Source organism: Mustela nigripes, chromosome 6 (genome assembly GCF_022355385.1).
Source record: "Mustela nigripes isolate SB6536 chromosome 6, MUSNIG.SB6536, whole genome shotgun sequence".
NCBI classification, from domain to species: Eukaryota; Metazoa; Chordata; class Mammalia; order Carnivora; family Mustelidae; genus Mustela; species Mustela nigripes.
Genome location: NC_081562.1, coordinates 88,309,312 through 88,381,400, shown reverse-complemented (window position 1 = coordinate 88,381,400; position 72,089 = coordinate 88,309,312). Strand labels below are relative to the sequence as shown.

General features: G+C 47.2%; 1 protein-coding gene across 1 annotated transcript; it reads right to left on the bottom strand.

Moving 5' to 3' along the window:
* Window positions 1–19,415: 19,415 nt before the first annotated feature.
* On the bottom strand, window positions 19,416–44,899 carry LOC132019742 (cationic amino acid transporter 3-like). Its single transcript, XM_059403290.1, is given in 3 exon segments — window positions 19,416–19,948; window positions 19,951–21,653; window positions 44,813–44,899. Coding segments are annotated over 2 exon segments (1,821 nt in total). The 5' UTR covers window positions 21,467–21,653; window positions 44,813–44,899; the 3' UTR covers window positions 19,416–19,643.
* Between the last annotated feature and the right edge of the window lie 27,190 nt (window positions 44,900–72,089).

Here is a 72,089-nt window from a genome sequence, read left to right as displayed (position 1 = left end):
TCATCCTTGACCTTAAGAAGCTCAGAGAAAGCTCTGTTTGGTATCCCCAGAATATTATCTTTTAGTTTCCTGCTCTCGTGTCTTTATACCATTTCATCCATGTAGAGTGTCCTGTCTAGTCTTAAATTTTTCCTTAAAATCTACCACTTCCATGAAGACTTCCCTAGCCATCCCATCATGATTTCTCCTCCTTTTTCAGAATTTTAGTAGCACTTAAATCTGTATCACTCACTAGGTATTGTCTTACTGCCTTGATGTATATTTTGTCAGTGTTATACTTGAATATACACTATCAATATTAATATTACCTATATATATTATATAAGATCTATATTTAACATCTTCAAATGGACTTCAAGCACTGGAGGTGGGGACCCTGCTTTCTTTTTGTCACCCCAAGACATTTAACACAGTGCCTTACACACATGATTGTGCATGCAATATAGTTGGACACCACTCTGGCCAACAGAAAAAGCAAAATTCCAGGATAGAAATGCAGTGTAGAGTCGTGCAAAAAGCAATGGTTCTCAAGTCAGAAGAAGTGAGCCTGCCTCCCAGCTCCACCAGTTAGTAGAGACCTTAAATTCTGAGCCAACTGTGCAGAGTTTTATGAGGATTTAACTTGGTAAGAAAACATATGGAAAGAGTAGATAAGTGCCTAGCACCTATTAATAAGTACTCCATAAATATTCATTTCCTTCATTTATTTCAGTTTGGTTCTGGTAAGAAGACAGGTTGGATGGAATAGTGTCCTTGGACCTTCTGGCTCTAACCTGTACAGGTCTCAGGAACATAACCAAGAGAAGCATGACCTACTCAATCATTGCTGGATTTCTCTCCATCTTTATTCTTAAAACCCTAAACACTTAGCCTACTTTTTATCATTTTATCATTTTGTTATATCCCAGCACCTATTCTCTAGGAAGCTTCCCACTTGATTTTTATCCAGGATTGCCCAAGCTAGAAAATTAGTCCCAGAAGTCCAAGTCTGGAGAACTGATTTTCTCCATCCTCCCACTTCCTAGGCCCTACATCATCGATTAATCTTCTCTGAAAATTATTGAGCCTTCTAGGGTATTATGTCAGAGGGTCTCAAATTCCCTTCCCTTCTCCTCATCAGGCTCAACTGCCACTTCTCCCAGCATCTCACAGATATTCTGAAAAATCTTAGGACAATGACCTGAGCAATGAAGTGGCCACAGAAGGCTCATGGAAGTCTAGCACCTCCTTGTTCAATTGAAATAAATCAAGGGTGATCCATCCCAGAAGGAGATGAAGTGACTAAAACATTATTTTCATTTTTCTTTATTTTTTCTTTTTTTTAAGATTTATTTATTTATTTGAGAATGTGTGTGTGTGAGCGGTGGAGATGAGCAAAGGGAGATGGACAAGTAGACTACATGCTGAATGTGGAGCCCAGTGCAGAGCTTGATCCCAGGACCCTAGGATCATGACCTGAGCTGAAATCAAAAGTTGGACACTTAACTGACTGAGCCACCAAAGTGCCCCTCAATTTTTCTTTAGATTGAAGTAAGGATCAAAAAACAGAAAAATAAAGAAGAATAAAAGGGTAAAACCCAGCAGAGGGAGAGGCATCCACTCCCATCACTGCCACCTCAAACAGCCACAGCAGGCCTCCACAGGGGCCAGGAGAACTCCTCTAATGGAGAGAAGGGGAAAGGGAGGGATGAGTCAGCGGGTATTGGAAACAGAGGGTTTTGTTCAAGGAGAAGAAGTCTGTGATGCAAGCTCTAGGGAAACAATGTGCTCCCTGTATCTTCACCCCCTCCCCTCCACCTCCTCTCCCCACACCCCAACTAGGTCATTGACCAGGTCTCTGGTCAGAATCAGAACCGAAGAAACTTGCTAAGAGCCTGTGGCTTCCATCTAGCCATTCCACACTCATCAATCGTAACCTTCACTGTCATCCTGATCTTTCCTCTTCTCGGGGGCCTTTGGGTGCCTCACAATCATCCCTAATTTTAAGTCATCCTTTCTTAGCTTGAGCTTTAGAGCTTAAGCTTCCCGCTGTGATTCCACAATGCTCTCTCTCCTTTAAGCTAGCAAACCTGTTTCTATTCTCTCTGCCTCCAAATCCTCACACTGACCTCTGCCTGGCACATCCTTTTCTATTTTCCACCTAGATCTAGCCCTTCCTTTCTTTCAAGCCTTGCCCAGGATTCTCCTCCTTCAGGAAGACTTCCCTAAGTAAGCCAAATTTCCAATTCCAAAAATTTCTCTTTTACACTGGTACCCAGTTTGCAATTTCCTGTGTATGCATCTATCAGACTCAAACTTGTATAGCCTGATGCTCCTCCTACCCCTCAATAATTTTGAGAGTTTTAGGTTCAGAATCGAGCATAAAAAGAGTCCAAGTTACAGAGTTATAAAAAAACCCGAGTGGCCAACCTGGGGAGGGGAAAGGCAGTAGTGATGGTGGAAGATCAGGAAGGTGGGAATGTGGGATGTAGAATTGATGGAAGAGGCAACCATAAGAAAACCATCATTAAGCTTTTCTTCATCATCTATGTACACATACCTCTGGGCTGGGTTATACAGAAAGAAATTATATTGATTAGCCTCCTGCACATTCAAGTTTCATAATACAGTCACAATAAATTAATAAAAAAAGGACAGACAAACCCAAAAAGGAAAGATCAGAAGGCTGAAATATTAAATAATAATATCCCACAGAAATCAGAAGTAAATATAAATTGAGACTAAAGATGAAGATATGTGCAAAATGAGAGGGAAGGACAGGGTTTGAGAAAAGGAGAAGGGAAGGGATAAAGTAGGAGGTGGATTTCCAAGTCCAGCCATCCTGAGCCCAAGGAAGTCACCAGCTCATCTGTAATCCAGGAAGGAATCCTTAAAATGAAGGAGCTCTGGGGATGTTTTGAAGGATAGGGAAGAGATGGTTTGTTAAAGAGCACAACCCCTGTTTGAGAGAGAGTGGAAAGCAAACAAGTACAAGAGGATCATAGCAGATAAGCCTGAGGAGGGGGGTGGGAGGCAGTGTTCTGCTCCCATCTCAATCCTCCACCAGTCAGCACTGTAATCCCAGGCTCCCGTGGCTGCCTGGAGTCGAGCACGATGCATAATAGTTAGACCCCGTATCACAAATAGACACAGGGCTCCTAGTTCCTATTTCACAGTGCCTGGCACCTAGCTGGTGCTCAATAAACACCAAGGAATAAAAGGTTGATTAATTGATCAAATATTTTAATTTCAACAGAATGGGGTGAAGTTTGATATCAGAACTTACTTCCTGTCTGCATGAATGGGAAGACAGTAAGAGCCAAAACCATTTATAGGCACAAAATTGTTCCACAGATTCTCAGGCCAACATGGACCTCTAAAATGTCTTGTTCTCCATCTCTCACTTGTAAGAAAGAAGGAAGGTGATACTTATTATATCCCTACTATGTGCCAGTAGTAGGTGCTTATGCATCGAGTATTTCATTTATGCAAGCCATATTCCAGCCCAGCCCTTCCAGAAAGACTGCTTATACTTTTTCCTTTAATATCCCGCAGAGATGGTAACTTCCTACTTCCATTTTTAAGGCTTTCCTTTTGACTAAGGGCCATACTTTATGGTACAATTTAAACTCATTTTCATTCAAATTTTCTCTCATATAATCCTTCCCTTATACTTCTCCCTATCTTATCCCAGTTCCCCCTACATACCTCCCACATACACATTGTTTTCTTCTCTTCTGCTTCCTTGCTCCCTTTTTGCACCCCAAAAGCAAAAACCCTCTCTAAACCAGTGAAAGGTAGATGGAAAGAAGGAAGGAGAGGACACTAGGCTAAGATGGAAGCCTTGGGCCCAGAAAGACGAACGAGGGCGGGAGGAGAGAGCAACCCGCCCTCCGTCAAGGTGGCTTTGCCTGCAGTTTTTATTATGCATCGATTTTCTTATCCATCTTCTTTAGAGCCTCTTAGATCTTCAGGCTGCGGCTGTTTCTCCAAATTGTCATTCACTCCAAGCTCTCCAGCTCCTTGCAGCAGCTAAGGGGGTGGGGGGGAAGGAGGGGGAGAAGGCAGCCAAGAGAGGTGAATGAGGGTTGCTAAGTAACCGTTGCCTAGGAGCCAGTACCAAGGAGCATCCCAAGCTGCCTGCTTATTCCAGCCTACCCCCCCTTCCACATCCTCCCCTCACTTAAGTTGTCTCAGGTCTATAAAGCAGCTTGATTCTGTCACCTTTGCCAGCTGCAGAGCTATTTCCTTAGACTCCAGTGACTGAGAATCTCACATTCCCAAACCAGGGCAGGTCATCATGGGCACTCACCCATCTGTCCTTCAGATGACACAGTTAAAAACAAATTATTAAAATGTTTTAATTTAATTGACAAAAATAAAGATCCTGAGTTAAAAGGGCAGACAAGGGGGCCAGGTAGAGAGCCAGAGTGTGTCCAGCTCCCTAAGTGGATTTGAACCCCGTCAGGGAAGCTCCATGATCTGATCTGAAATTTCGTGAATTCCAAGAACAGAAGATGTATCTTGTTCCAATAGCAGATCATTTCCAAATTAAAATGATACTTTGATTAGTTAAAATTGGAACGATTGGGGCGCCTGGGTGGCTCAGTGGGTTAAAGCCTCTGCCTTCGGCTCAGGTCATGATTCCAGGGTCCTGGGATCGAGCCCCAGATCGGGCTCTCTGCTCGGCAGGAGCCTGCTTCCCCCTCTTTCTCTCTGCCTGACTCTCTGCCTCCTTGTGATCTCTATCTGTCAAATAAATAAATAAAATCTTTAAAAAAAAATAAAAAATAAAATAAAATTGGGACGATCTTCTGATAAGGATTATTCATAACTGCCCCCCTCAGTCAAGGCAGAGACATCAGACAGTACTACATGATATTTTCTAACAAATGTACCATTCAACTCAAATAAATATTAGAAATTCACACCCCTTCAGAGGTAGTAGAGGGAGTAAAATAGCAGAAAAAAACTGAAGGGAGTGCGCAGGGAGAGCGTCACTCTGGAAAACCAGTCTAGAATTCAAACTCTACCACAAATAACTTAGAAGGCAGATAATCATTCTTCTGCCAACAACCCCAGATAACCCTGGAGTCACTGTCTCTCTGTGGCTGGTTTAGAGGAGCATGGACATTACCCTGGGCTCTCAAAAGTACCCCCATTTCTAAATTGACTAAGGGCATTCTCTTCACTGACCCAAGTTCTGTCATATACCATTTGTTCTCAGGATGGCCAAAAGCAGCCCTGTCTTTGGTCAAAGGGTTTCTCAACCACACTCTTGTCATTACTGAGAAAAGTGTATTCCATGGTTTCTTTCAGAATCTATCAATTTTCTACTCCCAAGAGTCAATACATCCTAAATTTTTCTGATGCTGCTTTCAGGCCAATCAGTAACACTAAGGATGAGAAGTCTTTATATGTAAAGATTTCCAAAATGTACTTGTACAGTATAGCACCGTGGTAGGTAAAAACAAGACTTTTAAGTCATAAGCATAATTTCTTGAACAAAGAACTTTACCTCTCTAAGCTTCCATCTCTCATCTATAAAATGAAAACAACATCACCTATTTTGTGGAATTCTTATAGAATTACAGGAGGTGGAATTTTTAAAATATTTGTATATATTTATTCAATATTTGTATACATTGTGCAATGATATGTGTAGGATCTTAACATAAGTGCTCAAAAATAGCTGCTGTCATTATTGTCACCATAACTATTATGATTCTGGTCTGCTCAAAATTAGGCAATGGACAAATGGACAAATCAAAACATGGAAACACTCACCAAAAAAACCCAAGTTTATATGGCCACCCAACTTCCAAACATGAGCTAACTGTCAGTGAAGTAAAGCTGGAAGGCTCAGGCTATATCTAAGAAACAATATGAACCCAAGAAGGTAACCTCCACTGAAGGTGGGATAAAGCTGCTCTTGGGGCCATAACCTTGGCCCATACTGTATTCCTAAGAATTCCCCAATAAGTCCACCAAACAAAGTCCAAATTAAGAAATTGATAAGAGGGGCGCCTGGGTGGCTCAGTGGGTTAAACCTCTGCCTTTGGCTCAGGTCATGATCTCAAGGTGCTGGGATGGAGCCCTGCATCGGGCTCTCTGCTTACCTGCTTCTCCCTCTCTCTCTGCCTGCCTCTCTGCCTACTTCTGATCTCTCTCTCTCAAATAAATAAAATCTTTAAAAAAAAAAAAAAGAAAGAATGAATGAATAAAGGAGGACCAAAGGTTCCCTCTGCCTGGACCCCTTAATCTAACCAACTTTATTTAAGTATCCGTCACTTGCCTCTCAGCCCCATCTATTCGGGAAGATGGGTCAGAAGGCCACTACCACACAAGTCCGTGTCTATCAGGTTCTTCTTGATGTCTGACCACCATGCCTTTTGCGTGGTGGCAAAAGTGCCCACAACTCACTCCCTCAGAGATGCAGCCCTTAAAAATGTATCCTTTCATCTCTTCCAAGTTGGAATCACAGCTGAAGAAGGTTAAGAGGAAAAGAAAAGGAGAAAAGAGGGAGAATTAAGGCAGGAAGAACTGAACAGACAGTGGGTGAAGAGGGGTTAAAAGGATGGGAGGGAGGGAGAGTTTGCAAGGGGAGAATCAAAAGAATGAAGAAGCAAGAGTAGAGTAAATGAAATTTATAGAACATTATCCCCAACTCCACGAAGTGGTTGTAGAAAGAAATAGACCTGGTGAGGAGGGAAAAGGGGAAGAAGGGAGAGGAATAGAGAGGGAGGCAGACAGCTGTTCTATAGGAAAACAACATGAGTTTAGGCCTAAGGGAGAAATCCCCAATATACACGTTGCTTTGGTGTTGCAGAGTCTTTTCTGGAAGGGACTTGGGACTTAAAGCTGTTCTCCCTGAAAGTGACGGGTCACAGGAGCACCTGCTGAAGGGAAATTTGACAAGGTAAACTCACGTGCTGTGGAATAGAGGATCGGGGAAGTGATTAGCAAGCTATTTCCTATTTCAATCACTTGGATGATGGTTAAAAAGGGATAAAGTAGAAAGCAAGGTAGTTAAGAGAGTCCATGATTCTGACCGAAGCCTCTCCTTCTCTTCCATCCCCTAATCCACTGAACCAAGAGAAAATAATTGGACCCTCTTCCTTCCTCTATCTGCCATCCTCTCATCCTCTATCTTTTGAAAAAAAAAAAAAAAAAAACTCCTTGGGAAAATCTGTCCATATTCATCCACGTTAATGTCAGCTCTGACACCAGAATCTGTCCTGGCCTGCCCTAAGCTACATGCCCCATCCTGTCTGCCTCAGAAGGGAGCCAATAATGCTGCTGCCCACTGAGAGACTCCAGAAAGGACCTTCAGCTAGAAACTAGAGTATTGGTATAGTTTACAGATTATGAACTCTGCCATGGATTTAAGTCTGGGCTCCCAGGGTTCTGGAGTCAGCTTCACCATTCCTCTGCCTCCACGTATCTTTGGGCCTTGCTCTTCCTTTTCCTCCTCCAAGTAGTGTTCATTCTATCCTACCTCGCTTGCCTGTACCCATAGCATGAAGTCGCTTGCCAGATGTGAAACCCACTTGAGCCCATCTCAGGTGCCAGACCTAATGCAGATGTTAGATCCTGCGTCAGGTGCAGCAAGAGGCCCAACTTGGACAAGAACTTGGCTGTTTGACTTCAAGGGCTCTGTAGGTACCACTATTCCAAAGTGCCTGTCGGTCTCCAAAGATGAGAAGTGTGTCTTTTGTATGCCCTGAGCAGTGCAAAGTATAGTTCTTCCTTCTCCAACAAGTATCTCTTCAAAACAAAGCAATGTGAGTCCTCTAGGCATAATTCTGGACTATGGAGCATAGAGGAAGGGCTTCTCTTGAAGCAGATGTACAGCGTTTACCCTTGTACAGGACAGCCTTGCACGGAAGCTGGTCCCAGTGTGGTGGGCAAGGTGAGGGCTACAACTTCAATCAGAGGATCTTATGGTAACCTAAGTAAGACTTCTCAGCCATCTGAGGGTCCCTCAGCATGACCAAGGAGGTCAGGGCCTTTGTGAGAAGAGGAACCATTACTTTTGAGCTAGCAACCAAACTGTGTTATTCTAACAGGAAGCAGAGCTCAAGCAGGTGTAAAAACTCCAGTACCAGTACCAGTCTCAGATTCTCCTTACCCATTCCCAAGGCTTTCTTAATGTGACCACTCCTCTACAAGAAGCAAAAGCTAATGCTACCAACTTGTGCCAGCAGGAGGCGGGCAGGAGAGTAGAAAAAAGAAGACCCGGGTAATGAAAGAACTAGCTGAGGCTGCCTGGAGATTGGCAGATCGCATGCTCCTCACAGCTTTAGTGGTCTTCAACCTTGGAGCACAGATCCAGGAATGACCAGGGTGAGTCTCGAAAGTCAATCAGGGGATATCTTCCCCCTCCCCCAAATCCAAAATCCCTGATCAGCTCCCCCAAGAAGGACAGAACCCAGAACCCACTGAGACTGAGGTGGGAGGTAAAAGGGAGTCTCTGTGACAGCAATTTGCCTCTCTCTTTGTGTACTTCTGTCTCCATCTCTTCCCCAGCTTCTCACATCCTGGGGCATTATTTCAGAGGCCTCTACCTTGATCTGTCTCCAAGTCTCTAATAAGATCAAAGCTCTTAACACCTGTTTTGCTTGCTGACTCCTAGGCTAGAGAAGAGGGGGCAGGGTCCATCCTGAGGCAAGGGGAGGGCCTTGACTTCCCCTCTTCCCAAGGCAGTTGGGAGGTTGGGAAGTTGGACCAAAGGAGGAACCAAATCTAAGGTTGGGTTGACAAAAACGCCCCCTGGTGGGAAGGTTGCTGTTCTCTTTCTGTCGTTGATTTTATTATTACTGCTCTTCAGGTTATAAATTGAATTAATTTATAATAATAATAGGATAAATATATTACAGTGTCCATAAAGGCCTTTCCTAACCTCCCTATCTAAAGAAAATTCCCTGTTATTCTTTATCACAAGATCCTGTTCATTTTCTTCAGGTGTTTATCAAACACTAATTATTTGAACACTCATTTTCTTGTTTATCTATTTCCCACTAGGAAAAGCTCTAGATTTGAATGAGGGAAAGAATGAATTAAATCTACTGGTGGAAAAAAAATTTCCTAGTTATATATCTATACCTGGAAGTATCATGTCCAAACCTTTATTAACAATAATATCCTTGGGGCGCCTGGGTGGCTCAGTGGGTTAAAGCCTCTGCCTTTGGCTCGGGTCATGGTCTCAGAGTCCTGGGATGGAGCCCTGCATCAAGCTGTCTGCCCAGCAGGGAGCCAGCTTCCCTTCCTCTCTCTGCCTGCCTCTCTGCCTACTTGTGATCTGTCTGTCAAATAAATAAATAAAATCTTTAAAAAATATAATATCCTTGGGATGCCTGGGTGGCTCAGTTGGTTAAGCCGCTGCCTTCGGCTCGGGTCATGATTCCAGCGTCTAGGATCGAGTCCCACCCACATCGGGCTCCTTGCTCAGCAGGAGCCTGCTTCTCCATCTGCCTCTGCCTGCCACTCTGTCTGCCTGTGCTCACTCTGACAAATAAATAAATAAAATATTTTAAAAATATATTTTAAAAAATAATAATAATAAAATAAAAAATAATAATATCCTTAATCAATAATCATAATGGCCCCTACTTCTACATCCCTACCCATGGCCTCTTCCCCTACGACTCTATACCAGGCATGAAAGTCATTTAGCAATTCTTTTGCTCTGTGTTAAGCGCCATGGAGAGAATATAAAAATATACAGGGCACAGTCTCCCCACTCCAGAGGTGGAGAGTTGAATGGTGGAGAAAGGGAAGACACGAGGTAGTCACAACTGAAAACAGTGTGCAGAAAGACAGCTATGAGAAGACTGACAAAAGGAGTAGAGGAGGTCAAAGGAAATAAATTGTTTCTGGTACGTATTACCCAGGAAGGCTTGGGCAGGAGGTAACTTCTAAACTGGAGCACGATGACTGTAGGATTTCACTAGTCAGTGACTGGGAGGATGGAATTCCAAGGAAAAGACATGGCAACTGGGAAGAACTTTTTACTTCGGGCATTATTTGATATTGAATTTTGTTCATCATTAGAAAGTGAACTGCAAGGACCAGTGAAACTGAAGATTAAAATGCAGAAGCTGGAGGCTTTGACTAGGGAAGACAGGAGCCAGGACCTGGACCCTGGCTCAGGATCCATTTCTCACTTCTCTTGCGTCTGTCCTATTTAAGAGGTATGCGGTTCAAGTGGGACAGGGTACCCATGATGCCTCCATCTATATGTCTCTCATCACCTCTCTCCCCCCACTGAGTTCTTTATTAACAACAAAATGATTTCTTAATCTCATTACTGAGAAAAACACAAAGCACAGAAAAGCATATGTTACACAAATTAAGTGAGGTAATTTGCATACCTGGAGAAAGGGAGAAACCTCTCCTCCTTCTATCCTAGTCAATTTTTCTCAATCTTCTGACACTATATGTCAATAAATATCTATATTTCCTCCTTCTCTGGACAAGAGATGCTGTTAAATGTCAAATGTAAAGTAAAGTTTGTCATAAAAATCCCTCATAAAAAAAATCTCCCAACTACCAGCCTTGGCAAATGGAGGAGGAGAGTTCCTGGGCTGTGTTTGCCTTCAAACCATGTGCAGGTTGTCCTGCCTCCTGCTTCCAGGAGCTTTGCTTCAGGTTTTCTTTCTTTTTTTTTTTTTTTAATTGCTTCAGGTTTTCTAAAGAAGTAAACAGACGCATTCAACTCCTCTTGCCATCCCTGCTTCTGTCAAAGCTCATTGCTTTCTATGAAATTAGTTTCACAAATGATTCGTTTCTCATAATCACAACCCTAGATTTCTTAATTAGTAAAAATTTTTTAAAGGATTTTATTTACTTATTTGACAGACAGAGATCACAAGTAGATAGAGAGGCAGGCAGAGAAAGAGGGGGAAGCAGGCTCCCCACCAAGTAGAGAGCCCGATGTGGGGCTTGATCCCAGGACCCTAAGATCATGACCTGAGCCGAAGGCAGAGGCTTAACCCACTGAGCCACACAGGTGCCCCCTTAATTAGTATAATTTTTAATTCTCCTCTTTCCGGGATGGCTCAAATGGAGAGTTCCACTTGAAAGCAAAGAAGTAAATAAAATGACTTCTCTTAGTACCTTCCATCAGGGGGTTCTAGGAGAGGGTAGGTGGTTACGTGAATGGTGTACATACAAGGGCAGCTGTGTATTAGACTAGAAAGTAAAAGACAGGAGGGGATTGCCTTGCGGCTGCTGTTTCTCTTTCTCTGCAAACCTCCTCTGATTATAGCAGATTTATAGGGGCCCCAAAGCAGCCCAGCATCTTAGCCATAAACTTCCCAGAAAGAAAACTCATTGAGGTTCCCTTGAGAGGCGATGAAAAATAAATATCAGGGTTTGGTACAAACACATCAACCAGGGCCAGGGGTGGAAGGCAGCCAGTTCCTTATAGCTGGTTTAACTCCTTCAGGATTTGTGTACACACACACACACACACACACACACACACACACAGAGCACACATGCACATCGCACCCAAATATGCTCATGTTTATAGACCTACCGAGATAAATGTACCCCACTCCTCCGTGCATATTTCCACTCAAATTCAAACACTTATGTCCATATAGTATGCACACACACACATGACTTTCAATGAGTTGCTTTATGACCATAATATACCCAGCCTCTCCCCCTTCCCAAGGCTCCTGACTACAGGGTGGGGCACAGTGAAGGTGAATGAGAGAATGTCTGAGTATAAGCTTGCATGTGTCACTAAGTGTGTCTCTGACTACATTCCATAAAACAAATAGAAATTGTTTTTTCATTATTCATTATTTGGAATTATCCACTGTCTTTCAGTTACTTCTATGCCATCAAGTTTCAGTGGTCATCTATCCCTTACTAAGCCATTATTCCTTGCAAACTGTAGCTCAGGGTTGAGCAGCATGAGTTTTGCTCAAATTTGGTGCAAATCCTAGCTTCACTACTCACTTTGCACAGATCACTTCACCTCTCTGAGCCTTAGATTTGACTTTTGTAAAATGAGGATAACAATACTCACCTCGGGGCGCCTGGGTGGCTCAGTGGGTTAAGCCGCTGCCTTCGGCTCAGGTCATGATCTCAGGGTCCTGGGATCGAGTCCCGCATCGGGCTCTCTGCTCAGCAGGGAGCCTGCTTCCTCCTCTCTCTCTCTCTGCCTGCCTCTCTGCCTACTTGTGATCTCTCTATGTCAAATAAATAAATAAAATCTTAAAAAAAAAAAAAAACAATACTCACCTCATAGAACTTCTGTATTAAATAGGTGATGGGGGCACCTGGGTGGCTCAGTAGGTTAAAGCCTCTGCCTTCGGCTCAGGTCATGATCTCAGAGTCCTGGAATCGAGACCTAAATTGGGCTCTCTGCTCAGAGGGGAGCCTGCTTCCCCCTCTCTCTCTGCCTGCCTCTCTGCCTATTTGTGATCTCTGTCAAATAAATAAATAAAATCCTTTTTTAAAATAAACTAAAAAATAAATAGGTGATGATGGAAAGTGCTTAAAACACAGTATAGGGGATAGGTGAAGGAACTATTGTTATCATGATCATTTGAGGGGCACTGGAGATATAGAGAAGTAATTCATAAAAGAAATGTTATTTTCTCTTAGGAGTTTTTACAATCTCATCAATAAGGCAAGAGAAATACTGGAGTGGAAGGACAAGGCAACCTAAAACTCTTCTTTGAACCTGAAAATGCAACATATTCTCCTAAACCCAAACCTTGTTTTAAAATTTTTAACAAATTTTATTGCTTTAATAAGATTGTTTCTTCTTTCTCACCACCTGACTCTCATTCTTTCTCACTCCAGGCTCTCATTTAAGGAGTTGACTGGAGAATTCTTGGGAGAAAAAAGAATTTGAGTGTTCATTTTGTGCATTTCCCTGATTCTGGGCAGGAGCCCATCTGAGGCATTCCAAACCCAAGTGAGACAGCCATGTGAATGACCAGAGAGACTGCACCTTCCCAACTCCTCCAGTCACCCTCTAATCTCAGAAAATTCTCTCCAATGTTCAATCTCAAGATGTTTTCCCTCAATATTGGCCTCTTCTTATCACTCATTATAATTGTGGGTGAGGTATACAAACCCTCAAAAGCTGAAGAAAAGGGGTGCCTGGGTGGCTCAGTGGGTTAAAGCCTCTGCCTTCGGCTCAGGTCATGATCCCCGGGTCCTGAGATGGAGCCCTGCATCAAGCTCTCTGCTCAGCAGAGAGCCTACTTCCTCCTCTCTCTCTGCCTGCTTCTCGGCCTACTTGTGATCTCCATCTGCCAAATAAATAAATAAAATCTCTGGAAAAAAAAAAAAAGTTGAAGAAAATTCTCAATGCCCACCTGGTAAAATTGTTGCATTGCCTATTACCCCAAGTCTCCAGAATTATAGGTCTCATGTATTTTGTTATTAACCCATTAGAAATCATCAAAAGATCCCTTACAAAGCATTGATTTGGTCGCTACTGGGGTATAACCCCTTACCCAGTCATCTGGTCTCTCCTTAAAGCTTTTGAAAGATGAAAATATCTTTGAAAGTAAAAATATCATGAAAATATCCTAATTCCCATGACAATTAAGAACTCCTATTTCAATCCCTCCAACCCCCATAGGCTCCTCAATTAGCATCACCAAATTATCACTCATTTGATTAAGGGACAGTACAACCCTGAGGCGGGGCATGACTAACATGACCTCCCCAGTCCCTTTCAGTCCATCACATGAAGTAGGGGAAATAAAATTGGCAGCACTCCCAACCCACGCAGAGCTCGCCCCAGGGGAGCCCCTGAGGACCAGGCAGACTCCAGCGTGGGCACGGCAGGCATTTTCCCAAAGTGGGCAGAGCGCCAAACCCTGGCATAGTGACTGGTGTGGGAGGCCTAGAGACAGGAGGGGAGCCAGGGCCCACATTTCTCCCTCTTCCCCAAATTAAATTTCCCCAGTGTAGATCCCTCCTTGAAAGAGCATACAAATCACTTGGGAGCTTATTAAAAATGCAGATTCTGATTCAGTACGTCTGGATTGGGGCCTACGATTCTGCATTTTTAACAAACTCTCAATAATACTCATACTGGTGGTCCACAGACCATACTGTGAAAAGCAAAGCTCTAGATGACTGTAGTAGTTTCTACAACTGTCTCCCAAGAAGTCTGTCTATCCATATCCTTCTCTCTGTCTATCCACCAGATGGCAAAGAGAATCGTATCTCATTCCTTCCTAATTCAGAAATCTCCCTCCATGGCACAATATACAATACAAACTTGGCTCATAAATTCCCTTCAAATGTGAAAAAACACATCCCTCACAACAGTCTCATCCTTTCATGACTCTTTAACGTCCATGCAGCCTAGAATTACTGTCCCATTTCTTTTGTAACTCACCTATCCCTCTCTTATTTCCCAAATTGCTCCATAGGCATCTTCCTCCAGGAAGTGTCTCTTGACCAATACTTCTCTCTCAGTTTTTTTTTTTTAAGATTTTATTTATTTATTTGACAGAGAGAAAGATCACAAGTAGGCAGAGAGGCATGCAGAGAGAGTGGGAAGCAGGCTCCCTGCTGAGCAGAGAGCCTGATGCGGGGCTCGATCCCAGGACCCTGAGAGATCATGACCTGAGCCGAAGGCAGAGGCTTGACCCACTGAGCCACCCAGGCACCCCTCTCTCTCAGTTTCTACTCAGACCTTCCCTTCCAAAGGAATGAGGCCTCCATCCCTATCCAGTTCCTAATCCTTCTTATTTCAGTCCATTTTTTCCCCCATTTGGAGTGTAAAATCTCTCTCTCCAAAGAATCTTAGATACTCTCACAAGGTTTTTGCACTGGTCTCTCAAAACAGCATCTAAAGGAATTGGTAAATATACAGGCAATCCTAGCAGGCTCCCCTGGAGTCACCTGCTCCCTATTGGGAATATGAGAAATTCTGCAAATAAGAAGTAGCTTCCTATCTCTCCCTCCCAGGGCAGGCCCCATACATAAATACAATAGAAAAACACTGGCCTGTCTATGCCACAGCACATAACTCTGCTTCAAGAAAGATGCCTGTTGTGCCCACGCTGGAGCCAGTCTAGACTTCAAGGATTCAGTGGAGTCAGGTAGAATGGGTTGGGCCTTCTATCAATTTTGCTACTTCCTCCCCCTCCCCCAAATCCCATGGGAATTGTTGGAAAGGGACCAGAGGAGGTCCTTTCAGGCATTCTCCTGCCCCAGGGCTGTATTTTCCCTGCTTCTCTTTGAATGAACAGCACTGTTCTTACTGCTGGGTCTAGAAGAAGGAGAGTTCCTCCCCCTTGCCCTGAGCAAGATTCCACTGTGATGGAACAGACAGGACAGGACAATCACCAGAACTCAGGCATAGCCAAACAAGGGCAAAATTAGAAGTGCCTGGTACAGTTCTAGATGCTGGGCATAGATCTAGATACAGTTCTTGGTATAGTTCTGGTTGGACAGAAATGTCATTTGGCAAGGAGACTTTCCTAGAAGATAGTTTGAAAGGAATAGCACAGTACTAGCCTGAAAGGAAGGAGAATTTTCTGTACCAAAGGCATGTGTAAGGTTCAATTCAATTTAATATGAATTTATTGAATGCTCTTTTTGTGCCTGGCACCGCAGGTATATGTTCTGGAGGCGTGAACAAGATACACTCCTTAACCTATGATCTACAATCTAGGGAACAAAATAAATAAAGATAACTGTAGTGTTTTATTTTTTTCATTTTGGCTTTAGTGAGGGAGCATAATTGACATATAAAATTATAAGATATTTAGAATTATAAGATATTTAAAATCATAAGATATTATAAGATATTTAAAATTATAAGATGTTAAAATAGACATATAAAATTATAAAATAAAGGTACGTTGTGGTGATTTCATATATACACACACTGTGAAATGATTCACTATGATTTCCCCACTGTGAAAGGATTAACAATGGTATTTTAACCTGATTGTTCCATTAAATGAGGGTGAGTGTCAAAGGGTTATCTTTACATGGGGACAGGCTTTCAGATGGAGCTTCAGTTTTCAAAGTGTGGTCCCTGGACCAGCAGCATCAGCATCAGCTGGGAACTTGTTAGAAGTTCCTGGACCCCACCTAGACCAACTGAATTCCAAACGCTGAAGCGGGGACCAGCAAGCTGTTTTCACAAGCCCTCCAGGTGAGGTGACACCCCATGAAGTTTGAGCACCAGTGAGCAGTACTATTCCTGGCTGCTCTCAAGCCCCACTCTCCCACTGTGACTTTGATCAGTGAACTGGAGAGACAGCTCTGAGCATGCCCAGTTCAGCCTCTTCCAGTTTTTTGTTGGTTTCTGTTTTTTATCCAAAACCAACCTGCCCACAGGACACATGCATTCAACCTGCTCACACATGAAAAAATCTAATAAAAGCAGGCTCTCTCCTGTGGTAAGAGGAAGGGGCTGCTCTCCTTGTGATGAGGAGTATGTCTTTCTAATTTAGTGACACAGTATTCGCCAGCCAACTGGGCTGCAGCTCTAAAGCGGATGGTTTAACCATATGTCTGTATGTCTTGATTATCAGTTGGTTCCAAACATAGGAGGGAAATGCGATGTCATTTATTGTATCGCTACAGCTCCAACAATGGGTTACAGAGAAAAGTGGGCAGAATACAGATTCAGATTTCATGCAGTAGGGAGACCCAGTTAAGAGAATAACAGGACAGGGCGCCTGGGTGGCTCAGTGGGTTAAGCCGCTGCCTTCGGCTTAGGTCATGATCTCAGGGTCCTGGGATCGAGTCCCACATCGGGCTCTCTGCTCGGCAGGGAGCCTGTTTCCTCCTCCTCTCTCTCTCTGCCTGCCTTTCTACCTACTTGTGATCTCTCTCTGTCAAATAAATAAATAAAATCTTTAAAAAAAAAATAAAAAAATAAAAAAATAAAAAAAAGAGAGAATAACAGGACAAAAAAAAAATAAATAAATTCTTTTTTTTTTTTAACTAAACAACTTGAGAAATAATCTGTTCTGACCGCTCGTGTTACAGATAAATAAGCAGAGCGCTAAAGGAACTGAGTGGCTTGCTCAAAGTCACATTACTAGTTAGTGGTAGAAACAAGACTTACACCCGGGACACCTGGCTCTCAGCTCTGCACTTTCTAAGCAGCTGGACTAAAGCAGACAGTGGTAGAGAAAGTTTCCAAGTCCAGGAATACAGATATCACCAAGTAGGAGAACCAACCCCAGGGATTTTCAGCATGGGTGGTGGGTTGGAAACTCTGGCTCCAATCCAACTATGCATGTTCTGTTGCCCCCTCACACTGCTGAGCCTCAGTGAGCTCTGAACCCTGCCTAGTTTTCCTATCCTTTTCCTAGTGTTGCTCTCTCTGCCTACAATCTCTCTTTGCCACTCAAATATCATTCCTCTACAAAGTTTTTTCTGGTTTCACCACCCAACCCTCACCACTGTGCCAGCCACAAATGATCATCCTCCGATCTGAATTTCCTAGACACTTTCTTTGGATATTTCTTATGACACTTTCGACCTTGCGTGGCAGCTATGCTTTACCCACTGTAGTGGAATATAAGCTCCTAGGGCTGCCTGACTGGCTATGTTGGTAGAGCATGTGACTTTTGATCTTGTGAGTTCAAGCCCCACATTGGGTATAAAGATTACTTAAAAATAAAACTTCTATTAAAAAAAAAAATAGGGGGTGCCTGGGTGGCTCAGTGGGTTAAGGCCTCTGCCTTTGGCTCAGGTCATGATCTCAGGGTCCTGGGATGAGCCCCACGTCCGGCTTTCTGCTCAGTGGGAAGCCTGCTTCCCCCTCTCTCTCTGCCTACGTCTCTGCCTACTTGTGATCTCTGTCTGTCAAATAAATAAATAAAAATTTTTTAAAAACTAATATAAACTCCTTTAAAAAATAAATAAAAACAAACTATAAGTTCCTTAAGGGCAGGGACTATATTCCAGCTTTTTTTTTTGTCTGTTTCTAGTACATTTTTTAATGAAGTATAATTAACATACAGTGTTATCATATTTGTTTCAGGTGTACAACATAATGATTCAACAATTCTATACAGTACTCAGTGTTCATCAAGATCAGTGCACTCGGGTGCCTGGGTGGCTCAGTGTGTTAAAGCCTCTGCCTTCAGCTCAGGTCATGATCCCAGGGTCCTGGGATCGAGCCCCGCATCGGGCTGTCTGCTCCACGGAGAGCCTGCTTCCTCCTCTCTCTCTCTCTGGTGCCTCTCTGCCTACTTGTGATCTCTCTCTGTCAAATAAATAAATAAAATCTTAAAAAAAAAAAAAAAAGATCAGTGCACTCTTAATTCCCTTTATCTATTTCACCCTTCCTCCCACCCACCTTACCTTTAGTAACCACCAGTTTGTTCCTTCTGTTCAAGAGTCTAGGAAGAGGTTTTTTTTTTCTCTTATTTTATTTTATTTTTTCTATTTCATTTGTTCTATTTCTCAAATTCCACACATGAGTAGAAATCATATGGTATTTGTCTTTCTCTGACTGACTTATGTCACTTAGCATTATACCCTATAAGTCCACCCATGTTGTTACAAGTGGCAAGTTTTCATTCTTTTTTAAGGCTGAGTCATATTTCACTTTGTATATGTACCACATCTTCTTCATCCATTCGTCTATTGATGGACACTTGGGTTGCTTCCATACCCCGGCTATTGCCAATAATGCTGCAATAAACATAGGGTTGCATACATCCTTTCAAGTTAGTGAAAATGAAAACCTTTTACATGGCAAAGGAAACCATGAACAGAATGAAAAGGCAACCCACTGAATGGGAGAATGATATATCCAATAAGGGGTTAATGTCCAATGTCCAAATACATGAAGAATTTATACAACTCAACACCAAAAAACACACAATCCAATTTAAAAATGGGCAGAGGACCTGAAAAGACATTTCTCCAAAGAAGAGATACAGATAGCAAATAGAAACATGAAAGATATTCAGCATCATTCATCATCAGGGAAATACAATTTAAAACTAAAACGACTTAGCACTTTAAACCTGTCAGAATGGCTAAAATCAAAAAGACAAGAAATAACAAGTATTGGTGAGGATGAGAAGAAAAAGGAACCATCATACAATGTTGGTGGCTGTGGGTACAACAACTATAGAGCTAGTATGGAGGTTCCTCAAAAAATTAAAAATAGAATTACCATAGATCCAGTAATTCCACTAGTGGGCATTTACCCAAACAAAACAAAAACAAAAACACTCTTTCTAGTTTCTTTTAATAATAATTTTTGAGGGGCACCTGTGTGGCTCAGTCGTTAAGCATCTGCCTTCAGCTCAATTCATAAACCCAGGGTCCTGGGATCGAGCCTCACATCAGGCTCCCTGCTCAGCAGGAAGACTGCTTCTCCCTCTTCCACTCCCCCTGCTTGTGTTCCTTCTCTCGCTGTGCCTCTCTCTGTCAAAAATAAATAAATAAAATCTTTTTTAAAAAAATAATAATTTTTTAAAGCCAGTAAGCAGACACAATTGAAAAGTAGACAAGTTAAATATATATATATATATATGAGACAGAGCAAAGACACAACCTTCACTCCACAATAAGCACAGAGCTCTATTAGTGTTTCCCCACCAACATCCCATGGGAGGCCTAGCTTTCTGTGTGCTTAGGAGTACTCTCCACCATTGTGCAGGGAGACCAGACAGCATTCAGGTGCGATGTTAAATCGAACTTGTACTGGCACCATTGAGTTCAAGGTCGTCCGTTTGCACCCTGACTGAAGTGGGTTTAATCCTGCATGCGTGCTGGATCCCATAGCCAAAGTAGATAGCCAACCCAATCAGCATCCAGACACCAAATCGGACGCAGGTGCCAGCTGCCATCTGCATCATAAGGTAAACATTCATAAAGATGCTCAGAAGTGGGAGGAGAGGCAGAGCAGGGACCTTAAAGTAAAGGGGAGTGGAGCTCTGTGGCTGTCTCCAGATGACCCCAGTGATCCCAGTGATGAGCACCAGGAGCAGCAAACCACTATAATCAGTACTGCATCACCAGAAAGCAGCAGAACTGGCCACTGAGCCAGCGCCAGGCCAAGAAGAGTCAGCAGCAGGGCAAGGAGTGAGGAACAAATGTAGACAACCAGGCCAGAGAGTGTGGTGGGGGTGAGGCTGCCTGGATAAAAGAGTCCCCACGTGGTCAGCTTCTCCAGCACAGGTCCGCTGTTGTGCTGCGTCCCTGCTGCATCATCTTCATCCTTCATTTCAGGCTGATACCCGACGATGAGAACACAAATAGTCACCGGGGAGTATGTAAGCAGGGTCCCAATCGACATGAGGTCCACCAGATCGGTGAGTCCAAAGAGGAATGTCACAAAAGCTGTGACAATGCCCGAGGCCACAGTGGCTATGATGGGGAGGTCTGTCCTGGTGTACATCCTGGCAAGGACACCGAACAGGAGGCCATCATCTTCCATCACATAGATCATCCAACGAATGAGGAACATAGAATCCAAGATGCCGGTAGAAAAAGCAGAGAGGGCTCCAACAGCCACAACATAGCGGGCAGGGGCCCAGCCAATATGGAGAAATGCCTCAGGCAAGGGGCTCCCAGGTTGAAGCTGGTAGTAAGGCACCATGAGTGTAAGTGCCGCAGAGACAGCAAAATATACCAAAAAGCAGATGAACACTGAAATCACAATGCCCGTGGGGACAGAATGCTTTAGATTCTGGGCTTCTTCGGCAGCAGGAATAATGCTGTCAAAACCAGTAAATGCATAGAAACAGGTAGCTGATCCACAGAGAATTCCCTCAAAGCCAAAAGGCACAAACCCTCCAGAGCCCAGAGGGCCCAAGCTAGAAGTGTCATTGAGTCTAGACATAGTCATTATGTAGTCCTCTTCTGTGAGCTTCCAGTTGTGCAGGTTCCCCTTAATGAACCCAGAGATGATGACAAAACCAAGAACCAAAAGGTTCACCACTGTGAACACCGTAGTAACCAGGAAAAACTCACTAGCCCTCAGAGCCAGCAATCCAGTGCACAACACCACCAGGCCCACAGCAAAGAAGTCTGGATATTCCGTAAAGGACATAGGGAACATACAGTGAGATCCTCAGATCTGGTTCCCAATCAGGCCATCAAAAACTAAACTCCAGGCCCAGGCCATACTGGCTATACCAATAACATAAGACAGGATAAGGTTCCAGCCAGTGATGAAAGCCCAGAGTTCACCCACAGTGACATAGCTGTAGAGATACGCAGAAGCAGACTGGGGGACCCGGGCACTAAACTCTGCATAGCACAGAGCAATCAGCACAAAAGACAGGGCAACCACCAAAAAGCAGATCACAATGGATGGCCCTGCTATTTCACTGGCCACCTCGTCAGCCAGGACATACACACCTGCACCCATTGTGTTGCCCACACCCAGGGCCAATATATCCAGAGTGCTCAGGCTTCTGGCAGGAGAAATCTTAGCCACGTATTGCACCAGTGTATGTCTACGTACCAGCTTTTTACCAAACCTGCAAAGTGCCTTGCACAACATCCTAGATGAAACTGAAGAGGAGTCTAGGATCAGAGCACTGTAGCAAGTCCAGGGAGCCCAGAGTCTCCGACTGGGTTCAGTGAGGCTGAGTTAAGCTAAGCTGGGTTGGGGTTGCCAAGTTCGGGTGCTCAGGCTTCAGAGCTGCTGCTTCATGTTTCATCTTACGTGTGCTCTCCCTCCAGGATGCCTAAGACACAGTAAACAATAAATATTTACTGAACCCATATTCAACAACAACCAAAGCTCAGGAGTCACATGTCACCTGTTACAGCCTAAATATCACAGAAAAGGACACCAAAGGACATTACAGAAAAAATCAGCTCTGCTTTCCCCCCCAGAAAAAGTGCCAAATACCTCCCAACATTCTGCTTTTTTACGCACCACATGACATAATCCCATTTGGGTTCGTCTAACTCATGTAGCTTCATGTACTAATTAAGCTGTAAGACACAACAGGGCATGAATTTATTGTGCAATAATTCACACGCGGGATGTTTGCGCAGTGCTTGGGCGTGAGTTATGACACATTAATTCACGGCCTAGAGGGCCTCGTTGCAATTACAGACCCATTTTTTAAATATCATCTGAGTTTAAAATACAAATATTGGTCCCCCAGTCTTAAAACCCTTAGCCCCCAAATCAGCTAGCCAAGGTCAGATGGCATTTTGGCCCCCTTCCTCCTCATTTTGCATTATCCATTTAGCTGTGCTGATGGCCAAGGAAGTACAGTCCAACCCTTCACCTTACCCACATAGGCCCACAGGGCACTGTGAGATGAGAGAAAGAGGGAGGAAGGGGCAGGGCCTTCCTAACTACCTGCCAGAATGGGAGGAACAGGCTGTTGGGTACAGAAGCACAGGAAAAATGGGTGCAGCCGTCAGCCCAGGGTCCATGACTAAGAAGGGAGAAGAGCCAGAAAGGCCATTTTATGAATTCAGACATTCAGTAAACTTCACCCAAAGCAACCAGGCAAAATTCACTACAATTTTTATGTCCACAGTTATGAGAGTGTGATGGGCAGGGAGAAAAGAAATGTCACCTAGCTCAGTCGCTCACAACCACAACAATTCCTTCTGTCTCCTCCCTCTCTAGGTTCCAGGAGAAAAGGAGAGCTCACTTCTGTAGACAATGCTCCTCGCTGGCCACACCATGCTCTATAAACACCCTATACCATCTGTGATGTCAGCTGCCAGCCACCTGGAGAATCTGCCCTGCTCTGTGAGCTTGTATTAAAACACTCACTTATAACTCCCTATTAATTTTTCACGAGGAGTTATTTTTAACTCCCTCAAACCATTGTCTGAATATGCCAAATATATTTTCTTAATGAACGAACCCTGCGTGTGGTTCCTCCTTCCCCTACTCCCCTGCTGCTATTCAAATGGTCCCCTCCTCATAGGGAGCAAGGCTTTGGATGAGCAATTCACAGCAATGCCCCGGAAATGAGTAGTGCAGAAGAGATAGAACAAAGTCATGCAACCCCCACTCTCCTCCCTACTCAGGCTTCAGTTTTGAGAGAATTTTAGGAAATGCTGTCAGGGGCTTTTAAAGACAGAAAGATCAAGTCAAAACCGAAAAATCTTCCCTACAGATTTTCAAAAGGAACCCTTAGGTTATTGGGTCAGACCTTCCACCTACAAATCCATCAAGACTCTTTATTTGCCACCCACCAGTTCCAGTGCTCTGATTTACTAACAAGCACACGAGATAGATAAGGAGGGTCAATTCTTAACTCATGGGATCTCTCTATACTATAAATGTGATTGAGGTGTCTCCCACTCACCCCAGGCTTCAAACCCTTCAGTGGTTTCCCCATTGCCCTGCTTTTATAATCCTCTCTTCCTTCAAAACCTGACCTCTGCTTACTCCTCTAATCTCATCCCCTACCCAGTTCCTGCTCCAGCTACTCTCACTCTGTTCCCTTGCCTCTAATGCCCTCTTAAGCCCACTTTGCTTAGCTAAGCCCTCCTTATCTTTGAATTCTCAGCTCAGAAACTGCCTCCCCAGGAAGGTTCCCTGATCCTTACGCTGACTTTCCTATGTGTTCTCAAAGCAGCTGGGCTACCCCCATCGATCCTAAGGTATCAAAATTCCAGGGGTACTTGGGTGGCTCAGCCAGTTAAGTGTCCAACTCTTGATTGTGGCTCAACCTTGATCTCAGCAGGGAGTCTGCTTGATATTCTCTCCCTCTCCCCCTCCCCCTGCTTGCTCTCTCTCTTTCTCTCTCTCTCATATAAATACATAAAATCTTTTTTTAAAAACCCAGTTCAGCTGCCTGTCTCCTCCTGTGAATTAGGTGCTCAATAAATATTTTTTGAACAAATGTACAAATTGAGGAGAGAAACCTGAAAGAGCACATAATCCAGAATTCCCATCTACTTGACCTTGAGATACACACCTTGTAACCAAGCACCTTTATAAACCTGACTCAGGTAAATATATAAATGGTATTACCTTCCTTGTAGAAGGCAATCAAAATGGAAAGTGTGGAGGGAAAACAAACTGTGATAAAACCTTGACCACAGATCATTCATGGCAGGTATAAGCCACACATAGGTGATAAAGAATTGCTTGTCTTTGAGGATGCTTGTTTTAAAAAATATCAGGTGACCTTGGGTTATAGGCAACCAGCCACCCACACCCAGATAGAGAATCCCCACTTTTTCGAAGGCATCATATCCAGGACCTATCATCTAGGCAGGATGCCCTAAGGCAAAGGTTATCTTTCACCTTGAGGGACAGAAGGAGGCCTAATGAAGACACCTGGGGAACATTTTCAAACTTCAGATCCTTTCTCTCAGGAGATTCTTGTCCACCTACCCCCTCACTTCCCAGGACTGGTCTAAGCCACCCCAACTGACAAGACATTGTCCTACCTTTCAAAGGCAAGATGTTCTAAAAGCTTCCTTCACAAGAAGGCATCCCAGTTTAGCAATTAGGGGTAAAGGCTATGCAGGTAGACTGTTCAGCTTCAAATCACAACTCAATCTGTGGAAAAATTAGTTCCCCTCTCAGTGCTTTGATTTACACAAATGGAAGTAAAAGTAAATAGTTCATAGGATTGTTGTGAGGAGTAAATGAAATGATGCTTGGGAAGTACTCAGCTCAGTGCCTGGTAACCATATGCACGTAATATAATCTACCTAACATTTAATGTTAACATCTGATCCAAAGTCCCCAAACTTTGAAAAGCAATTAATCTTTATAAATAATCTTTATAAATGTCCAGCCTCAAAATCATGCACTGAAAATCAAACTTGTTAGCTAGCCATCAAGAGAAAAGAAAACTGTTTTTTTCATATAATTCACTTTGAAATTCTAAGGACTCTAATTAGACATCCTCATACATGTTGGTGCTAAACACTCTGCGGTCCTAGGCTGACTGAGTTAGACCAAGCATTGAAAAATGCAAGGCTTGGGGCACCTCTGACTCTTGGTCTGGGGGTTGTGAGTTCAAGCCCCACTTTGGGTGGGGATCCCACTGAAAAATTAAAACAGAGGTCAAAAAAGAAAAGAAAAATACAAAGCTCAAATACAATAATAAGGGGCGCCTGGGTGGCTCAGTGGTTTAGGCCTCTGCCTTCAGCTCAGGTCATGATCTCGGGGTCCTGGGATCAAGCCCCACATCGGGCTCTCTGCTCAGCAGGGAGCCTGCTTCCTCTTCTCTCTCTCTCTCTCTGCCTTGGTCACTTGTGATCTCTCTCTGTCTATCAAATAAATAAATAAATAAAAATCTTTTTAAAATACAATAATAATTATATACAATAATATACAATAATATATGTAGTATATATATAATATATAATACAATACAATAATTATAATACTATCTTTGTCCACAGATGCCTCATCTTATTTCTAGAAGAAGCAGTGCTGGATACAAAGTGGTAAGAGCGAAGAACTTTATGTCAAAAATTTCAGATTTGAGTCCTGGCTCTTTCACATGACTATATAAACTCTGGTAATTTGCTCAATCTCTCTAAACCTCAGTTTCCCTGTCCTTAAGGAATTTTACTTTACTTCTCTGGGTCAGTATGGGAATTCAATGAGAAGAGACAAACTATCACACACTGTTACTGGGAGCATCACTGATGCCACCATCTCGAAGCACAGTCTTAGTGGAATTAACAATGCACACACCTTCCCACCCCACAACCCCTCTCCTGTGGGGTTATACAACTGTGGTCACCAGAGGTTGGAAGCTATGCCAGCATCTGTTACTAGAGGAATTTATAAATAAAATGTGCTATACATACACGAGGAAGTAACTCACAGCAGTCGGAAATAATAAAGTAGATTTACAGAGAGCAACATGGGTAGATTTCAGAAACAACGTTACCTAGGAAAAGCAAAAGTATGTGTATGGCACAATGCCATTTATATGCATGTTAAGAACAGCCCCCAAATGCTATGTGTTTGTCAAGGATACACCTACATCTGCTAAAATGTCATGTCATTCCTCTGCTTAAAGCCTTCTGCAGGTGTCGCTTTTCTACTCAGAGTAGAAGCCAAAGTCTGCATTTACAATGGCCTACAAAGTCCTACAGTATTTGCACTGACCAAGCTACATCTCAGTTTCCTGCTTCTCCTTCTTCCCTCCCCTTCATTACTCTCCAGCTATTGGCCTTCTCAGCATTCTGGGCTCCAACATATCAGGCAAGATCTTACCTTAGGGCCTCTGTCCTTGTCGTCCCCTATAAATGGACCACTTCCACCCCAGAGAGCCACGTGGTTGCTCCCTTCACGGCATTTGGTGAAACACCACCTTTGTAGCAAGCTTTCCTTGATCACCCCATATAAAACTGCAGTCTGATCCTGACCACCCACCACAGACAGTTATCACTATTTAAGGTACTGTTTTACTTACTTATTTGTTATGATTTGTCTCACTCCAATAGAATTTAAGTTCCACGAAAGCAGAACTTTTTTATTATTTTGCTCCTGCTTGTATTCCTCGTACCTACAACTTCGCCTGACACAGTCGGCACTGTGTATTTGGTGAATGGATGAGTGTATCTAAATATACATTGGGGGGTGCCTGGGCAGCATCATCGGTTAAATGTCTGACTCTTGGTTTTGGCTCAGGTCATGATCTCAGGGTTCTGGGATCGAGACCCACATCAGGCTCCACACCTATAGCAGAGTCTGCTTGAGACTCTCCCTCTGCACTTCCCCCCTGGGTTCTTTCTCTCTCTCTCTAGAATAAATAAAATCTTTTTAAAAATAAAAATAAATAGGGGCGCCTGGGTGGCTCAGTGGGTTGAGCCTCTGCCTTCAGCTCAGGTCATGATCTCAGGGTCCTGGAATCCAGCCCCGCATTAAGCTCTCTGCTCGGCAGGGAGCCTGCTTCCCCCTCTTTCTCTGCCTGCCTCTCTGCCTGCTTGTGATCTCTGTCAAATAAATAAATGAAATCTTTTAAATAAATAAATAAACATAAACATAAACATAAATAAATACACCTATAAAGCATGGATTGGAGGAGCATTTGTTAAATGCACTAAAGCAAATGCCTCTAGTGAGGAGGGGAAATGAGAATAGAGATAAAGATGAAAAGGAAAAAGAAAATGCTTTGAAAAGGGGCCTGACGGGAAGCGGGAAGCGGTGATGCCAACATGCCACGACTGAGGGAGGGAACTGACCCCCTCCAGGCACTGCAGGTTCAACAAAGGAATTGCAGGAGACAATGCTGTGAGAGTACCTGGTACAGAGCCTGATCAATGGCAGACTCAATAGATTTAAACTGAAGGGGACCAAGAATCCTGCAATCATCAGGATGTGGAATATACAGAGAAGAAATATCTGCTAGAAAGAGGGTGGAAAACAAGGGAATATGGGGCACCCCTCTTACTAGTTCTCTCTGAACCCATGTCCCTTTTCCCAACTCCTCTTTCTCCTTTATTCCCTTCAGCTATCTCTGGAAGGTCCTGTAGCTGGCACTAAGGATGCCTGCACCACAGTTCTCTCTCTGTGGGGAACCGACCCAGCCACCTACCTCCCCACAAAGAGTACAACAGTGGTTTTTCATGTTTGCTGAATCATAGACTCCTCTGAGGTTGCTCACCTCAAAGAAGAAGAAGGAGGGGGAAGAGGAGGAGGAGGAGGAGGAAAAGGAGAAGAAGAAGAAGAAGAAGAAGAAGAAGAAGAAGAAGAAGAAGAAGAAGAAGAAGAAGAAGGAGGAGGAGGAGGAGGAGGAGGAGGAGGAGGAGGAGGAGGAGGAGGAGGAGGGGGAGGGGGAGGGGGAGGAGGAGAAGAAGAACTAGTAGTAATAGTCGTCGTCGTCATACTCTTCGGAGGTCCATCCATGGACCGTAGGCAAGAATCTCAGAGGAGGACCAACTGAATGGCAGGGTGGGACATGCTTTTGATCATTCATTTCCCTCAACTCTGTCATGCAGGGTGGTCCTTGGGCTCTCCCCACTTTTGCTGAAGATGAGTGAAAATGGGCCTACAGACAGAGTAGGAAGATACCAGGGAAGCAACGCAAAGAAGAAAACACATGGGAATTAAAGAATCATAAGCAGGCAGAACAAACAGATGAACAACCAGACTTACAGAGGAAAAAGTAAACCCATGACTGGGAATCCTGAGAAAGTCTATCTGCAATCCAGTTCATAACAATCTTCCTCAAACACCCTTTCTCCATGAAATAACCTGCAATTATTCCAATGGTTTATATTCAGTCCAGACTCTCTGACCCAGCTGTCAGTGTCCCATCCTAATTACCCCCTTCCCTCCGGCCCATCACCTGCTACCTAACTCAGCTCCTCACATCCTGACTTACCCCTCCTGGGATGAACCCTGCCCTACCAGAGATGCCCTCCTCTCTGCTTTCCATCCAGTCTTTAGACCCTCTAGCTTTTCTCAGCCCTATTCTACAATTTCCCCCCATATCTAGGAAGCCTTTCCTAAGCCATCTTGATTGATCCCCCATCTCCAACCTTCCTCTGCTCTCGGCCAGCACTTAAAGCCTGTCCTGATGCTCAGCTGAAACTAATTTCCCCTTTCAGTCTGGTGGTGTCCTGGATGTGTCACTTAAATTCCTTTACAGTCTAAAAGCTTCCAGAGGGCAGGGCCAGGATCCATGTACCTCCTCCTTAATTCCACACTCCCATCCCCAACCCTCACTCCCCAGGACAAGGATCTGCTCCTAATTGTACCAAGTAACCAAAAGAGGCATTTAGGACAGAGGATATGAATATATAGATGTATTGATCGACTCGTTTATCTTGAGATTCCTAGAAATAGGATTTTTTTTAACTTTTTCATTTTTTGGAAAGAGAGAAAGGGCCAAAGAGAGATGGAAACAGGAGACCGGAACATGCACCATCATTGATTTCAAGAGCATTTCCTGAGGACATTTCCTAATGAGAGCTCTGGGTCTGTGAATCTCAGTCTAATTAGGAAACAGTCTCTCCCAAAGGAGGTGCTTGGCGCAGGGGAGGTACTTAAAGAAACGCAGAGAGAGGCCAGGGAACATGAAGCCAGCTTGTATGAATTCCATAATGCCCCCAGCTCCCCCCCTTCACTCCCTCCTCCTCCCTCTGTCTCTCTCAGTCTCTGAGCTCATTCCAAACTCCAAAACAAAAGTTCCATCCCAAGTCGCCAAGAACTCCTGTCAAATCCAACAATCCACCCACTAAATTGCAGGCTGTCTTGTTTTCCCAGCCGGCCCCACCCACTCTCCTCCATCCTGGAGGTCACTGTGTTCACTCCTCTCTCTCTGAGAAGGGTACTGCCCTCACTCTGGACCTTTCCTTTTCAAAACACTCTTCCAAGTTAAGTTCCTTTCCAAGCAGTAAGTTCCACTGGTTCCCATGGTTGGGTGTTAACCCTCCTGCCAGTCAGGAAGTTGGCCTTGTGGCTCCTCCTGAATGGCTTCAAATATAGTTTGGATACCAGTTGCTTTGCTAGAAGTTTGGTAAAGACTTGAGAGGAAGGCTAATGAGCCTGTTCAATAATTATTTTCAGGTGCTCAAAGTTTGAGAGGAGGGACTTTAAACACAACATCTTCAGAAATCATATCAATCTCTTTCTGTCCAAGCCCAGCTCCTTCCCTGATACCAAATTACATAAATTCTCTCATCCACCTTAAAATTTCCAGAGAATGAAAACTCCAGAGCCAATCAAAACAGGGACTCCCAAACAAGTGTAAAGTGTTCTGGATAGCTGAGCTTTCCAAGAGTTTCCAAAGTCCTCATCCAAGCAGCCCTGCAACTCTGGAAGGGGGAAGACAGGAATACAAGAGTAGAGGCTTTGGGTTCAGGTCAAGAGCTTGAAATAACAGCAAGTGTGATGTACGTAGTACACCCATATTTCCAAAGTGGAAACAGTTCAGAATACAGGCGAAAAAGTAAACAGAGCAAAAGCCACCATGAATGCTGGGGCCAAGGCTCATACCCAAGCGTAGAAGGAATTTGTTAACAACCCAAAGAAAAAATGGAATTTTCTCTTTCTGTTGGTGCCTTGTCTAGAAGTGTGTGTGTGTGTGTGTGTGTGTGTGTGTGTGTGATCATGGTCATTCATTTATTCATTCAACAGATATACTTGTCCCCAATTATTCAACACTGCTATAATTATGGCAAATTAAAAAACACAAAAATCCCTCCACTCAAGTTGCTTACATGCCTGCAGGAGGAAGCCGACCATAAACGAGTAATAAGAATATAGATTGTGTCAGATTTGTGATCAGTGCTGCAGAGAAAAGTAAAGCAAGAGAAGGCTAGGATGTGCTCTGGGTGGGTGTTGTGATTTTGAGATGGGTGGTCCAGACAGCCTCATGGATGCTCTGCAACCATCACAGCATCCAGCTCTGGAACTTGTTCATCTTCCTCAACTGACACTCTGTACCCATTAAACAGTAAATTCCCATTCTTCCTTCCCCGCAGCCCCTGGCAACCACCATCCGACTTTCTGTCTCTATAAATTTAAACTCTCTAGGTACCTTGTGTAAGTGGAATCATACAGTGCTGTCCTTTGGTGCCCAGCTTCTTTCACTTTGATGTCTTCAAGGTTCACCCATGTTGTAGCATGTATCAGAATGTTCTTCCTTTTTAAGGTAGAATAATATTGCATTGTATGTATGTACCACCTGTTGTTTATCCATTCATCCACTGATGGGCATGTGGGTTGTGTGGGTTGTGAATATGAGTGTATAAATCTCTTTCTGAGTCCCTGATTTCAGTTCTTTTTTTTTAAGATTTTATTTATTTATTTGACAGACAGAGATTATAAGTAGGCAAAGAGGCAGGCCGAGAGAGAGAAGGAAGCAGCCTCTCTGCTGAGCAGAGAGCCTGATGTGGCACTTGATCCCAGGACCCTAGGATCATGACCTGAGCCTACGGCAGAGACTTTAATCCACTGAGCCACCCAGGGGACCCCCTAATTTCAATTCTGAAGGATATATACCCAGAAGTAGGATTGCTGGATCACACAATAGTTGCATATTTAATTTTTTGAGACATCACCACACTGTTTTCCACCATGGCTGTATGATTTTACATTCCCACAAGCAATGTACAAGCATCCCGATTTCTTGGCATCCTCACCAATACTTGTTGTATTCTCTTTCTTTAATAGCAGCCAACTCAATGGGTGTGAAGTGGTACTTGGCTATTTTTGAAGCACAACAAGGAGGCCTATGGGGCTGGGACAGAATGAGCCAGCAAGAAACAGTAGGGGATGAGGTCAGAGAGAAAGGAGGAAGGCAGATCCTTCATGTAGGGCCTGAGAATCACTGTGAGGACTTTGGGTTTTACTCTGAGTGTGATGGAAACCCTAGAAAAAGTGATAGTTTCATATGTTGGCTACTGATCTTCATGTTTTTTGGACAAAGTATTGGGTTTTCAAACTAAGGAAAGGCTTTCTCCAGAGTTTGGAAACAAGGCATGGAGACAAGTTTTGCAGAGACCTCAATAGATGTCTGATGCTTCTGACAACAGAGGAGGGCTGAACAAGCTGTGTTCTTGCATCTATCTCCCTCTCTAGATGCCAAAGAAGAGATGTCATACAGAGTCCCATGGGACAGTAACATGATAGATTGCTTTCGTTGAAAGTGTTCACGTTATGAATTATCTCTAGGCAGAATTCAATCACTTAAAAATCAAATAAAAGTCATTTTAGCGTCATTCACTATTTTGGGTTATTCCCACCATTACTGTGGATAACCAAGAGCAGATATGGAGATAAAGGGCGCTTTTTCTAGAACCTAGTGAAATACAGGACTGCAAAGACAGAGGTAGGTAGACTCTCAGAAAGGGGGCAGGAACTATGTGAATCAGGCACTTGTAATCCTTGCAGAATTAAATAGATGAATCCAGTCCCAAGCCCCAGATGCCTCAGGAAGGACTGTCAGAAATGTCTGAGATGATCAGGGCTGGAGAGAGAAAGGGCCCCAAAGGGAAGCCTGAAAACACATTTCTGAGAGGCAAAGAGTACCTCTCATAACCTCCCTTCCCCCAGGCGACAGGGATGAAAGCTTCTACATCAAAATGAGAAGTCCAAGGAGTTATAGATTTTCTCAACAATAAATAATCTGGAGAGAATGGCCGCCCAACCACCGTTTATAAATGTTAGAAAATACACACTTGTGTGTGTGGGCTGGGGAGGGAAATGGAGGGTAGAGAAGGAGAGAATTATGGGTTGTCCCCACTGGGAAAGGAGGAGGGACAGAAATCAATTTTCACCATGGCATTCTTAGGATTCAAATGGGGGTTAAGGGAGGAAAGTATAGTAAAACCTAGAAACCAAAATAACTAATTTCTCTCAGCAAGGAAACAGGCCATGTACTCCTACGTTCTGTGTGCTGTTTTTCTCTCCATCTGAGGACCACCTTATTCAACCTCCAGTCTTAACCTAGTATGATCACCACTCATCCCCCAGGAGAAAGAGACTCCACAGCTTGCCTCACATCATAGTTGCCAACTCCTTTCCCTTCTCTGTGGGCTCATTACAGAGGTCCTAGGTTACCTTTAAGCCTTCACACATGTATAATAAAAGTGGGACTAGGATATAGGAGAAAGCCGCTCTTTCCTCTCCTCAAGTGGAAAAATAGTAGACCTAAGTAGAAGGGGAACTTTTAGGTCATTCATTCAGTCATTCATCCAGTAAATATTAAACACCTTCTAAATGCCAGTCCTTATGCTTGACCCTACAAACACAATGGGTAGGAACACCTGTTCCCTGCCTATATGCCATTCATTGTCTTTAAGAATGTTCTCATGGGGCGCCTGGGTGGCTCAGTGGGTTAAGCCGCTGCCTTCGGCTCAGGTCATGATCTCAGGGTCCTGGGATGGAGGCCCGCATCAGGCTCTCTGCTCAGCAGGGAGCCTGCTTCCCTCTCTCTCTCTCTGCCTGCCTCTCCATCTACTTGTGATTTCTCTCTGTCAAATAAATAAATAAAATCTTTAAAAAAAAAAAAAAAAAAGAATGTTCTCATGGGGCACCTGGGTGGCTCAGTCAGTTAAGCATCTGCCTTCAACTCAGGTCATGATCTGGGGCTCCTGGAATCAAGCCTCAGATTGGGCTCCCTGCTCCACAGAGGCCTGCTTCTTCCTCTCCCTCTGCCTGCCGCTCTCCCCCCCCCCCCCCCCCGCTTGTGCTCTCTTTCTCTATATTAAATAAATAAAATCTTTTAAAAAAAAAAAGAATGTTCTTATATCGGGGCACCTGGGTGGCTCAGTTAGTTAAGCATCTACCGTTAGCTCAAGTCATGATCTTGGCGTCCTGGGATTGAGCCCTGTATTGGGCTCTCTGCTTAGCGGGGCATCTGCCTCTCCCTCTCACTCTCTCTCTGTTCTCTCTCTCCTCTCTCACTCTCACTCTCTCTCTCAAGTAAATAAAATCTTTTTTTTTTTTTTAAATAATGTTCAAGGGGGTGGGATTATGGACATTGGGGAGGGTATGTGCTTTGGTGAGTGCTGTGAAGTGTGTAAACCTGGTGATTCACAGACCTGTACCCCTGGGGATAAAAATATATGTTTATAAAAAATTAAAAAAAATAATAATGTTCTTATAGATTTTCCTGCCCCAAATGTTTAACCTGAATCTAATGATAAAAAATGATCCACCTACAAAACAACTTTCTATAGAAAGTTGACTTTCTATAAAACAACTGACCTGTGCCATTCAAAACTGTCAATGCCAGGAATGATAGGCTGAGGAACGGCTGCAGATTAAAGGAGAATCAAGAGACACTAAAATGAGACATAATGTAGAACCCTGGATTGCACCTGAATTAGAAAGAAACACTCTACTAAAAAAAATAATAATAATAATTGGATTATTAGTGAACTTTGAATATAGACCATACCTCACATTCATATAAACACATACACACACACACTAGAGAGAGGATGCAAATGTGGCAAAAATATTAACAAGCCATGCTGGTGAAAGATAAATGGGTGTCAATATACTATTCTTAGGACTTTCTGTAGGTTTAATATTTTTCAAACGAAAAAGTTAGGAAGACTGGGGCATCTGGGTGGCTTAGTGGGCTAAGCCTCTGCCTTTGGCTCAGGTCATGATCTCATGGTCCTGGGATTGAGCCCCGCATTGGGCTCAGCGGAGAGTCTGCTTCCCTCTCACTCTGCCTGCCTCTCTGCCTACTTGTGATCTCTCTCTCTCTTTCTCTCTCTGCATCAAATAAATAAATAAGTCTTTAAAAAGAAAAGTTAGGAAGAAAACAAGACTGTCCCAGTGGTAAAGGTTATGGATTCTTATTCCCTGAATGACCTTTATAAACCAGCATGCCATCACTTTGGGTTGGAACAAAATCCTACCCAGAATGATCTAGCCCCAAATCAGGAACTTTAGATCAGAGGAGTGGGTGGGAAGATAGAAATCCTTTGTCTTTGATTTACAACCAAAATTGTCAGCAAGCAAAAATGCTTAGAAAGAAACCACAACCTTGGCTCATGTTAGTACAGTTATAAAAACTACATACTGTTATTGTCATTTTGTGGGACTAACACAAATTAATAAATCAGGGCCCTAGGCTTGAGCTCTAAGAGGCACTGGGGAACATGTGCAGAGGTTGGAGGCAGAGAAAAATAGTATCTGGCAAATAGGGGACCAGGTATATGTGTAAGAATTAGGGATACATGGAGAGAGGGAGAGAGGGGTGAAAGAGAACCAGAATTTGTTGAGCTATAAGAAATGCACATATGTTATTTAGTTTAACAACCAAAAGAAATAAGTATTATTATTCCACTTTACAGACTGAGAGGTGAGACAACTGTCCTAAGCTCATAACAGCCAGTAAAAAGAAGAGCTGGAATTTAAACTCTGCTCTTTGTTACTTCAAAGATCATGTCCTTTCTACTGAAGCACCTTACCTCCACAAAGAGTCAAGACTCTAGAACTTGGCCATTAAAGGAGTATTTGAGCCAGTTCTTATCTTTGAGTCCAGGCCACCCTCTGCCGATGTTTTCCTTTTCATCCTAAATAGGTATTAATGAACCAGAGCTAAAACTAAAGGGATCACTAAATCGGAAGGCTCCATCTAACCATGTCCTGCCAAAATCCTAACCCAGTCTTGGTGGGGGTTGGTGGGGGTGGTGGACTGCTTGGCTGGTTCCTCCAACAGAGCATCTGACTCTTGACCTTAGGGTCTTGAGTTCAAACCCCACACTGAATGTAAAGATTACTTTAAAAAAAAAAAAAAGTAAAAGTCTAACCCAATCTAGGGGCAAAATGTCTCCAGACTATATTTTTAGATGCCAAGGAAGATTCCAAAGCATCCTCAAACCTATTCTAATAGTTCCCAGTTATGATTTTATAACTAATTATAATTCCTACCCAAAACTTTAATCCTTCTCCTTTTGCTTGGCTTTTAGTAGAAATATAAGATAATAGCTCTCTAGTTGCCAAATATGTCACCCACCTGAGACTTCTTTCATCATTCTATCCCAAATCTTTTCTAGTGACTATCTCATTCTTGAGAAGAAGAAGAAGAAAAAAAAATCCTCAGTGGGGTCAGGAGTGCTAGAGAAGGAAATGAAGTCTTCACTCTCATTGCATTAGGAAAATGGGGATGGGGACCGGATATTTCTACAAATGTGAGCTCAATAGCAGGAAGATAGTTGCAATTTCCCTGAAAACCTAAAAACCTCCAGATTTGCCCTTCCCAAACCTCAGCCATTACCCAAGGCTTCCAGATGTTGCTGGCACACACCGTTAGGAAACATCTGTCTCAAAGGACAGCCCCAACAGGGACAAAGGAGAGTAGGAAGGCAGACGGTGCCAATTTAATGAGGATGGTTTAACAAAACATCTTTTTAAGTTTTCTAATTCACTTGGCCATTTGTTCCCCAGACTTGGCTGCCAGTCAGGAGCAGACTGGGAATGTTTGCCAGAGAATGGCAATCCCCTCTTTATCCTTAACCCAGAAGGACACGGAACCAGAAAAATGTCAGCTCTCCAGTCACTCCAAAATATGATTTCCCCATTCCAGATCCAAAACTTCATGATGATGCTGGGAAAAAGGACTTGAGCTCTGTCAGACTGATCGTTCTGGTTTGATTGTTGTTGACAGACACCTGACCCAATAGAATATAAAAAGTGAGCATTAGTGTTCCCCATTGTGACCCAAGTCTCTGACCAACTCTGAACTCACAGACCTAAGAGCATTGTTAGTATCTACTAATCATCCATGGAAACAAGCACAAAGACCAATAGACATGAGCCACCAATATAGACTTCTCTGTTTATTCTTGTATCTCCTCATTATTTTTTAAGGCTATTAAAAAAATATGGACTTGAGTGGGCGCCTGGGTGGCTCAGTGGGTTAAGCCGCTGCCTTCGGCTCAGGTCATGATCTCAGGGTCCTGGGATCGAGTCCCGCATCGGGCTCTCTGCTCAGCAGGAAGCCTGCTTCCCCCTCTCTCTCTCTGCCTGCCTCTCCATCTACTTGTGATTTCTCTCTGTCAAATAAATAAATAAAATCTTTAAAAAAAAAAAAAAAAAAATATGGACTTGAGATAAGGAACGATGAGTATTCTGAACATGCTGTTAGTATAGGAAGATCAAAAAAGAAGATAAAGGATTGCCTTTCTATTTTAGTTTCAAAAAGAAGAAAACCCCATATGTCCAAGAACAAGAGTATTGACAAAGCAGTTCCCAAGGACCCTGACTTTATTCAGGGAAATTGCATAAAAATTTGGATTAAGTCTAAGGAAATGAAATCAAATGAAAGCCACTGGTTTCAGATATTTGCTGATCACCAACCTAGCCCTCAATTCAATTCAGCTGACATGAAGTCACTTAGACACTTAGCACCTTGTCCACACTAGACCTCCATCTAGTAGGTTCCTACCGCTTGAAAATAAGTGCATACCCAGAGCCAGCCTCCTGCCATAGTTCCTGGTCCACCCTCCTGGTCCATAAAATTGGTAACTCTACAAAATGAGATCCTCTCAGCTCTCAGATTCACCCAGCAGCATCAGACAGTGCTGCCCTTCCTTGAAGCAGGATAAAGCCCTAAATCACATTCTTCCTGACTACTCTGCATTGCAGCAGATAACTGAAGTGTGAGTGCCCTCTACCCTCCTTCTGGAAAATGACACTTTCCTCAAGTCTTAAAAAGACTGTCTCTCTCTCACTCCCTCTCCCCATCTCTCCCCCAACCAGAACTGCAGTTTCCTGCTCTCTATTAAATCCAAACTTCCAAGATTGCATTTCCAAGGCTTTCTTTTCACTGTTCTTCTACCGCTTGCTCCTGCTCTTAACCTTTTCTGTGGCTCCTGCTTGAATGGGACAAATCCTTACCCCACACATGCACATTACTTGACGTCATTAACATCAGCCCTCACACAAACTGTCCCTCTCTGCCTAGAACTCACTGTTTTGAAACCCTGTTCAACATGACCCTCCTTCCAGAAGCTTCTCTGGCCACACCTACAGATAGATATCTGAGCTCTCTAGTTTGCTTTCCTTGTGTCTCACTCTCTCCTCATGAAAATCCAGTGGCATATCTCACTGACCTAGAACTCTGCACTGAGAGAACACCCAGTCAGTGAAGAAGGCAGGAGTAGTAGGTGAAGAGGTGGAGCCCAGAGCTCCTGCCTGATGACTTTCAGCTGGCCTTACCTTCCCCAGCAGAAGCCTGACGTACAAAGAGTTAACTGGCCACCACCAAGGAAATAAACCCCAGGCTCTATAGCCCATTGTGGTGATGTCAACGATCTAAAATCAGAATGGAGGCCCAAATCTCTCTCGCTACAACAAAGTGAAAGTCGAAAGGAAATAACCCAAGTTGGCTGAGACCAAGTGCATTATCTGTGCCATTTATGATTTGCTCCTATGTCATCCCCTTGATGTGTGACAACCGAACAGACAGACAACGCAGAGTCTATTACTTCCACTGCTTTACTTAATTTGAAAAATAAGTCACCTCGTGTTTTGGCATTAGGCAACTCCGAGTATAATAACTATATGTAAGGCTTGCCTGCAGAGTGGGGGAAGAGGACAATAGTCAAATGACCAAATGGTGTACAGAACAGGACTTCACTTGCTTCAGGAGAGGGAAGTATCCATGAAATGCCCTCGTCCTATAAGCTCCCAGAGAAAAGGATTTCCTGTGTTTGCTACCATTTTTCCTGTACTGTCTGCACATCACTAAACAGATAGATTCTGCAGACTTTGGTTTGGGTCTAAACTGAGAAATTGGATGGTCCCTCAAGTAGAAACCACAAATAGTTTTTAAGTGAGAAAGACTGGATTCAATCTATTAAAGATCAGATTTCAACTAAGTGTAAATAAATATAAAGGCAAATTCCAAATTAGAAAATCCAGGCACCACAATGATTCTTTGTGGAAAAGAATTCAAGCAAAAGCAACATTTTTCTTCCCCCTTAATTATTAACACCAGCACTGTCACCCCCTAATCACCAGGCACTCATTTACACATTATGCAAGACAATGGTGGCAAACAGAGAACTCTTGGAAATTTAAAATTAAGGGCATTTCCTGGATATTTCTTTCTCCTGAAGGAATTCTTCCCCACCTGCTAAAAAAAAGTAAAAGACACATAAACTATGAACCGGAAAGGTCATTCCTAAATCAGAAATGAACAGTTGGGGCGCCTGGGTGGCTCAGTGGGTTGAGCCCCTGCCTTCGGCTCAGGTCATGATCTCAGAGTCCTGGGATCGAGCCAGCCCCCCCCCAATTGGGTTCTCTGCTCAGCAGGGAGCCTGCTTCCTCTTCCCCCCCTCTCTCTCTGCCTGCCTTTCTGCCTACTTGTGATCTGTCAAATAAATAAATAAAATCTTAAAAAAAAAAAAAAAAGAAATGAACAGTTAAGGCGAGGGTATATCAAAATCCCAGATGGCTTCATAGCTGGTGGGAAGTTAGAATAATAAGGACCTGGTTTTCCAGTGTTGGCAAGACTGGAGAATATCTTCTGTGCACTGTGGGTTAGCCTGAGAAGGCCCCATGGAAGAAGCGGCATTTACCCCATCTCAGCATTTTGTGTAACTGTTTCCCAGGAAAACATCAGTTCCAGCTACATCTTCAGCTTGGGCCACGATATAATAAATAGAGCCTCTTTTTTGGCCTTCCTTCCATGCCCCCCACCAAAAACACAAAACAAACTCCACCATACCCTAAACCAGTAAATCCAGTTAGTTTGCTCAATGATACAGATCCACTTAAGTATTTGCTACAGATACTAATAGAGATCTAGATGTTAAAATACAATAATAATTCTCAGTCTTGGTCTGTGCAGAAAAGGAAAAGAGAGAGAATCATTTCAGTGTTACTTCTCCCCAGGGGAAAGATAAGTAAAGTTCGGGCAGTTTCCCTGAAAGGTTGGAAAGAAAGCTGAAGTAGGGCACCTGGATGGCTAAGCTGGCTGGGCCTCCAACTCTTGGTTTCAGCTAGGGTCATGGTCTCAGGGTCCTGGGATCAGCCTCCACTCCATGTCAGGCACTATGCTGGGCATGGAGCCTATTTGAGATTCTTTCTCTCCCTCTCCTTCTGCCCCTTTCCCCATGCTGAAGCTCAAGTAACCAAATACAGCTCACGCTAAGGAAAATAAACATCCAAACTTATCTCCCAGGAGTCTTCTGAGAACAACCTCACCAAATGGATCACTTACCAGGCATTTTCCCACCTATTATCTTACTTTGTACTATATTCTGTTTCAATGTTACTTGGAATAATCCATTGTCTCCCTTTCTAAAATAAAAACCCCTGGGGCACCTCAGTGGCTCAGTCAGTTAAGCATCTGAATTCAATTCAGGTCATGATCTCAGGGTCCTGGTATCGAGCCCCACGTCAGGGCTCCTCACCCAATGGGGAGTCTGCTTCTTCCTCTCCCTCTGCCCCTCCCCTCATCTCTCTCTCTCTCTCAAATAAATAAATAATAAAATATTTTTTTAATTAAAAAATAATATAAAAACTCCTAAAAATTTAATAAAATGGGGCACCTGGGTGGCTCGTCAGTTAAGCATCTGACAGGCTCAGGTCATAATCTTGGGGTCCTAAGATCAAGCCCTGCATCCGGCTCCCCATTTAGCAGGGAGTCTGCTTGTCCCTCTCCTTCTGCCCTTTCCCCCAATTGTGCTCTGTCACTCTCTCTCTCTCTCTCAAATGGATAAATAAAGTCTTTTTTTAAAAAGTAATAGGGGCACCTGGGTGGCTCAGTCGGTTGGATGTCTGCCTTCAACTCAGGTTGTGATCCTGAGGTCCTGGGATCAAGTCCCAAGTCGGGCTCCCTGCTCAGGGGGAGAGCCTGCTTCTCCCTCTCCCTCTGCTGCTCCCCCTGCTTGTGCTCTCTCACTCTCTCTCTCTGTCAAATAAATAAAGTCTTTTAAAAAATTAAAATTAAAATTAAATAAATAGAAACTCCTTAGGGTAGAACATGATTCATGTTCTATCAATGAGGTGAGAAACCATAATTCTACAAGTAAATATTACTAGGGGCAACCTAGACTTGAACTTGAAGGCATGGCAGCCCCTAGTCTGTCTGCTCATTAGACCAAGAGGTAACATAGTCACTCCTCCAACTCACCTACCTACCCTCCTACCCCCAGCACTACACCTCGCAAATCCCTTCTCAGTCTGGCAGAGGCTGAATTCCAAGTCAGTGAAAACCCGTCCTGATGCAGACTAACACACATCAGATCAACTGTATATAAACCAAGTCCATCCCCCCCAAACATAGACCAAAATCTATGTAGATATAGACCAGAGCATTTGTGCTTTCTTCCTTCAATATCTATGGAGTTCCTGCTACATGCAGACACAACACTAGTTTCATTGCACCATTATTTGGGTAAACAATCAAATAGCCAGAGCTTCTCTAGAGGCCCTATAGACTCCAAATTGTCTAATATCATTCTGGAATGGTTATGAACAAGTGGCTGTTCTTAGACATTCTGGGATAACTTCTGAAAAAACAAGAGTTAAATCCAATGTTCCTCATTCATGATTTGACACATATACAGGTTTGGTTTCAGTCAGAATCCAGTTTTGGAAATTCTTAACATTTCTATCACACCAAAACAAGATGATCAAGTTGACAAATCAGAAAATCCTGAGCCTCTGCTTTTAGATGTCTTCAGAAACTAGATGGGCTACCAGGAAGAATCAGAGTTAGATTTTCCAAACAGGAATCAGAGAGAGAGATGGGGAGGGGTGCCTGACTGGCTCAGTCAGTTGAGCACCGGACTCTTGGTTTCCGCTCAGGTCATGATCTCAGAGTTGTAAGATCAAGCCCCACTTCTCCACTCTCAGCAGGGAGTCTATTTGATTCCCTTTCTCTTTCTCTGTCTGCCCCTCTCCACACCCATATGCTTTCTAAATCAATCAATCAATCAATCTTTTAAAAAGAAGAAGAAAGGGGCACCTGGGTGGCTCGGTGGGTTAAAGCCTCTGCCTTCCACTTGGGTCGTGATCCCAGGGTCCTGGGATCCAGCCCCGCGTTGGGCTTCCTGCTCAGTGGGGAGCCTGCTTCCTCCTCTCTCTCTCCGCCTGCCAATCTGCCTATTTGTGATCTTTGTCTGTCAAATAAATAAATAAAAATATTTAAAAAAAAATAAAAAAAGGAAGACGAAAGAGAGTTGGGTAAAGCCAAGAAAGGTGTGAAATTAAGGGATTAGAAAGTGATGTGATACGTTGATGTCAACAGTGAAAATCAATTTCTTCTCTCCTCTCGGTATGATTCTCTAACTCCCCTTTTCTCAATCCCGAATCCTGTCAGCCCAGAACACCTAATAAAAGTCCTCAGGATAAAACAATAGAAGGAAATCCATCTGCCTGCCACTTATTTTCCAAACTACCACTGCAAGGTAGGATGGCCTTTGTCTACAATGAGCACTGATCCACATTTTTCCCCCCAAATCCTTCCTTTCCTTGCAAGCATAGATTCTGGAAATCCTTCCAGTGGTCCCATCTATCACTATGCCCTGTCTCTACATTTAGACTAGAGGTTGTGTGTGGTCAGAGTCCACGGATCCTTCTTCCATGTACCTCCTCCCAGTATACACCCTCAGTAGTAATACAATGCACACAAGGTGGCTTAGGAAAGGCCAACTATCTCTCTGGTTATCCTTCCTCACATCTTTAAATGTGTCCTTTTGTCTTCCCATGTAAGTACTTGACTGTTGTCTTCCATCTGTCCTCTCTCACCAGAATTTGCTTGGTTGCTCCCATATCCCTAGTTAACTGCTCCACACTGCCACCTGCTCCTTTGGAAAGTTAATTTGTTTTTTGTTTTGCTGTAGGAAAGACACCAGATTCTGAACCATATGAAAGTTGTATCATGCCTCAAAGTCCTGAGTTCTTATCCAAATACAGAAGATGTGACTTCTCCATCAAGACCCATCTGGGGGCACCTGGCTGGCTTAGCTGGTACAGCATGAGACTCTTGATCTCAGAGTCATGAGCTGAGCTTAGAGATTACTTAATAAATTTGTAAAAATAATTTAAAATGTTAAAAAGAAAAAAAACAGGGGTTCTTGGTGGCTCAGTTGATTAACCATCCAACTCTTGATTTCAGCTCAGGTCATGATCTCAGGGTTGTGAGATGAGCCTTGTGTCAGACTGCACCGGGTGTGCCTGCTTAAGATTCTCTTCCCTCTCCCTCTGCCTCTACACCCCTTCTCCCCTTCTCTAAAAAATAAATAAATAAATATTTTTAAAAGACCCATTTGCCACTCCCAGCTCATGTATCACGATGTACAACAAAGAGCCTCCACCACCCCTTTTTTAAGGGAGACACTTTATCCTTATTCCCTTGTTCTTTCTTTTTTTTTTTTAAGATTTTATTTATTTATTTGACAGACAGAGGCCACAAGTGGGCAGAGAGGCAGGCAGAGAGAGAGGAGGATGTGGGGCTTGATCCCAGGACCCTGAGATCATGACCTAAGCCGAAGGCAGAGGCTTTAACCCACTTAACCACCCAGGTGCCCCTCTCTTGCTCTTTCTAATCCCCAATCTGCTTTGTGATTTCTTCAATAATAAAAGAAAAATGGGATGAGGGTAAACCAAAAGAACATAATCCAAAAATCATTTTTTTATCACTTTGGAATATACTTGGTAAAGGAAATTTCACATGATTTTGCTTAAACCAAGATCAAAATGAGCCTGCTTAAACCAAGATCAAAATGAGCCTGCTTTCTGGAGGCACATAAACCATATCAATTGATAATGAGAGAAGTTGCCCAAGAACTGCTGGAGGGTAAGAGAAAAACAACCTAGAAATCAACATTTGCCACATATAATCAATACAACTGATGTCACGCGTGGATAAGTGTTGTCTGGGCTTCTGGTGTCGAGGTACTTCGTACAGGGTACATCGTGGGGGAGGTGTGGGGGGGGGCTGGCCTGAGAACAATTTAAGACTCCAAGGGCCTTAGAAATTAAAGATAACAAATATGTTTTGTGATAACAGCAAAATGCCTCTTGGAGACCCAGAAAGCCAGTCCTATTTCAGACTTCTCTCCCAAGCCTTTATCAATCAATAAATATGCCTATTATGTACATAAAATTGATAGATTCCAAGACAGAGAGGACAGAGCCATCAAGTTTCAATGTTTATTTAGCACTGGCCCCTTTACAATATATTTGGGACCTCAGATAAGCCTCCATACAGTGTTTTAAAGACCACTAGGCAGCCACACCCCAGAGGAACTTGGAAATCTTTCCTCCTCCAGGCCTACCTGGCAGATACTCAATCCCCACCGCAGCTTTTTTAAATTAGATAAGAAAGGCGAGGAGATACACTCACTCAGCAGCTGTGAAAATAGATACCTAACTCCTTCAGACTGGAGAAAGGAGACCCACAAGTCTTCTCTCCTACCGGACTGCGTTATCAAACTGAACCGGCTCTTCTTCCAAGTCCGCACCAATGCCCTCCCTAAGAAGGCAGGACACAGAGACTTTCAGAATCAACAGTGAGAAAGGAGACGTAACATGGAGGGGGCAGCAGAGTCAGGTGGAAGATTCTTCATTCCTTCAAGGAATGGGTCTAAGCATCCTATGTGCTAGGCCCTGTGGGAAAGACAAAGAAGAAGAAAGCAAGCTCCGCACTAGGCCAGAAAGGAAAGGCCAGGAGGGAGGGCATGGCATGTGTGGGCCAAGTGATGCTAGAAGCTGATCTTGGAAGAAGGTGGGCACTCGGGCAGGAACGAGGGAGCGTTCAGTCTGTGTGTCCACAACCAGAGTGGGGAGAGCCGTGTGTCCGCAACCGGAGTGGGGAGAGCCGTCCTCACGACCCCACCCCGCTCTGAGAGCTTCTCTTCATTTAGAAAAAAGGGTCTATGTCCACAGAAGCTGTGAGGACGGGATTGGTGGGAACAAAAAAACTACAGGCGCCTCAGTGTTTTCTGCAAAGCCCCTCCTCCCAAGCCAAAAGCTGTGCGGCTGAACGTGGCCGGGGCTCCCGCTCAGCCATGTGCTCTTCCAACTCTGATGACGTTCAGTGTTCATCAGTGTGGGTTTGGGAAGCAAAGAGCTAACTAGTTTTTATCAAAAATGGAAATAAATGCAATTATGACAAAAATGGAAAAAAAAAAAAAAGTGGGAAGGACACTAGAGGAGAAGTGCCAAGAGCAACCTCCCTGAACTCATATTTTCCTCAGCAAAGCTGAGACGCTTTGTGGTCTGGAGGAGAACAGAGTGTAGGCCTCCATAGTTCTCCAACCACCACAAACCTACCTATCCTTCCCAAACTCGCAAGGCCTCTGGTCTGCACCCCCTAACCCCCATGCAAAGTCTAGCTCCAACACCACACAGCTCCGCACACCGACACCCGCACCCGGGGGCAGTCCAAGCCCCGCCTACTTTCTCTCTGGCCCTGTCACAGTTTTCTTGCCAACTCTATTAACACAAAAAAAAATCACTTACCCGTGGGCTTTTTCTACCTCAGAGGGGAAAGACCTGCAAAGAAAGTGCAAGCTAAACCTAAGGAGAGCTAAGGAGCTTGACCAAGAACTATCAAGATACGCAGCAGAGCCTAGCCTTTGGCCCTCAGGCAGGCGTGGCCCTGGGGGGGGGGGGGGGAGGCCGACCCCATGTGGGAGGCGGACCCTCCAGGAGGCGGGCCCTCAGAGAGACGGGTTGGGGAGGCTTTGGGAAGGATGGAAAATTGGGAAGGAAGTGGCTTAGCCCCATTCCAAGAAGTAAGCTGGAGGTGGGCAAAGGAAGATTAGTGGGCTCCTGTCTGGGTGAGGAGGCGGAGCTTTGGGGACGTAAATGGGACGGAGTTTGAGACTGGGTAGCAAGATGAGAATTCAGAAGCAAACACCGTTTCCAGAATCCTATGCATGGAGGAGGTCCCAGTTGGCAGGGGAGTGTGGGGAGCCAGATGGAGCCCAACTTGTGGTGATTTGGGGGCCATTCCCAGATCCAGCTAAAGAACCCACTCACGAGTTCTTTAAGCAAGGATAGAAGCACCCTCCAACAACCTCACCCAGAATATCCTACTAGGTTATAGAATATCCTGCTAGATCCTACCACCACCACCAGTCCCTGCCCCTTCATCCACGTTCCATATCCCTCCAGAAATAAAACTAAAAGGGAACTGGTATAAGTTCACCAGGAGGGATTTCCTGAGATAGTCATTCAATGGTCATAGCATATTCTAACCTGATATGCATTGAGCATTGTACTGGAGGAAATAAAGAAAAAGATACAGTCCCTACCTAGAGAACTTCCTGCCCCAGACACTCAAAACGTAAGGTTTCCAAAGCACCCAGGTGGCTCAGCCAGTTAGGTATCAGACTCGATTTCCCCTCAGGCCATGCTCTTGGGTTGCGGCCTGAGACCCTGAGGTTGCAGGGTCTCAGGCCCCATGTCGGACTCTCCGCTGAGCACAGAGTGTGCTTGTCCCTCTCCCTCTGCTCCCCAGCAACTTCTCTCTAAAATAAATAAATCTTTTTTTTTAAAAAAAAGTAGGGTTTCCAAGACCCTGAAACAGTGACCAAAGGAAAGTGCCTTCTACTTCCCAGTGATCCTTCTTCAAACAGAGTCAAGAACAGAAAAGGAGAAGGGGGCTGAATACACATGCAGTTGGCCCAAAAAGCCATGGGTCTCAGGGAAAAGGAGCAACACTGCCTTTACTTGATAGCACTGAGATTCCTCTAAACCCTCAATTAGGGTGGGTGTAGGGAGGGGAGAGAAGGGACCACAAGGGGACAGAAGCTATACTAAGACAGAACATCGAAATTGGAGAAGAAAGGATTGCTTCAGATCTCAGAAAGAACCTCTAACTGAGGAAAACCTGAAAATGACATTGACCCTGCTCTCACACATCTCCGTGAGGCACGGACCAAAGGCATTAAAGGAGCACCTCCTTTATTCCAGGCCCTATTCTGGGCAGTGGATGAGTGGCCCAGCCAAGACTATAAAGCCAAAATTCCTAGAGGCAGAGGAGACAGGCAGGAATTGGAAGCATGGCTGTAATGACAGCACGGTAGGGGAGGGGCATCTGGGTGTTTGATTTATGTCTGTTCCAACAGTCCTAGGCTGTCTTCCCCTGCCTCAAGCTGGGATTTTCCCAGATGTGCATCTGCTTCAGGGAAAGAAGGGCGGGTGCCGGGGGAGGGTCTCCATGTCCTTGCATCTGGTCCCAAGAGCTATCCCTTCCCCTTTCTCCCTGTACTATTCACTGCCTGCTGGGTAGAGGGTGGGAGGCTGGGGGAAATGCCAGGGCCCCCAGATAATCACGAGGTAATGAAAAGAACTCGCCCAGGGCTGGGGGGGGGGGGATGCAGAGGACACAGATTTGGGGCCATAAATCTCTCCTGGAGGAGGGGTACAGAATGGGGGGACCTGGTAGTTGGAGCCCATCCAGGTGATTTCACACGAAGTATCTGAACCTTGAGGGGTGGGAGGAGAGAGGTGGAGAGGAGGCAGGGGTATGAGCCAGAGACAGGGGAAGAGCTCAAAGACAGAAGTAAGAGAAGCAAGGGAGAGAGACGGAAGGGGGGTGAGTGGCAAGAGAGGGAACAGGGATGGGGGAGGCAGCAAAAGGAGAGAGAGCAGAGGAGATGTGGATGGAGAAACTAAAAGGCACACACGGTGAACCTCATAAAGATGTGATGGGAACAGAGCCCCTCGGAGACTGAGGGAGGGATGCAGGGAGGGAAGAGGGAGAAGGGAGAGCTGATGGCAGACACAGCCCTGGAAAAACTCAGACCAAAATACATCTGGAGTCAGAGAGACAGACAGACCGACAGACAGACAGATCTGCCAGACAGAGAGATGAAGGTGAAGGAGGCAAAGTAGGAACAAAGAAAACAGGGATGCGGTGAGGAGGGGGAGGGAGCAAGACAAAGAGAGAGAAGGAGGCAAGTGTGGAGCAGGAGGAGGGAGCGAGGAGGATATATATTTTCTTTATGATCCTCTTCAATCTCACTCGGCTCGCTGCTGAGCCGGTTCCCCTCTCAGGTGCTGCTGGGTGGTGGATGTGCCCAGAAAGCTGATGGGGGGAAGCTGCTGCGTTGGCTGCCCTCGGGCTCTCTCCCATTGCCAACCTGGGGATCTCAGGGACTCCTGCATGGATAGAAAAATGGCCTCCCTTGCCCTCGCCCCCAAAATGCTGCAATCAAAAGAGGCCTGAAGCTCAGCCCTAAATTTTTCAGAGTTAATGCAGCCTGGCAAACCCAGCGCACGGGGGCGTGGGGGCTGAGGAGAAAGAGAAAGCAGACAAGAAAGGCACGCAAACGCTGGAAAAAGTGTTGGGGACAAAATGGAGAAGAGTGAGGAGATGTGAAGAACTGGGACCATATCTGCATTGAGAGCTGAATAAGAACCGTGCAAAGCATAAGCAAAATAAGATACTAGGGACTGTCCATTAATTTGAAGTCAACAATAAAGACACCTTCCAAGCAGTCGTGATCAATGCCTTTAAGCAACGCTCCACCAAAGGACCCCACAGATATACATATGAAACCCACAAAAGGAGAAAGTGAGAGAGAATAGAGACCTTGAGGCCAGTGTACATGTGTGAATCTAGGTTTTAAGGGACCAGTGATGAAGCGACCAGCTAAGTTTCTGAAGACCTGAGATTTAGCACGGCAAGCTGGCCCCTGCCTTTTCCCCCAAGCTTTCTTGAGGCTCTGCAAAGACTAGCTCCTCTAGCTCCTCTCAGGACCAGGGGAGACTCTAAGAACATTAACTCAAGCAATCTAAAGGGGAAATGTTCTACCCACCCCCTTCCCTGCCAGCCCCCTATTAAGGTCCCAGAGGCCAAATGTCTGGTTATAGCTACAGCACAAGGAGTCTCTTTAGCAGCAAAAAGAAGCAGCAGGAAGAACCTCAACAGGGCAGCTGGGTGGCTCAGTCAGTTAAGTGACCAGCTCTTGATTTCAGCTTGAGTCATGATCTCAGGGTCCTGGAATCGAGACCCGGGTCAGTGTCTGCCCTCAGCACGGAGTCTGCTTGTGTCTCTCTCCTTCTGTTCCACCTCTCTCTCTCTCTCCCTCAAAAAAATAAAATCTTTTAAAAAGGGGGTGGGGGATAACCTTATCACAGATGGTTTGGGCCTCCCCGAGGGAAGTTCAGAGGTTGCAGGAAAGAACTGAGGTCACCTACTCTTCCTAAACACATTCCAAAGAGGTATGTGTAGATGGTCTTGGAACAGGGTCAGAAGGACTCCACAAACCAGGGGAAAGAAGGACTCCATCCCCAGAGTCCCTGACAATAGCTAGGTAGGTCAATATATCTAGAATAAGTACCAAAAGTTGGGCAGCCCAGGCTACAGGCCAGCTGAACGACACCTCCCCACCCCACCCCACCCCCCCCAACACCCTAGGCAGTTCTATAACTGTTTTTTGGCTGGGTCCCACAAAGCCAGCAACTAGGAGGCTCTGCAGTACCAGAGGGGAACGCTAGGGGGTGCTCGCCAACAGTCAGGCTCCGGAGAGGCAGGAGCCGGCTGACTTGTAGGAAGGCAATCGATCAGAGTCGCCCTGGCAACCGGGCTGAGCCCGAGACAGACAGCACGTCGATAATGAAATCATCGTTAAATGACTTCAAGCCCTAATTAATAATCTGGGCCAACCGAGGCCATGCCTGACTGGGGTCGGGAGGAGGGGATGTCATTGTTGGGGGAGCATTGGAAGCTTCTGGACAATTAATCAATTAATTCACTCACTCAATAATTGGCTCCTTTGTCCTCTGCCGTGCCCCCTCCCCCACCCCGTCCACCTCTGACTGTGGAGAGGGTAAGATGAGATGTGGGCCTAATCGTTTCCAAGGGCCACACGCCCTCCCTCTCTCCTTTTTACCACCTGTCTGTTTTCTGGATGAACTCACAAAAGCCTTCCACAAGGTGGGACTTCCCTGTGCTCTTCGACAAGACCCACCAAAGAGTGAATATTTTAGAACCTAGAGCCCTAGCTGTCTAGATACCTCCCCACACCTCCCTACTTCTCCTATTTCATCCCCGCCCATGTGCACACGCACACATAGACACATGAGCAACCCACAGCCCACCCAGACTGAGTAAAAGAGCACTGAACTGAGAGTCATGGAAGTCAGGCAAATCCCTGTCACACAAGCCCACCATTAGAAATGTGACTTTGGGGTAGGTTACGTGCCCGCTCGAAGGCCTCAGTTTCCCCATCTGTTACCTGAGGAGACCCAACTCATAGCTATGATTCCTTCCTGTCCTCTCAACTATTATTCCAATCATGGGATCTGGATCATCTCCCAGCCTCTCTACTCAGTTTCTTTACCTCAGGGAGGGAAGAGGAAGATAGGGAAGGAGTGCCAGGTACTGATTTATCAAGTGTCTCATCCCTAAGGAACTCACCTTGAGACCTGGAAAGAGCGGATGGCAGAAGAGTGATGGAGGGATGCTTCGCCCAGCCCATCCCCCAGCTGCCCAGTCATTCAGTCTGCCCACCCACCTTGCTTATTGCTCTCCACAACCCCCAGCAGGAAATGAAAAAGGTACAGGAAATTGCACTTTAAATCCCCCAGCTCCTGGCTCCCTCCATCAAGCCGGGGAGCTTGGGAGGGACTAACCTCACAGACCAGACTTTCTGTTTGTAATTAGTAAGCAGCTTAGGAGGAGACAAGGCTCCCTGCAGAAAGAGCCCCGCCCTCCAGAACAGCCAAGTGGGTTATCAAAAACATGGTGTTGGGGGAGAGCATTTGGGTTTGAAGAGAAGGAATCAGAGGATCTTTTTTTTTTTTTTAAGATTTTATTTATTTATTTGACAGAGAGAGATCACAAGTAGGTAGAGAAGCAGACAGAGAGAGAGAGAATGAGGGGGAAGCAGGATCCCCGCTGAGCAGAGAGCCCAATGGGGGGGGGGGGCTCAATCCCAGGGCCCTGAGATCATGACCTGAGCCGAAGGCAGCAGCTTAACCCACTGAGCCACCCAGGTGCCCCTGGAATCAGAGGATCTTAAGAAAAATAAAGAGAGTCAGTGAGACACCTGGCCTGGGCAGGTGATCGCCTCCTTTCCAGAAGAGCTGATCAGGGTGCCATCTGCAGCAGGGTGAAAAGTGTGTAGCCAAAGGCTGGGTTGGGGAGGGAAGCTAGAAAGAGAACCTTCCAGAGGTCCTGCAGAGAAGATCAGGGAGCAAAACTCACCAGATCCATCCCACCCCCATGGACACTTAGAAGTTTAATAAAGTTTGGAATATCCAGGGCTTACATGTAATTAAAGCCAGGAGCTGGGTAATTACATTTCTTCTCCAAGTTCTACCCTTTACTCACCTCCTCCCCCATGGACACGTATCTTTTCTGAAAGACATTGAACCAGATACTGGACTTTAGAAACTGTCTCCACTAAAGACATGGGCTTAATTTCAGCAAAAGAAATTTAGAATACACTTTGGAAAGGATTTCTTTAGAGCTAGGGCTGATAAATGCTAGGACAAGAGAAAAACACACACACACACCCTAAACAGGAAAAGGAAAGCCCTCTCTTGACTGCCCTTTCTTTTCATGTGGGATGGACCTCCAGATGACATGCCCCACAACAGGGAACAAAATATAGTCTCGCTAAACATTAGGGAAATAATTCCCTTCTAACCCTTAGCTCCAGGAAGGAGATGACTGTTTCCCTCCCCAGTCAAGGCAAACATTCTGAAGAAGGATTGACACAGCTTGGAGGGAAGAGTCCCACAAGCAGACACTTTGCTGTCTAGTTTGCGGTCCTGTCCCCCAATGGCCTCCATCTTGTGTTTGAACCTCTTGTGGTCCATTCTTTGAATTCACCCTGTGATCCAGCCCTAGGGGGAAGGAAGGCATCCCAAAGAAGGAGAAGACAGGGTCCTGTTCTCCAGGATGTGAGAAGAGAGACACAAGAGACAAGAAACCCTGGCAGAGGGGCGCCTGGGTGGCTCAGTGGGTTAAGCCGCTGCCTTCGGCTCAGGTCATGATCTCAGGGTCCTGGGATCGAGTCCCGCATCGGGCTCTCTGCTCATCAGGGAGTCTGCTTCCTCCTCTCTCTCTCTCTGCCTGCCTCTCTGCCTACTTGTGATCTCTCTCTGTCAAATAAATAAATAAATAAAATCTTAAAAAAAAAAAAAAAGAAAGAAAGAAACCCTGGCAGAGAAAAAAAAATGCATATAAATTAATAAAGTGTAGCCATACCCTTCAAGGGCTGGGACTTATGGACACAAGAGATTGAGAAGATGAAGCAAGATCAGATGGAAGAAAATGCCAGATTCAGAGGATGGGGGGGCAGGGTTACAAAGAGCTGGGGAGATGTGAGGCTGATGTGCTCAGCAGATCTGGAGAGAAGAAGCTGAGAAGATAACAAAGATGAGGATGAGGATGGTTTAAAACGCCTAATATAACTGGATTTACAAACCTTCACATAAATCTAATTTTATCCTCAATAACAAACTACAGAAGCAGGTGTTAGTACTGCTATTTTACAAGTAATGAGACTGAAGCGCAGAGGTGTTTAGTAACTTGCCTCAAGTCACAGAGCCAGTAAAGGGCAGAGCAAAGAATCAAACAACTACATTCTGGTGCCCCCTCCTGCAGGTTCTGCCCTGGGCAGCAGCCAGGCCTGGGGCCTATTTGTCTAAGGGAGAAATCACTCCCCAGAGGACAAAGACATGCTTCCTGGTACCCCTTCCAACACATTCTGCCCAGGAGAGCTTTGCCAAGTTTAGGCCTCATCTGCAAAGTGGAGATGTAATAGCTTACCCTCTGAAGATGAAAGGCTAAGCCAGGTCATTTACTGAAGATTTTTTTAGCTTTAAAACACACAATTCAGTCCATGGAAGGGCTAGGGTAAGGAGAAAGCCAGGATAAAAGTCTCAAAGCCTTCAGTCTTCCCATGACCCCTCCCCATCCCCAGCCCAGTCTCTCTCTCTCCCTCTTTCTGTCTACTGACCCCCAGAGGCCTCTTCCCCACATTTCATGGCCTGAGCAGCTGTCTCCACCCAGCCATGGCTCACTAGCCTAGGAAATCCAGGCTCATTCATCCTCACAGCATATGAGGACACATCAAGGCCAGGGAAGTCAGCCTCCTTTTCCAACGTCCTGGTCCTGCCCGCCCAGCCCCACGTCACCCCGGAGCTAGACCCTCACACGTTCTACATTGCTGCCTCCCATCCCCACCACCACTGCCACCCCATCACATCCCCCCTTGCGGCGGGGTGGGGAGGGGTGGTCCTCTAGGTCATCTCCGCTCAAGCCCTCTCATCCCCTCTCCAGGTGACACTGTCCCCTCCGTCCCTCTGCCTCCCTAACATACATGCACACCTACACATTTCCTCCAGTCTGTCTCCAAGATTCATATTCCTTACCCCAAGATAATGCACTTCCTCAGAGCTCTGACTTATGTGATCCTCTCTTCTCCGTTTTCCTGCTCCTTGCTAACTGCGTATCATTCTCCTTGTCTCCTAGCAAACCTTCGAGACCCCTGTGTCTTCCTGCGTCTTCCCTCCTGTGGTCATTGCCCATCTCCCATCATCCGAGCCATGGGGTCTGGTCCAGTTGCCCTTGACCTACTCAGCTCATGAATATTTGCTGAGGGAGTGCCCAGAGCGCTGTGCCTCTCTGTCCCAGCTGTCAGCCTCATCTCCCCAGCTGCCTGGGAGCTTCTGCACACAGGGCCCCTGCTCCTCCCTCTGGATCTCCGCCTCGGTGCTCCGGGCACATAGAGAGGGAAAAGTGTGTGCGACTCATTGATTCTGCTCCCTTGGAGAGAGAAGGAAACTGAGAAACCCAAGCAGGGACAGCCTTCTGAGCCTCCACTGCCCTGTGACGTTGTGTCAGGGAAATGGCAGCTGGAAGGACTCCACGTCTAGTGGGGCAGCACTTCCCTTTAGAAATCCCAGGGCACCTGTGCATGTGTGTGTGTGTGTGTGTGTGTGTGGATGCGTGTCCCATGCGTGGAAGGGACAGGGGGATGGAGGTCTGAGGTTCTAGGAGGCCGGGTCCTGTCTGGAGGTGAGAGTTTTGGGGGAGCTGGCCTCCCAGGCCCACTGCAGCCCCCCATCAGACACAGGCCCATGACAGCATGGACAGAGGGTGCCCTGCACTGCCACCACAGGACAGGTGCTGGTTGGCCCTTTAGAAATGCCTCCATCCTCCCCGGGTTTGAGTTTGCTCCATCCTGGGCACCAATGCACGGTTTCCTGTGTTCTGTGGTTCAGTCCAGTCCCAGTCCTTCCTACTCATCTACACTCACAGGCATTCCCTGTGTTCAGCCCTTAGAGCATTCGCTAGGCTGAACCCTATGATATTCAAGCGACTTTAACTTATACAGCCTATTACTTTGGTAACATTTTTTTTTTTAAACTCCAGGCTAGGGAGAGAGGGAAGAAGATTGAGGACGGGCAAATAACAAGAACTAGTAGTAGTGAGTGGCTACTTTGTGCATAGTAGGACATTTCTTACCGTGGTGCTAACTCTCTCTATAATCCCATGAAGCCCCTAAAATCCTTTCTCCCATTTTACAGGTGAGTAAGTCCAGGTTAAAAGGCTACACGGTGAGGATCAGGGCCAGGGTTCAACCCCAGCCCAAGGCCACTGCCACCCACAAACAGAGAAGTCCTGACAGAGACTAGAAACCAGCAACCAAAGGCTGGTTGAAAGGAAGGGAGAGGAAGAAACAGGCCAAACAGGACCTCTGGCTCGACCCGAAGAGCCCCCATGGTTGGGGTGGGGGGTGGGGTGCAAAGCTAGCGACCGCACCCGAAAAGGAGGCTGAGAAGGGCCGGTCGGAGAAAGAGCCGGGCAGAAACAGACCAAACAGACCGAAGGCCGGGCCGGAGACTAGGAGCCGACAGAGCGTGGGAGGCGCAGGAGGGACGTGGAGGGGAAGGCCCAGGCGGGTGTAGACGGAGCTCCAGGGCAACAACGCAGAGGAACTGGGCCAAGGGGTCTATCACGCCGCCGAAGCGGGAACGGTAGCGGCAGCCTGGGGAGGAAAGATAAAGTGGGGGCGAAAGTCTGAGAGCGGGAGGGAGAGAGAGACCCCGTGGAAGAGATATGGAGACTGCGGCAAAAAGAAGAACCGAGAGTTAGAGGCGGAGGCGGCGCGCGGAGAAGGGGAGACGGAGTCCGCCGCAAAGGGGGGACGAGGAGGGAGAGTCGTGGAGCGGGGAGGAGAACGAGATAGGACCGAAAAAGAAAGGCAGAAGCTCGCCCGGTCGGCTGGCATGGGGAGGGACCTTCAGCTCAAGGACACTGAGAAAGGCAGATGGATGGTGAAGAAGTGGGGGAGCGGCGGACCCTGCGGGGCGGGCAGCGGCCCATCCGTGCCGCCCCCGGTTGGCCTGCCCCGGCCCCCGACGCCCCGGCTCGGCGCCCCGCGGACCCCGATCACGCCCCCGCCCCCGGCCCGCGCTCGGCGGCTGCATGAAATTGGCTGCAGCCGTAATGAGTCCGCGCCGCGCGGAGGAGGCTGAGGGCCCGCCAGGGAGCCCTGCGCGCCTCGTTTAGCTTGTTTATTGTTCAGGCCTAATTAAAACGTTCCACCGCGCTGCGTTTACATCCGCCCCCCGCTAATGAATTCTCGGCCGCCGGGCGATTTCGGAAACTGCCGCGGGCCGGAAGGGGGGGTGGGTGGAGGTGGCGGGACCGGGGAAGGAGTGAAGGAGGGGGCACACACGCATACACGCGCCCGCACACCCTTCCACGGCCAAAGGAGCGATTAGACATCCGCGGACTGGCTCCGAGGAGTGTGCGCCCCCTCTCAGCCCCATCGCCCCAAACCCTCGCAGCCGTTTGGAGGTGAGGGAAGGCAGGGACACAGAGCTCGGAGGAGGGGTAGGGAGAGGGATGTCAAGAGCAAGCGTGTGTGGCCTTCTGTGCGTAGTGGGCCTGTGGGTGCACCTGCTCAGAGGAGCAGCCTGTGATCGCAGGGCTCTGTCGGTCGGCCCTCTGGCTCTGTGCGAGTTTCTCCCCCGCAGGAGTCTGCGCATGGTTTACAATGTTTCATGTCTCTCTGTGCGTAGCAGTTTGCCGTTTGCTGTTTGCCTCCTTGTCACGACCTCAGCGAGGGCAGATGGAGCCAGTGGAGGGAGAGAGACAGCCGGTGATGCGTGGGCAGCCAGACCTCCCCGCCGGCCCCACTCCTCCTGCAGACACGGGCAGGCGCGCGCGGGCGCGCGCGCGCGCACACACACACACACACACACAGAGCACACACGCCACACTCCACCGCATGCAACGTAAAAGCAACGGAGACACTGTTCACATATAAATAAAATAAAATAGGCAAAAAGCAATCGAGATACCATTCACACATGACTACATGGAAACACACAAATGAACAAACGCACTCAGACATAGCAACATACCAATCACACACACAGATGGAAAGACAAGAGCCCGCGGCACAAAGCCACTTGGCACAAAGCCACCTGGATGAACACCCCCCACCCCACACACACACACACATACACATACAGAAGACGTGCAAACTTGAATACACGCTTCTCCAGAAATTGTGTGCACACACATCTCTGCCTAAAACATGGCAGGGCACCCTCCATTGGGCACTCTCTCCTGGCAAATTCAGATCAACCAGCCTGCCCCTCTCCATTCCCCTTCATGCTGGTTCCCCAATCCAGCTCTTTATTCCAGGTTTATGTCTCCTGCCTGGTTTATGGTTTGCTCATCCTGCTCCGGAAACAACAGACAGAGAGGTTCTCTTGTTCATTTCCTCTTTCAATTCATACCTTGTTGGGCTTCTCCTTCTACACTCCAATCATAACTCCCCTCCTCCAGGCAGCCTTCCCTGAACTTACTGCCTCTGATACTGAATTTGCCCTAGTCCTTTGCACTTGTTGATCTATGCTGGGGGAGTGTCACCAGGTTACTTGGCATATTAGGCAGTGGGAAGGGGGACTGTAAGCTCCCCAAGGGCAGGACCATTTGACCCAGTATTTCTGGCAAATGTCAGGCCTCTGTCCTCCAGTACAGGCTTCCAGTGCTCCTGGGAGTATGACTGCCTGGTTTGAACAGTTAGAAAAATCAAACCGGGGCTCCAGCAGTCACCAGGAATGTCTCCTTCTGTCACATCCTGCAAGCTTCTCCTTGACAATGACCTTGCAGAGCCATGGAGGAGGGTGTATTCTCCACTGTGTCTTCCCACATTTACTTTGTTTTTAACTGGAAATACTGCTTCCCCGCTGGGTCCTCACCTTATTCTCCAGCCTCGGAGAAAACTTGGCAATTTTCAAAAATTAGATCCCTCCTAAAGGATAAAAATTGGCCTCTGGTGAGCATGCTCAGAGCTGTACCGCAGGCTGTAAAAGCGATCCCCAAGGAGGAATGCCAGGAGTGACCCAGGCACCTTCAGCAGCAGTTACAAGCGCTACTTTGAAGAGGATGACATGCCTTGGAATAGGTTCCTTGTATTTAGAAAAGAGGGAGGGACAAGGTCATCCTAAAAAGCACTCTTTGACCACCTCTCTACCTCACCATAGGATTGTTTCAACTCAGCCCACAACCTCTTTGGAGAGACAGGTGTCCTGTTTGCTCCTCCCACACACACAACCTTTCCCCTTACTCTGCCTTCTCAACCATGCCCACTCAGCCATGGCTCTCCCCCTGCTCCTGCCCCTCTCTCCCTCCTGCGGGGAGTGGCACCCTCCCTCTCCCGGTCTCTACTCCCTCTTTCATTATCAGTTTCTCTCCCTCTGATCTCTGTCATGGCTCTGCCATTTCTTTTCCTATCTCAGTCTTCCTCTAACTTCCATCGTTTTTGCTGTTCTCTCCCCCACCCTCTACCTCTTCTGCTCAAAGCAGTCATGGCAGAGGGAGGCTGTGAGGGTCTCTTTCAGCACCAGATGACTCTGGTATTTTTAATAGAGCTCTGAATTGCTGTGTTCCTCACACACACACACACACACACACACACACACTTATGAGCCTCTCCTCCCAAACAGAGTCCCAGGTCCTGAAAGGCCAGAGGAACCCTTGACACAGACCCTGCACCCCACCCTCTGCCACCCCTACCTGCCCCTACTCACTGCCTGGGCCTCTGGCCCCCACCTCCTCCTTTCCCTTCTCTGTCTCCCTCTCCCTCCCTCTCTGTGTGCACTTCTCAGCCCTGGCCCCACGTCCATCAAATCGTCTTTGGCTCTGGGTTCAGGGCTCTTGTACCCCCTGAGTCTGGGTCCCACTCATGTCCCTGAGTCTGTGTCTGCCCCTACTATCCTCTGGGTGTCTCTTTGTGTCTCTTCTGTCTTCCATTCTACACACCCCCCCCACCCCCCCACCCCCACCCCCCGCCCAGGCTCCTCTCTTCTCTCTCCTTTCTCTCCGTTCTCCTCTGAGACTGTCTCTGAACTTGGTCTCTGTCTCTTTGACTCTCCAGGGCGCTCTGGCCGGCTCTGCCTTCTTGGTTCCCACTCTAGGGGTCTTGGCTTGAATTTCCTGGGCCTTTGGGCCCCTGTCTGTGTGTCCGTCTCCCCCTTCCCCGCCAATCGGCACCGCGGGGCAGTGACAGGGGTGGGCCGGCGCCAAAGGCTGGGAGAGGACGCGGCGGGCGGCCCTTTGTGTGGAAGATTGACGGCTCGCCGCGCAGCCTCCGCAGCGCTGATTAGGATGCAGCGCGGGCTCCGACTGCAGCATTCTTCTCCTCGCCCAACATCCTCCATCACTCCAAATACTGAGCCCCTCCCTGCCTGCTACGCCGGCCGCTCGGGTCGTGAGGCTTACCCCTCCCTCCACCCAGTTCGTTCCACTGGGACCCATTGGAAATTCGGGGAGGGCACCCAAGGCCCCCTCTCCCCCGCCCCCCAGGTATCTCTGCGTATTGAGCCCTCAGAGAGAAGGGGGGTACAAAGAGGCAGGAGGCCCACTGGATGTGCTTTGCCGGAGGGGGCGGGGGTGTGCAGAACAGAAATGAGCCTGGAAGCTTTGCCTCCGCATCCCGGGTGGAGAACTGCCGAGCAGCTCTTTGCACCCATCAGACAAACACGCGTGGAGCAACAAGTCCAGGGAGGACATAGGGCAGGTCTTCAAATACAGGAAGGAGAACAGGAAACATGCATGCCCCTCTTTTAATCCCCTCATAGCACTTATAACCCTTCGCAGTACAGAGGAGGCTCTCAAAACAATCCTTGGCTCCTATTTCATCAGCGCTCCCAAAATAAGTCCCTAAAGCAGTGAACACAGTTCCTTTAAATATCCCTTCCCACCCCTGCCCCCATTCACTCACCCTCGCATCTCACTGTCTGCCCCCAGGACAGTTTCCCCTGACAAGCCTTCCAAGCACCCCAGTGATCATTCGACCCCAGCTCAAATCCCAGTCATTCCAACCACCCCTCCTCCATCATTTACCCGGTGTCCCTCCCCCCCTTTCGCTCCCCCTTTTGCCCACCCCCTTTGCCCAGGGCAACTTGGCCGACTCGGTTTCTCTCCAAAGACACGCAGTCACTAATGAGCACTGAGTACTAGAAGGGGAGGGCCAAGGGCAGCATGGTGGGTGGGTGGGGATTCCAAAGCTAGCAAATAACCAGTTCTGTCAGCATCTGTCAAATATACCATCTCCCTCCATCATCCCTGTCTCTTGCCTCCTGGATCCTGCCAATCCATCTCCCTGCTGACGCTGACGGACTGAGCTCAGGTGCAAATTCGCAGAAGCATAGACGCATAATGCCTGGTCTGCTCCAGACCCATTTTCTCCAGGAATGTCACCAGCCCCAGCCATCTTTCGTTGAAAATTCCCGACGACCCTGGGAAGCTGGGGTTGTAAATGGAACCCAAGGAGGAAGAGAAATTGCTCTCTCTGCTCACTTAATCTCAGCCCCTTGTCTCCACAGCGCACCCCCAAAAGCAGAACTTAAAACTTCAGGCAATGACAGAGGGTTAAATCTCAGGAAAGCTTTTCCAGTCTTAAGGAGGTCGTGAGGGCCTCCAGAAACTAGGGGAGATTGGAGAGGGTTGGACGAGGAGGGATTGGGGAGATGCAGTTGGACGACCCAAGATCGCCTCTTGTAATATATGAGATTTCCACCAGGGGGCGAAGGACGCAGTCCTGTGGATTGGACAGGACCCTTCTCAGCAGCGTCCTGCAAGGGGCTCGGTGGCCACAAGAGGGCGGCAGAGAACGGCTCTCCCTGCAGAGGCTGCCTGGGGCCCTGGTGCTGAGATAGAGCTGAGCAGTGGACGCCGGCAGAGTCTTTGGCTCCACCAAGAATCCATGAATTTCTGATTCGATTCGGGAAACCCCGTTTGCAGTCCTTCCCACTGGCATCGCTTGTTCTCTTTGACCCCTGAAATACCATCACCTGCTCCAACCCCTTATGCCTTTTTTCTGGTCCCCAACTCTGGGGCTCCTGGCACCGAAGGGTCACATGGCTTTTCCTTCCACGATTGTACAAGAGATGACACCCAGCTCCAAGAGAGTGATGCTTCGCAGGATCCCATCTGATAACTAGAGCCAGAACTGAAGCCCAGCTTTTCTTAGTTCCCAGTACGGGGGTCTTCCTATTGGTGCTGAATGTGGCTCCTAAAAGAAAAACATACTTCGTAGGCCCCAGTAGGAAGCCACTCACCACCCTGGGTTTAAAACACTGATGTCCAGGGCACCTGGGTGGCTCAGTGGGTTAAGTCTCTGCCTTTGATTCAGTTCACGATCTCAGGGTCGTGGGATCGAGTTCCACATCCGGCTTTCTGCTTAGCAGGGAGTCTGCTTCCCTGTCTCTCTCTGCCTGCCTCTCTGCCTACTTGTGATCTCTCTGTCAAATAAATAAATAAATAAATCTTTAAAAAAAAAAAAAAAAACTGATGTCCAAGCTACACCCATCCCCACGGTATAAGTTTCTACCTACAGAACTGTTGCACAAAGGACTGCTCACCACAGAGCACCGTGTATGCCACAAATACCTATTGTGAACCACTCATCCTCAGCACACACACCCCTCAGGTCCTCAGAGTCCCACAGCCCCTGCCCCTCTCCTCCTACTTCCTGACTAGCTAGAGGAATGTCTCTTCATTTATCATTTGCTCTTTTCCCTCCCCAGAGGCTCCTCAAAGCTGCAGACAGGGAAGCCTCCTCCCAGTTCTAATCTTGCTCCCTCCTACCGAAGCTCTGTACACGGGGAGGCGAGGGGCCACCCAGGATCCCAGGGGCATGCCCGTGTGCAAACTTGTGCACTGACAGGCTGCATGTGGGCATACAGGTGTGCCACACCCCACTCTTCCCGCATAGACTCCCCCACGCCTGAACTCCACCCCATTCCCCAATCCAGGACTCCTTCCTTATAAAACAAGATGAAAAAAACCCATGCCAACCTCCCAAATACCTCATTGCAACTTTCATCCCATACGCAAAACCAGAAAAGACGCAACCCTCCCCTTTTCTTTCCCTCTCACCATGTGCCCCCTTGTCCCCTCTGGCTTTTGCAATTTCCCCTTAGACCCACTGGGTGCAGCTCCCACACCTTCCCCAGAATGGAAGAGGCACCAGACAGCTTCCTCCCTGTAAAGGACTGAGACAAACGCCAATCACGCTGGGGCCTCTCACGATGCCCATTCTGCTATGAATTCCCAAGGTCAAAACCATTCTGGTGTTATTAAAAACATAAATGTTGCATACCAGGCAGCAGGGGAAAAAATTATAAGGCAGCCAGACGAGAGGGAGACGGAGGGGCCGGTAATTGTCTCCGTCTTCCCAGAGTCAAGCTCCACGGGGCTGGAGCCGCACACAGAACATTGCTTTTTAATTTAACTCAGTAAGGTCAGCAGCAGCAAATGAGGCCGGGGAGGAATGGCACCTCAGAGGGAGGGCGTCAGGGCCCAGCCCCCACCCTGAGCCCTCAGAGCCAGGGCTCCTGGCCAAGATCTCCAAGCAGTGAGGGGGAAACAGAGGAGAACGGCAGGGAGGATTCAGGGACTCTCGGCCCACCAAAAAGCGATCCTGGAGTAGGGGAGGGGTGGAGGAGGAGGTATCTTTGTGAGGGCTTCTGAGGAACTGGGATATGGGTGCCAGGGACCAAAAAAAAAAAAAAAAGACTTCAAAAGGACCCTGGATGAGACCAGAAAGGACTCAGGCTGATGGAGACAAACCCTCCCCCCCCCCCATCTTCCCTTCCTAAGATACCCCCTGTATAACGAGGATCATGATTGGAACTCAGAGCTTCACCCTTTCCCCAGCAGCTGTGAATCGTGAAGCCCAAGCAGAGAGAGTTCTCCAGTGAAGGTAACCACTCTGTCCCATCTCCTTCATCTCCAAGGATCCCATGGGGCAGGGGAAAGGAGGATGTAGGAGAAACTGAGGCAGAACTGTCCTCCCTCAGAACCTTCCTCACAGGTTCCTTTCTCTGGCCACCTTCCCATCTGTAGTTCTTCTAGCTACATGGGGGATCTTTCTGTTTCCAGGGCTACAGGAAGGACTGAAGTTAGGCCAGAGAAGGGACTTCCCAGATTAACATCTTGGCCATAAGCATACACAGACTGGAGCAGGGAAGGCTGAGGAACCCGAGCTTTTCTGAATAGGTCCAATGAGCTGAGCATGGTGAGATCAGGGCATCTGGGGAAAGCAGGACAACTCAATAGGAGTGTTGGAGGGAGGTTCCTTTGAAAAAGCTGTGCACCTGTCAGAAGCAGGGGCATCCAAATACAATTTGAGATTTGTCGAGAAGCTCTTCTACAGGTCAGATATCAAGTCCTGCTTTAGTTTCAGACTGTTTCCCTTTTAGGGTTCTTTTGGGGGAGGGATAATTTGAATAGGAGGTTTGAGACTTGAGGACCGGGTTTCAATTATCTCTCTCCATCTAGACGTGTCCTTGCCCCCTTGGCTTTCCTCCCAGGTTTCTACTCCCCTGCCAATTAAAATTCAAAGGCTCCCTGAGGAAACCGGCAATGTCAATAAGAAATTCTGAGGCCCACTACCCTGTAATGTAAACCCCTGCCCGCATTCCCCTCTCCCTTCCCCTCTCAGCACGGCCCCCACCCTGCAGTTCTCAATATGGCCACAAGGTGGCGGCCAATGCATCGCTTGGTCCCGAGCTAGGCCTGGCGCCTCACCAGAGCCAGGACCCTCTCTTCCGCCAGGACCTCCACCCATCCTCCAATCCCAAGAGTCTCAGGAAAGGAAGAGCTTGCTGCAAGAACTCAGGCTTTGGGAATAGGTGGGCTGGGTGAGGATGGAGTGGAAAAGGGAAAGAGAGGGTGGAAGAGAAGACCGAGAAAACAGGGGTGCAGAGACCCAATGGGGAAACAGGTACCCAGGGGCAGTGTGAAGCCCAAGATGAGAAATCACTGAGATTGCCTGTCACACCCCACGCCAGACCCAGCATCTCAGGGCGTCGGGTCAGAGACACCCAGGAAGAGGAGGAGGAGGAGGAGCTGGGGATGAAGCCTGAACCAGAATTAAAGTCTAGGATACGGACAGGGGAGGATCTGCTCTGCCCCCTCCCTCCTCAAGCTGACACACCTGAGGAGGGAGGTGTCTGTCCAACAGAGATAATGTTGGACACCATTATCTCTGCTATTCCCAGAACACAGAAAATAAGGAAGGATTCAGTCAAGTCCTCTCAGAAGTCCTAACACTCCGAGTGAAGGGAGAGGGGTCCTGAGAGGGAGGAGAAAACCCAGCCCTGCCCACTGGGAGGCACAGGTTGAGGGCAGGGGCAGGGAGGTCAGAGAAGGGAGCAGAGACAAGAAACACAGCCAGGAAAGAGAAGAGAGAAGAACAAGGAAAGGCCTGCAGGTACCTTGGCAGTGGTCTAGAAAAAGATTTGGGATCCAGAAACAGGAAAAATAATCAAAGAAGACCTCCCAGAGGAGGAGAATATGGAGTTATACTGCAAAGGGCTAAGAGGTTGGTCTGCAGGAAGAGGAAGAAAGAAGAAGGGTTCAGACTGGGGATAGACTGTGAGGTCAGGATCAAGGTAAGGAGGGCCGAACACTGGGCTGACTGCCCAGGTAGAGCTAAGAGACCAGATCCAGCAAACCTGTGGAGGGAGAGCAGGAAGGAGAAGGTCAGCCTTTAAGCCCAGCTGGGAAGGCTGGAAAGGAGTCACTATAATTTTAAGCAAGAAGAAGGGGAACAGCACTCCTGTCTAGCTGAAGTATTCTTTCTCTTTCTCCCCATTGCATAAAACTAAGAAAAAAGGAACAGACCCTAGGGTCCTCCAAATGGGAAACAAGAAGGACTCTGAGACTGGGTGTCAGGGGCCTGGGTTTCCCAGAGGGAGCCATCACGGGCAGGAGACACTGAGTGTTCCCACCTGGAGGGCCTCTGGCTCTGTGTGTAAAGAGTGTTGTAACTGATGGTCACTGAACTCTTTTCTCCGAATCTGCCCTGATGATCATGGCCCCCCTGCCACAGATGCATCTGACCCATCTGTGAGCCACCAGGCTTTAGTCCACATCCTCTCAGTATCCCTATACTCCAGACTCCCTTTCCTACCCAGAAGAAACTATATCCAAACTTGGTGCTGGGTTCCAACTTCCCAGACTCAGCCTGGACTTATTTGGCACAAAGTGCAGCAAGAGGATTTCAGGTTAGACTCAGTAAGAACTTCCCAGCACAAGGGGTCTGAAAGCTTTTGTGAAACTCAGTAACAATGCTTACCTGGCCTTACTAGAGCCCCCCAAGAGACAAGGACTTGTTTTGGAACTGTCTGGGTTGTACTGACGAGAGAGAGAACTTTCCTTGTGATTATAGCCCTCCCAGTGTCAGAGGTTGCACACAAGGACTTCTGTGGACTCCATTGCCCTAAGGCAGAAGGAATGGAGCCTTCAGTTAGGAATTGCAGCCTCTGTAGATCATTCCCAAAACCTGGTGGGGGGAAGAGAGTTGGCCTGAACCCTCCATTGTCTAGCCACTCTCCCATCCTGACTGCACCTCTTTATGGCCCTCCCTGGTCAGAGCAGGGCCTCCAAGCACTTCCAATGCAAGCCCTGAGTGCAGGTCTCAGGACCCGGTATCCCCCCCAGCCTCATACCCAGGACCCTGACGCCCTCCCTCCTGTGCCTGGCAGGACAGAGTCACCCACTGCTCAGGTTGGCCTAGCCTCCGCACCCCAGCACCAGCAGCCTTCCTCTTTTGGCCTCCCACCTCCCCCGACCACATGCCACAGCCCCCAACCTGCTAGAAATTCGGACAATTCAAATCAAAAACATCTTCAGCGAGGAGTCTTCAGGCTCCCCTGGGACATCACACACATGCACACGTCCACATCTACCTACACACATGCAGACACACACACAGATGCTCACACTCAAACGTATACACAGACACTCTCAAAATACACACATATACACACCCAGGGGTCATGAGCATTCTCAAATGCATGCAACACACACTCACAAACACATTTACAGATAGGCATGCACACTCACACTTACACACACTCACACACACTCAAACCCCCGAGTGTACATATCCATATGCATCTCTACTCCTTGATTCTGAGGATCCAGAGCCCCATCCTCTAGATTCTAGAGGTCTAGAATCCAGGAGAAAGCACGGAACCCCACGGGAAACCTATTTCTAGCTTCCTGACCCCACACTGGAACTCTTTTGCTATATTCCTCTTCCTGCCACCAGAGTTGCTAAGACCATGGGCCACACCATGGAAGTGAAACCTGCAAAGAGAATTCATTCCTTCCTGAGCATTTTTGAGCACCTCCCCCCAACCCACCTCACCCCCCATCCCCAGGCCTGAAGGTGAGGCAGACACAAGAGAGAATGAGACCTTCTGCCCAGTGGTGTGGGGGGAAAGAGCAAGAACTAAGGAGTCAAGGACCTGAGTTCAAATCCTGCCTCTGCCCGTTTTAATAAGCTGTGTTACCTCCGGTACATTATGTAACCTCTCTGAACCTCAGTTTTATCACTTGTAAGGAGGGGTTCATAAATTTACCCAAGCATTCTGTGAGGATTGAAAGACAGGGAAATCTTCCATCAGCAATGTGTCCAGCAATGTGTCCGCCCATAGAAAGCCACCGCATTCCCTTCCCTAGCCCCTGCGGTGAGCGTCTCCCCAACACATTTCCAATCCTACTGTCGCTTAAACAGAAACCCAGTCTCCTTCAGCCTCAGACCCCCAGGTGCGCACACCTCGGGAAACTTGATCTCGGACTTGGCGGGCTCCATCCGACTCCCCTGCCCCCACCTCAGCCCCCACCCTCCTAGTCCATCATGCCTCTCGCCCGTTTGCAGGTCGCGTTTTCCGTAATAACCTTTAATGCGGCTGGCCACGGCCCAAATGTTCGCGATGGAGCGCTGGGCCCCGCGCATCAGATGGACGATGAAGTGTTAATCATCCCCCAGGGAGCCGTCCCGCGGAAAGTCGTCATTAATTTCTCTGAATTACACCAATTCCGAGACATTCTTTATGGACAGACAGTGCGGGAGACAGTTATATGACAGGACTTGCTGTGCTAAGCAGATGTGGGAGAGATTGCGTCGCCCCATGAATACTAAACAATCGCTCGGAAGAAACCCCGCTCGCTTCTGCGCTCGGAGCTGGGAAGCGGCCCAGCCCACCCCCACCCTGTTGGGCACACCCGGCAGGTGCCTTGGGCCAGGGGCAGACGGGACCGCACCCCTACCCCTGCCTCTCAGGTGGCCTCCGCAGCTCCCCTCCAGAGTCAGGCCTCAACCTCAGTGGGAAGAGGCTCTGGAGGTCTTACTCTCACCTTCCTGGGACCCTCCAAGGACCCGCAAACCCCCTTACTGTCCCTGCCACAGCCCTTACTCCCTACTAGATTCCTCCCAGGCTCTGACCTGCCTCGGAACTGCTGTCTGCCTTCCCCTTCTCACACTCTGATCCTCCTCCAGCCCTCCTTCCAAGACAACTCACTACCCTACCATCTCGGAGTTCCCATCTGGCATTGCCCCGTCCGGGTTCCTCCACCTCCCCACCCCGCCCACCTCTATCTCTCCGACCCACCCCTCCCCCGCCCACCAACCACGCTGTCCCTCCCACCTTGACAACCTACCATCTTTCCCTAGCCTGCCTCTGTCCCCTCCTGGCTCACCTCCCCGAACAACCCCATCTCCCAGCGGGCTCCACCTTCCCATTACCTCCATCTCTTTAACCTGCTGCATCCTACCACTTTGCCCCATTTCAAGTAATTTCTACATCAGCTTTCACACCTCTCCCCGCCACCACCCTTCAGAGTCTATAGGGAGGAAGAACAGGGCTCAGAGACGAATGAAGGGAAGTTTGTCCCCTTCTCTCTCCTCATGTCCTCTGCTTATCCTCCCTGCTGTCTTCGTTCTGAGAGACCCGGACGGGTGTTAACGAGAGCTGAAGAGATCTCTCCTCAGCAAAGTGATGGGCGGGGTGCGCAGAGGAACAGGGTGACCAGGGGAAAACCTGCGAGGCAATTCAGTCACACCTGGGGGAAGCCCCGCCCACCACAGCGAGCCCCGCCCCCTCCTGAGTAGCCTCGGGAGGCCGGGCCCCGCCAGCTCTTGGCTCCGCCCTGCCCAGGGTCCATAGGGACCCTTGGCAGCCCTGGGACCCTGGGTGGTGGGCCTGGTTACTTGGTCACTCCAAAGCCATTCCCTCTCAGGAGGCAAATAGTGAATGTTCCCTATCAGGGCGTCCCACACCTCCGCTTCTACCCCGGCTGGAGGGAAGGCTCCCCCTCCCGACCCCCACCCCCAGCTCCTAGCGCGGGTTTGGAGGAGAGAAAGGAAAGTGCGCCGCCTCTGCGTCTTTTCTCCTCGCAGATAATTTATGTCTGAGAGCCGAGCAGATGGCGGGTAATTTAGCAATTACCGTGTGCAGGAACGGGACTCGCGCCTCCACATGGAAGCCAAAGATTCCCCGCCGCAGTCTCCTCTTCCCCTCTGCCTGCTTGCTCTATTTTGCCTCCTCTTCCCCCTGCCCGCCACACCTTGCTGAATCCCAACACTCTACGGGAGAGGATCTCCCTCTGTGGATCCCCTTGCAGCCCGATCCCTCCCTGTGTGAGGCGGCTGATTCCTGCTTCAGAAAACAAGTAGTGCGGTCGGATCCCTGGAAGTTCTTCCTCTGCTCTCACTTTAATTTTTCTTGCTGTTATAAGTAATCATACCGTCCGGGGAAACTGTGGGGGTCTGTTCCAACCCTCCCCTTCCTCCCACTTCTTCGTGTCCTCCGGTATGTCCCGAATATCTAGGTTCCGAATCCCAGGCTTCAGAGGAGGCTTCTGGGCTCAGAGATCGATCAGCCCAAGGGTTGAGAAGTCTGGGTATCTGCGTGGGCAGTAAGGGGAAGGCAATGGTTATTTCGGGGAGAATGGCCAAAGAGCGCTTTGGAGCTCTGTGTACCCAGTGAGAGTGAAATGGCCTCTTGAGAAGCTGGGTTTAGCAAGGGAAGGGAGGGTAGAGAGGGCAGGAATGAGTCTGAAATGTCTCCTCCCCATTCTCTGCCCATCCTCTCTGGGCCACCTGGAGAGAATGTGCTCTATCACAGGCCCTGAGACGGAGTCCTCCCTAAGCTGAGGGAGGCTGTCCTCCCCGCTCCATCCACCTCCACCCAGCCCAGCTCAGGACCAGCTCAACAGCCCAGGCCACACCATACCGGCCACACATCCATACCCTCTTTTCAGCTATGGCTTCCAGAGCTCTGACTGCTAACCTTACACACCAACCTGAACACGCCGGGGTTCTGGCAGAATCTTAGGTGACCTCTGGCCTCTGAAGAGCTGGGCTCTGGGGCTTTGAGCCCCACCACCACCACCTCCCCCAGATCCTCCTCATTCCTCAACACCAGAGGAGCACTAATTAATTAGCGTGTGCAACCAGCCATAGGCACGATCTCGTTACTCACCACAGGGACCCGCTGTTAACACACCAGACCCCTGGGACGCGGGCACACACCAATTACACAGCCAGCAGCTCGGCTAATCACTGCTTCTGGTGACACTGTGGCTCACAGAGGAATCCCCAGCTTCCCTCGTCCCATCCCCCCACCCCACCCCTCCTGCCTCCTAGAACGGGATGCTGAAGGGGAGGAAGTGAAAACTGACTGGGAAAAAGTTGGAACTTGCTGGAGAACAGGAGGCCAGCTAGAGTAGCTACAGGAAGACTGGGAATGAAGTTAGAAAGAAAAGAGAATTTTCCTACACAACACTTTGGGCTATAAACAGCACCCCCCCCCAAAAAAACCAGTAACTTCAGCAAGAGGGAGTCCTGGTTAGACTATGTGAAGGACTTCCCAAGGAGTTGCTAGTGTAGGATCGGGCTGGGAAAGAGCAGCCTTTCTCCGTATAAGCAGGACGCAAGAGAAGATGGCCGCTGAAGTGGAAGATGAAGAGAGAAAGGGGCAGTCCCAGGAACACAAGTATCTAGTTGCATCCAGTCCCCCGGTACAGTTCAAGGGTACAGAGAGGAGGCAGCTTCACTGCAGACACAGATAGACAGCTTCCCCCCACACACGTCCCATTGACTTTGCCATTCCGCTGTCACTCCACAGCTTCTCCGAGATTTAGCATATTGACTCTCCGAGCTGCAGAAAATTGAATTTTCTTCATTACGACTGTCTCCCGACAAAAGCAGCTCATAAATTCTCCATCTTTTTCAGACTTCCCGCCCCCTCACCACCCAACATTTCTTCGGAAGATTCACGTATGTGAACATACCATGGCCATGTAAAGGCGAGGCATGACCAGCTCTCCCACGGATATCCCACTCGCCAAGACCACCCCTCACGGCGCATGCGTAAATGCAGGCTAGATCTGGGCCAGGCCGCTGCCATCGGCTTCCACAGCGAGGGTCCACGGATGCCATACTCCTATGCACCATAGAGCAGATACAGTGGGTCCCTACCATGGGACAGAAAGGTCCCTGCTTCAGGCATGCTTCTCCTGTGCCCTAACAGCAATCTCACAGCTGTCACGCCCACATGGGACAGATTCAGATGTCCGGACCTGCAGGATTCACTCCAGGGTCACCCAGGCACTGCCTGGGCACAGCTAACGGCCCCTCCCTCCGGGATCGGAGCCCTGCCCACAGTCCCACCTAGGGATACATGCCCAAGTCCACGTGCTGTGCACAGACACGGAGGGAGAGGAAAAAACCTTCCCCAGGATCTAGTAGGGAGTCTTCCTTTACACCACGGCAACCACTGCTGTCTCCTGCCACATTGCCCAAGCCCAAGCACACGGGAAGGTGCTCTTCCTCTATGGGCTACAGCCTCCTGCCTCCGCAGTCCTCCCCCAGGCACAGACACCCCTTTCCAGCATCCAGGAGTTGGTGTCGACATTGGTTTCTGGCCCTGGTGTGTACTCTCTTCTTGTGACTCTCCACCACTTTGGCCTCGGGAACAGAACTGGGGGGAGGCCAGAACCTAGTCTAAGTTCCTTTTAATACCTGTGCCAGCCTGGCAGCTGAGGCTATAATGGATGGGCAAGAGGCCAGGCTGAAGGACAGCACCATGTGGCTTGTGCCCAGGGCCAGATTGGGGTGGGAAGTAGTGGGCTAGGTGCCCAGGCACTCCACCCTCCAAAATGCCACACAATCTGTGAGTGGAAAGAGACAGAAAGAGGGACCCAGATAGGTAGACACAACGACATCCTCTGAGACCAGACTAAGCTAGCTAGTCTCTGTCCCTATCCTGCCCCTTAACAGCCACTTCCTCCCCCACAATTATGACCCAGGCACAAAGGGAAGTTACCCTATACTGACAGGAGTGATCCCAACCATCGTTTCTTTTCAAGTATGACCAGCCCTACTTTAAACAGCAAGAACTAGGGGCTTTGGGGTATGACTAGAATAGAGGAGAAGGATGATTCTACAGTTAGGAGAGGGACTGAGACTTGGAGGGGTGTCCATGCATTTTTATGTGTGCTAATTATTTGGGGGAGGAACTTACCACCAGTCTAGTTGTTCTTCGTGGGTGTTTTTGGGTTTTGTTTTGGTGTTTTGTTTTGTTTTGTTTTAAGATTTTAGAGAGCACAAAAGAGAGAGCACGAGCAGGGGGAGCAGCAGGCAGAAGGAGAAGCGGGCTCCCTGCTGAGCAAGGAGCCTGATAAGGGACTGGATCCTAGGACCCTGGGATCATGACCTGAGCCAAAGACAGACACTTAGCTTATTGGACTGGGCCACCCAGGCATCCTTATGTGTGCTAATTAGCATGCAAATGTTATGCACAATGTAAATCAACATCTATTGTCTTTGTGATCCCAACCTGCTCCTAACAGTATTCTCACACACACACATACACACACACACACACACACACACACACACACACACACACTTTACCTATTTACCTATGTTTGGCTCCTCTGCTTTTCCCAGAACCTAAATTTCTGAACCATCCTTTATCTTTTTTTTTTTTTTAAGATTTTACTTATTTATTTGACAGACAGAGATCACAAGTAGGCAGAGAGGCAGGCAGAGAGAGAGGGAGGAAGCAGGCTCCCTGCTGAGCAGAGGGCCCGATGAGGGGCTCAATCCCAGGACCCTGGGATCATGACCCGAGCCAAAGGCAGAGGCTCAACCCAATGAGCCACCCAGGCACCCCCCAAATTTTTTAAAATATAAAGAAAGATGCCTGGGGAGGCTGAACTCTACAGTACAAGAAATGGCTTTCTGAACACCAGGGAGTATATCAAACCTTCTATATCCAGAAGTAAAGGAACAACTTCCCCCATCCCAATCCCACCCAGACCTATCCCAAAACCTGCTCCTCCCACCAAGTTACCCAACTCAAGGAGGGAGTACCATCCACGTAGCTCCAACCAGGAACCTGTGATGAGCCATAATTGACTCTTCCTTCTCCTTGGGTTGTAGATGAATCGAGGTCCTCTGTTGCACACATTAAGTGACTTAATTGATGATTTTTTTTTTTTTTGAAAAGCTAGAAGTTGGACTTTTTTAGGTTCACACATCCACGGGCATCAAAATGACTTCACAAATCAAAGTGTACCTGCCCCCCTCTCCCTCACTGCCCCCACTCCCTACCCATGCTACCTCCTCAATAACTCTTGAGTCTATCCACTTTGCTCCATTCTCTAGCTGATGAGAGTGAGTTCTCAGCAAGATAACTGAGTTACCTGCTTTCTGTTTTCCCAGGCTCCAAAGTCAACCTTCTCCCTTCCCACTGTACTAGGGAGGCCCAGGAAGCAAATGGGATATGCCCACCCACAGTTTCTCAGAGAGAAGTACTGTGAAAATGTTAGAAAGGTAATAGAACTGTTAAGTACATGAAATCAACTACTTCAATTGAGTCCACAACAAAGCTCTGTTTATTTGGTGAAGAGTAAACATTTTCAAACTTCCCAGTTTAACATAAAAATAAAGAAAAACTATCGGAAGGAAAAATGGCCTCTTTTTTTTTTTAAGATTTTGTTTGTTTGTTTGTTTGTTTGTTTGTTTAGAGAGAGAAGAACACAAGCAGGGGGAGGAGCAGAGGGAGAGGGAGAAACAGGTTCCCCCACTGAGCAGGGAGACGGACAAGGGACTTGCTCCTAGGACCCTGAGCTGAAGACAGACACTAAAGCAACTGAGCCACCCAGATGCCCCCCTGCAAACAGCCTCTTGAAGGGAAAAGACCACTTCCATCACCAATCAGCCTGTGGCCTGATGCCCTTCCATCGTTTTGACTGACTGGACTCCAATCTGTCCTTCAGCCAGGAGATCTTTGACTGTGAGTGGCTCACAAAGTTGGTACCCCGTGAGTTCTGGTGGAATGAATAAGACCCAAAAAGGTGCGTGAACATGGAGGCAGATTAGAATCATTCTTTCAGAGGCAGGAAAACTACATCAACTCTAGAACTTTAACTCAACCCAGT